Genomic DNA, 72,089 nt, shown 5'->3' with positions numbered 1-72,089 from the left:
AAATGATATCTAAGATTTCTTCAGGTATAAATCAACCATTCTTATAGTCTTTTATTGTTCTCTATTTGAATCTTTTGGTTGCCTTTTCAAAAACTGGAAAAAATTCTACTTGAATTGGTTGTTCATCACTGGTGATGCCTTATGATTAGAGCATTAAATTGGATTTAAGTGAGGCAGAGTTGCCTCTTTCTTCCAGTCATCGTAGTCCAGTGGCAAGACAAAAGTCAAGTGACCAGTGATGGCTCAGGATGCAATGGCTGACCTTGGCTTCCTCCATGTCTAAATAAGCTCTAAGTGCTCTACAATACCTGCTTCAACCACCTTCATGGCCACTGGAACAAATCGTTCTCATCCTCCCTTTCCACTAATGAAAGCCTCCATATGCCTGGTATAGACACTCCCTTAACTAGAGAATGGGTTTGAGACCTGTCAGTAGCCCTCAATCTGCTTTAGCCTGCCTGCTTGAGATTTTTTACCAGAGTGTGACAGCTGTGAAAGCTACAGCATTTTTGAGCTTCAGGTGAGAACTGGGTGGCAAATAATCACCAAAGGAGAAAAGCAGCCTGAAAAGGGCTCAGCAAGAAATATTGTCTCACGCCAGAAATATTGTCTTACCTGAATACTCTGCATATCCCTCTACTTGAATAAATAAAAAATATAGAAAAGGTTTCCAAAAGCAGAAAAGCAAAGGATCACTGAGGTTTCTATACACAGAGACACACAATCACACAGAGGACCACCCACATGTATCATGCCTGAGTGATTTCTGTCTTTTAGAATAAAAGAAGATCACTTCATATGACTTTATATACATATAATTTTATTTGGTTGTTCAACATTAACAGACTAGCTGGCTGCTAAACATTATCCTAAAATCTTCTGGAGATACAGTTGATTATAAGTATAAGCAAAAAGACCACCATGAAGATAAACTATAGCTTACACACCATTTGTTGTAGAAGATGGAAACTGAGAAATTCTCTGAGGAATATACAAAGATCTCCTCTACTTGGTCAACACATATCTTAACAAATTGGTTATCTCAACCCAAAGGTGGTGATAGAGACGGTTGGAAATAACACTTTAGGATAAAGAAATTCAATCAGTCAAAGACTTGCAGATTATTCAAAAGTCTCATGCCTGTGTAAGATAAATATTTTCTTCTAAAAGATTAAAAAAACTGAACTAATAGTAAATTTGTTCCTACAAATGTTAGCCATGGGGCAATGGTCATCTTTTGATACAATCTGCATAAATGAGGTCCCATTTAAGTCAAATACTGGGTCTCAATTTGTTATCTACCACTGCAACCATCAGGGAGTCTAGACTCATGGCACAATTGAATCATTTCATTACACTGCTTACAGCATTTGAACATGAAGGGCATAAAAATGTCTGTATGAAAATTAAAAGTACTTCTCTGTGTTATATTTCATTAGTTTGATAAGTACAATACAATAAACTATCCCCTCCATAGCAACTTTTTAAAACTGGAAATTATTTAAAGATGGTTATAAACATCTTAATTTTATTGATCCTAATTTTTCCTATATGCTGTATATTAATACATATTTATTTTTTAATGAGTACAAGGTGATCACTGCCATAAAAGCTCATCTTTTTTAATGCCAATATTCTCCAAGTGATGCTAAATGTCTCTGAATCATTGAACAGCATGCTCTCAGAAGAATAAAAATTTCAGCAACAGAAAGTTGCTTAGAGGGTATAAGGTAGTTGTGTGATAGAAATAACAATAGCTAGAAGTTTTATAGTGCTTACGGTGTGCAAAGGGCTTTTATATACTATTTCATTTTATCCTCACCAAAACCTTGGGAAGAGAGCACTGGACCTGGAGTCAGGAAGATGTGAATTCAAATCCAGCCTTAGCCATTTTCTAGGTATGTGACCTTGGGCTACTCATTTCACTTCTATTTACCTCAAATTCCTCCTCCATAAAATAGGGGTTATAATAGCACCTCCTTCACAAAATTATTTTGTGAGAATCAAATGATATAATATTTGTAAAGCTCTTAGTAAAAAACTCTGCACAGGGTAGGTGCTATATGAATTGTTATTGCTGTTGTTGTTTTATGGGTACTATTTTATACCTATTTTATGGATGAGGAAATGAGTCTGAGAGGTTAAGTAACTTATTCAGGATAACACAAGGATTAAGGCAATATTTGAACTCTGGTCTTCCTGAGCCAACATCTAGTAATTAAGCCCCTGATGTCAGCCAGGGGAGAAATTGTAAGAACAAACCAACATTATCAAGGACACATCTCATCTTAAAAATAAGTATATCAATAGTGTACAGCAAGTAAAGGGATCCAGAAGTAGAGATCCAGAGTACAGTGAGAAGTTATTCTAAAGATTATATCCTCATAGATTCTTTGCATTATGATCTTTTTTTAAACAAATTTAGGTGGAAATGTTATCAGTGATGTGGACAGAGAAAGCAAATCTGCTAGAGAAACTGTAAGAAGGACCAGAAGGATCCCTGACAGCCTTAGAAGATTACAGCCATAGAAGATGCTCCTAGAAATCAGACAGCTACATCATGAGTGAGACCTTGGCTATAACAAACTGAACCGTGGGCATCGGGTCACCTATCTCCTTCAGTCTTCCCCCTTTGACAATATTTTATCTTTATTGTAAAAGCCCTTGTGTTCTCTTATAGCCTCCAGTCAATGTGTCTATCAATCATTTTAGCATCATGTTGGGAAACATCCCAACATAGCTAGACCCTCCATGAAATGTATAAAACCTTTGGGTCCTTATTATCCTGAAGAGACAATCCTGATATGTAAAGAAATCATATATGAAATGATTCGTGGGGGAGACCATGTCTCCCAGAAAATTAGAGAGGGGGATATGGAAACTTAATATTAAATTGTGCCCCTTTAGCCCCCCAAAATCCATTTGATTTTAGGACTGAAACTCAAGCTGTCTCTCCTCCTCTCTCCTCCAAGTCTATGTTGGGTTCTCAGTTCTTTTGTCTTTGTTAAAGATAATGAGATTATGGAGGAGTCCTAGTGACCATTTGACCCACCAAGCTGGGAAGAGTGCCTGTGAGCTAGATAATCACCAGATGCAGGGGAAGAGAGTGTCTTGGCATCTGGAAGACCAGACATTTTCTGGGAAGAAATCTCTTGAATTCCAAAGAGAAACCCCTTAGGATGTCCTGGGGAGGGATTAGATGATGATGTCAGAAAGAGTGTACATTGGCTTGGCTTGCATGACTGGAAGTCTGACTCTTCTGGCAGTAGATCCAGCTGCTTGAGCTTGACCTAGCTCCATGCTGTTAGATTATAAAGAGTAGTTTATTTTTAATAAATTAATATTCATGATTTAAACAATGCAGCCTCCATAGAATTTCAGTCTTCACAACAAAGAGTCAATCTCAAAGTCAGGAAGACCTGGATTCTGTTCCTACCTCTGATGCATACTGACCTTGTGACCCTGAGTATTTATTGGGACTTCTTTATATGGGGAATGGACCTTTGTACCTCTCATTTTATCCATAAAAGGAACTCCCAATGAGGAAACTCCCATAACCAAGGCAGACCAATACCTACTCTGCAGCTTACAGACGGTTGTCCAGGTCACAAGTGTCCTCAGGCTCATAAGATTAAGTATGTGTCAGAGGTAGGACAAGCGATCCCTCACTTGCTATACATAATATACATACATACATATACATATACATATATATATATGTATATATATATAAAGCCACTTGTATAAAAACATTCTTAAATCATTGAAAAATTAAGTATCAAGTAAAGAAATTTGTTGTAATTCAAGATTGAAATTCAAAAATTAATTTTCTGATGAGTTCTTAAACTTCATCTGATTTGTGCAGGTTATAAACACGGAAAGACCTTGAGTAAATCTCATGTCTCTTCAATTTTAGTTTTGTTTTTATATACTTGTCACTCCTAAATTAGGTACAGGCTAATTAATGTTTAACCATTGACTCTAGAGGAGGAAAATGTATTCATACCATACTTTTAAATTTAATCATCGTTATTAACATTGTACTCTTATGTCTACATCATCAACAAAACAATAAATCTAGTCTGCTTTGTAGCGTTAATTGATTTTTGAAAAATAAATGCTCATATTGAAATTTTGACAAGTGTTTCTCCTGAGCTGGAGCTCCAACAAGGCCATTTCTGCTCATCTTTCAAGGATATGCTAATGGATAGCTACAATTTAATATATCTAGAGGACAAAAAATATAATTGCTAATTCAAAGGGCCTACTATGTGCAAAGTGCAGAGAAATACATTGTATCTGAAGAAAATTGGTAAGATAATGACTGTAAGAGAATTCATAATTTGAGTATCATCATCATCTCTAAAAATTATAAAGTGAGGGGCAAAAATCCCTTTAACATCTGAGTTTTTCTTAAAGCTGATCAGATTACAAAATATTTTTTTTCTGTTTTGGCTCATTTAGACTCAACAATTTTTTAATCAATAAGATTTGCTTGAAAGCAGCATTGAGCATCTCTGATTTTCTTAGCTTCCAAAGGGGATTGAAAATCTTATTCAAACTCTCTTTCAAAGTAAGGCCTCCTGCTTAGAAATACTATATTGTCTCATTAAAATGAGAGTCCCCAACTGTGAAAGGGCATTAGCTGCATTCAAAAGAGAGTGGTAGGAACATTCATTAAGCGTCTTCTAAAAACAACTTGGGAAAAAAAAGCTATCTTCTTGAAAAAGTTCTTAAGAACTTTACATCAACAGGGTTACAAAAACTAAATAAATAACATTCTCTTCTCACCTGTTTTTTTCTCTTCCTTTTTTAACAAAACCCCCACTTTCTATTTGGAGAAAGAGATTCTGTTGTTATTTTTTTCTTTAAATAAGTGGGATACTCTTGGGAGTAAATAATCAGCCTAAGTAAAGAAGACAAGTGGTCCACTGTTGTTGTTTTTCTTGTCAATTTTACTGAACAAGTGCTCATATAATTTTGTTTTAATACTCAAATTCTATTTTATATCTGATAAGATTTTAAACATATACATGCATATATATGCATACACATGCATGAAGATATATACATATGTGTGTACACATACACATACACATATGTACTTGGTCTCTGTTCAGTCATAAATCTGAAGTAAACCAAATTCTTCTAGGGTAAATGAATGAATGAATGAGCATTTATTAAGCACTTATACCATATTCCAAGCAATATGGTAAGCACTGAGCATACTTATAGAGAAAAGCGAGATAGTGCCTGCCTTTAAAGACATCCCATTAGGTGAATATACCACATATGGAGAGGGATGGTCAGGAAATAATATTTTGGTCAGGAAAATCATAGGGATGGTGAATTTCTGGAATTCCTCTCCAGAAATGTTAATGCTGATTACTCTGCTCAGACAGAATCAGAAAGTAGAAGAGGCTAGATGTAGAACAGCAAACTGTAGCATCACAAAGATGTCCCAGGTATGGCACTTTGGTGAGCTTGGGTCAGGATGGTTGTGGGGAACCATCATCACTTAGGGGTCTAGGACAGAGATGGATTAACAAGTAGGAGGACAATGCTGAAAGTTGCTTCTCAAACCCAAGGACACCTCTATTTTTTGAATCCCCATAGATGTAGAGCTGGAAGGGACTTTAAGGGGCTATTAAATCTAATTCCTTCATTTTATAGATGAGCAAAATAAAGCATAAAGAAGTCAAGTCATTAGTCCAAGGTGTTCTAGTCAGAAAGGGTCTAGTATAGCATTCAAATCTAGGTCCTCATGACTCCAAGTCTAGGTTGCTTTTTATTATATCACCCTGCACCTCATTGACTTGTCTTAAATATAGCAGGCACTCAATAATCTTTCTGGATGACTATGGTATCCATCATAAGTATGGCATCCACTATAAATCTGTCTATAATGGAGAGTTTTTAAAATTTCCTTTCTTTATTTTTAAGTAAACAACAAAATATCAATCAATAAGCATTTAATAAGCACCTACTCTATTCCAGGTATTGTGCTTTTTTAAAAATTTGAATCCCTAGTGAATGCCTAGTGTAAGGATGTATGGAATAGGTGCTTACTAAATGCTTGTGTCTATACATAAACACACACATACATATATAAATATAATATATACACATATTTGTATTGCATGCATATATATTTATATGTATATATTTAAAATATATACACAAGAATTTAAGGGAGCACATACATATGCATATGTATATACACAAAAGTAAACACACACCCATACATACATTTATACCAAATAAATACACAGGGATTTAGCAGAAAGTAAATCACTACCCCCTGAAGGAATTAGGAAAGTCTTCTTGAAGGAAGTGGAACATTAATTGAACCTTGAAGGGAGCTGGAGTGGAGTGGAGTGGGGAAGGAGAAAGAGCCAAAGGTAAAGAAAGGGAACATTTTAAGCAGAATAGAGGCTTGAGAGATCCAGGCTGGAGAGGAGAATCAAATATAATCAGCCTGGAAAATTATATTGGATCCAGATAATCAAGGACTTATTCTTTGTCCGAAAGGCAATCAGAAGCCAGTCCTTGAGCAGAGGAGCAACATGGCCACCCTTGCATTTTTAGAATATCAATTTGGCAGCTCTGTAGAGGATGAACAGTAGAAGAAAGAAAATGGATTCAGTGAGACCGGGGAGGAGGCTATTGTAAATAAGCAACTAGAAAAATAAAAACCCAAATCATATATGTATGATAAAGTAGAAGGAAAAATGGACAAAATTGAGGAAAGCAGTGATTGATAGGGTAATACTCTTCTGCTATTTCCCTCTGTTTCATACTTTTTTCTTTTATGTATAGTCATAGCTAAAGGCCTGATGGCCCTTCATAAACCTGTCTGACTGATACCAAAGTATATTGAAGAAATTCATAGAATAGTGTTATAGCCATCGAGGGTTGCTATGATAGACATTTCTTAGTTTGGGGGATAATGGGCATGCAAAAAAGTCATACTGAAGCTAGGGTAAATTCTTCACTTATTCTATAAATCAAACTACATAATGAATTCTACAAATTCTATATATCAATCCATGTTAATCTATCATGAGTGACCATCATTGGAAAGGCACTGAACAGGGAATTGTTATACCTAAATTGTATATCTCCTCTAGTGTCTCAGTGCTCTTCACACTAGGCATTTAATAAATGAGGAGTTTTGTTAGCTACATATGTTTTGAATTATTTATCAGGTTTAGTGTACAATTAAAAGAGAAAAAAAACAACACAGTCTCTGTCCTGAGGGAGTTTATTTAGTTGAGGAGACAGGATATACTTGTATGAAAAAACAACAAAAACAACAAATAATATAAGCAGTAATGGTAAATACCAAACATTATAATAAGTTCCATAGAAAGGAGTTTGGGAGAAGATAAAGATCTCTCCATTCTATAAAACTTCTGAAAACCAATTATAAATTTGACTGGTGGGCTTGGACTGGGAAACGCATGACCTTTATAGATTAGATGTTCATTTTTGTGGTTTATGAAGTCTTCTTGAAGGAAATGGAGTTTTAAGGGACAAGCTCTAAAATAGAGCCCACTCTTTTTAAACAAAGCAGCAAGCTTTTAAGAACCAGCTAAGCATTTGTGTTCTGAAGTCTATATACTGGAAAAGACTCATTATAGATCTAAACTTAAAAGTTTATGCAGCAGGTTTTAAAAAACAAAAACCAAGGAGGCAGGAGAAATGAGGAGGAATCAGAGAGCCAGCAGCCAGAAGATGACATGGGAGCTGAGTGGACCTGCCATGGAGATTGATAGGCTTCCAGGATAAACCTTTGCAAAACTGAGTTCAGAATTAGGGACTGGGCAAGTTTCAGATGCTGCTATAGGAATCAGAAGGTGTTCAGTCTAAGTTTCACAAGTAATCACTCTCTTAAGACCTATAGGAAAAGTTCCCAAATACTGTGATAGGGTTTGCTCCCTATCCATCTCATCAGAGAAAAACTGGGTTCCATTTCTGATTTATGTATTTTTATGCTTAAAATTTATTTTGAAAAGGAAGTGGAAGAATAAGAGACAGAAAAGAGGAGAGAGAGAGAAGTATAAGAGGGGAAAAATAAGAGCAAAGATGAGGAGGAAAGGAAAGAGGAGAAAGGCAAGGGAGAGGAACTGAATGATCAGGCCAATCCAAGGAAAACCAAGAAACTACTATGATAAAATGATGATGTACAAGTTCTTACTGCTCTTCTTAATTACTTTCTTCATTGGTGCTTCTTCTTTGTGATGAAATAATGAAGGAAAAAGGAGAAAGTCAAATGTATTTATGTTAGCATTTAAAGTCATTGGCAAACTGGTCCTGCCCTAGCTTTCTAGTCTTATTACACATTACCTGCCTTCACACACATTATGGCCCAGCTAAGATAGCCTTCTCTGTGGCACTTCACCACCTACAGCCATTCATTTCCACTGGCCTAGGAAGACCCTATGTCTAGAGCAGGGGTCGGCAACCTTTTTGGCCGTGAGAGCCATAAACGCCACATTTTTTAAAATGTAATTTCGTGAGAGCCGTACAGTGCTCACAGTGCGAGCTCCTGTAACAGTGCCTGAAAAAAAATTGACTTTATAGCTCCTGCAGAAAGAGCCATATCTGGCCTTCAAAAGAGCCAGCTATGGCTTGAGAGCCATACATTGGCTGACCCCTGGTCTAGAAGATACTCAGTTTCCACCTAAGCACCCCTGCTTTTCTCCAACACTCAGCTTAACACTTTAGATCCTTCCCTCCTTCTCAAGTACTGGTGTGATCCCCCAAATTATCTTATATTTATTAAATGCATTAAAACATACATAAGAATATACATATTTAACAGAAATCATTAAAAAAGTATTTTAGGAGTTCAAAGATCTCTGATTTAATAGAAGTTTTAATTATTGATTATAATCAACTTTTAGGATTATCAAGGGATAGATACTTTTTAGTCAGCCTTTTCTGATCCTTTGATTACTATGAATCCTCAAGTTCCAAAATGATACACAGATAGAGGCAAAACAAAGGAACTCTGCTCCTTGGTATCAATGTAACGAGCTATTTGTTTAGGAATTGTTCATGTAGTGTGTGTGTGTGTGTGTGTGTGTGTGTGTGTGTGTGTGTGTGTGTGTGTGTGTGTATTCGGGTTGATAAATTTTAGGTTGAGGTCAAACTCCAAGAAGGAAAAGAGAGATAAATGGAATGGAACAGATAAGGAAGAGTACCATGTAAAACATTGCAGATCAGAAAATTTCTTGTTTCATTCCCTACTAATTAAAAATCAAGAAAGGAAAGATCTATGCTTGTTGATATCATGGTGGTTTCCTTACAAAATCCTAGGAAATCAGTAAAGATAATGAGACAATAAATTTAACAAATTTTTAAGCTATAATACCATACAATACCATAGTCATCAAACATGTAGCCCACAGTGTAATCCACAATAATCCAGAATGAGTGGAAGTAGGCTAAATGTACTTGGGAAATATTTAACAGAATACATAAAATACAATAAAAGAGATACTATCACATTTTACAACTAAGTTAATGTGCTGCCTACAGGAATCCTTACATATAGATTAGGAGCCTGGTTTCTAGTTTGACACCAAATAAACAACATACAATAAGATAATAAAGTATAATGATAATAAAAGCCCAGAGGCAATAATAAAAAGGTAATTGCCATTTCAAATAATTACAGAATTCACGAAAAAGTTGGTGTCAATGTTCCAAAGCAAACAAAATATTTGTAAAGATACCATTACATTCCATTCTGATTTGCAAAGATCAATTACATTAAAGAAATAAAGAACAATTTAAATAGTTTGAGGAAGATTCAGTGCTCCTGGCTAGGTCATGCCAAAATAATAAAAGTGTCAATATGATCAAAGTTAATTTACTGTTTTAATAATTCTGTATCAGATGTACTATCAGAGAGATTGTTTTTAAAACTAGATATAACAGTAATAAATTCTTTTGAAGGACCAAAAGATCTAGATTATTATGGGAAATAATGAATTAAAAAGGAATTAATGGGCAGTAGGACCTCCAGGCCTCAAACTATATTATAAGGTAGCAGTTATCAAAATCATTTGGAACTTGTTCTAAAAATAGAATAGATAAATGGAATACACCAAATGAGGGAAGATCAGAAATAATAGAAGTCAGTAACTCAGTGTTTAATAAACTCAACAACATTAATTGCTTAGGAAAAATTCATCATTTTATAAAAATTGTTGGGCAAATGGGAAAGCTGTTTTGCAGAAAAAGGGTTTAGAACAACATTTTATAACACAGTTAATAGCAAATTCAAAGCAAATATGTGACATTTTTATTAATGATTATAAAAATAATTACAGAAAAATCAGATCATGTACCTTTCTCAGCTATGGGTAGGAGATATATTCTTAACCAAATAAAGGTTAAAGGTAATTACAAAAAAAAAAAGATAACATAGGTAAATGAAACTGAAAAGTTTCTGTACAAAATTAATGTATCTAGGATAAGTAGTGAAGTTATCAAATAAAAAAATCTTTTCAAATTTGTCAGCTAAGAGTTTCATATCCAAGATATATAGACAACTAATATATATGTATAGGTATATGTATACATATTTCTGGGGGATAGAGTTAGCAAGATTCATCTTCCTTAGTTCAAATCCAGCCTCAGACACTTAATAGTTTTATGACCATGGCCAAGTTACTCAACCCTCATTGCCTCAATTTCCTTATCTGTAAAACAAGATAGAGAAGGAAGTAGCAAACCATTCCAATATCTGTGCCAAGAAAACCAGATAGGGTCAGAAAAAGTTAGATGTGACTGAAAAAGACTGAACAACAATAATTTATATTATACATATATACCTAACCATATTTAACCAGATGCCTTCACTTACAGGTTAATGGGCAAAGGATATGAACCACAGTTCTCAAAAGAATTGAGAAAAATAATTACTACAGTAAAAAAATATTCCAAGTTAGTAATATTAAGAGAAATGAAAATTAGAACAATTTTGATATTTCACCTCACACCTGGGCAATGGAAGAAGGTGACAAGGATGGGAAAAGTGAAATTTAGAGGCAGCTAGGTGGTACAATGCAGAGCAAATAGAGAGTTTGACTTACAGTCAGGAAAAACTAAGTTCAAATTCTGCCTCAGATACTTATTAATTGTGTGGTGATAAGTAAGTCATTCAACTTTTCTTAGTTTCCTGTTCTGTAAGATGAGGTCTAATAATGGCACTTACCTCCCAGAATTGTAAGATGAAGTTGGTAAAGAATGCTACACACTGTAAAGCACTATATGAATGCTATTTATGAGAGTTCTTGTGGAAAGATAGCCACACTGTTATGCTGTTGCTTAAGCTGTGTGTGTACCATCAAAGGGAAAACAATTTGAAATTATGCGAATAAAGCAACTAAAATGACTATCCCTTTGACTAAAAAAATAATAATTAGGTATTCCCTAAGAAAGTCACAGATAAAAAGAAAGGCTCCACATATACCAAAATATTTATACTTGTACTTCTTGTGTTAAAAAAAAAGTACCTGAAAACAGAGTGGCTAAACAAACCACAGCACATATGCATAATAGAATTGCATTTTCTACTGTAAATTCTTTAGTTTTATATGTATATACACAGGAGACACACAAAAGTACAATTAAACAAAGATTTTTTTAAGTTACATAACCTTGACTGCCAAGCAAGGATAGTTGTATGTGCAAAGCAAACCCAAGATACTGTGATCCCTTTTAGCTGCCAGATTTAAACTGGAAATAATTTAAATATAATGAATGTAGGGAAGCATGGAAAGGCTTACATGAACTCAGCAAAGTAAGCAGAGCTAAGAAAATAATATATACAATGTCTACACTAATGTAAGTGGAAAGAACTACAAAAAAACCCCTAACAATTGAAAGTAAATGTTGCAAAGTCACAAAGAGGAGATAATAGATTCTTGTTTCCACAGCCTTTGCACAAGGTGAGAAGTGCACAGGTATGGATCACTGCATATTTTTTTTCAATATATTGATTAATTTCACTAATGGTGTTGTTTCTTCTTTCTCCTTAAATTTTTTTTAATTGTTACATGGGACAGTTCTCCTAGAGGGATGTGGCAGAAATGTAATCAATATAAAATTATATTGGTAAAATTTATTCTTTAAAAATCAAAAAAGTACCTGAAAAGCAAATAAAAGTGGCAAAGGGCCATGGGATAAAAGAAGTGTAGTTAATGAGTAAAATATTTGAGAGTAAAAAATCTGTTATCTTAAAACTCTTAAAAGCTAAGTAGCAGAAACAAAAGAAAGCTGGTGGTGGGGAATGGCTAGACCTTAAGGGAATTTAAGAAATATTTCTTTACACAGAAGGTAATCTGTATGGAAAACAGAATGCCAGAGGCAGCAGCAGGCATTTTATCCATGAATATATTAGAACAACATCTGGATACCATACTACCACTGCAAGGCAAATTGCACATGGAGGTAAGTAGGGGCTCCAATTTTGAGGAAAGGTACAACCTCCCTCCAAACTAAATGGCTCAGTAGGGACAATTGAAAAGCAATGTTTTGTTCTGACTTCGCAGATCTCTCATGGTGTAAAATATATAATTCTAATAATTATTGATAATACTTTTTTTGTTATATGTTTTGCTAAATTTCCCAAGGAAGAATCCTGGGAAATTTCCCAAGATTCTGAAAAAAAAAAAGTATTTTTGGTGTGTGTGTGTGTTTTATCTAGAAACTACAAAATCACTTCCATCTTATAGGAAATTTAAATATATTTATTATATGTATATAGAGCATCTGGGACAGCTCTCAGTTGGGACTTTCTGGTTGAGTTACACTGTGAGTCAGAGTTCACTCTGTCCTATAGCTTGAGACCCCACAAGGTGTTTCTTTTACCAGATGACCAGAGGACATTTAAACAAATGAACAACAACAAAAAAAAAAAAAAAAAAAAAAAAAAAATTTTTAAGAAAAAAAAAAAGACCCACATTTAGTTAAGTAGAATAACAAAATGAATGATGAGAAATATTTTTCCCTATATACAATAGGATCACAATCCCTTTTCAGGGAGAAGTATATTAATAAAGGTTTAACAAAACAGATTTCTGAGGGGAAACAAATGTAAATTTAATTTTTAAGTTTAATTTGAATTAACATTTTATCTGCCACTTTCTTAAATCTAAACACTCAACCAAACAGTAAAGTAAGCCCTAATTTGCAGGAATTAGCAGATTCTAAGGTATAAATGGTTACCCTGAGACTTTTAACAATTGGCTTTCTCTAACTGGGTCAAAGCGGCTCCCCTTTGCTTGCCATTCGTTACCATACAGTCAGCAGAATAGGAGATATGTGAAGGGGAAAACTTGTGACTTCTTTCTGAAAAGGGTATATCTATCTATCCAACTCACTGCCCTTTAGCAAGATTCCTTCTCTTCCCAACAATGTCCCAACAGAACTGTCTTCATCGGGCAAAGCTTCTTTTTCTGCTGAGCATCTCTTGCCATCTGCTGGTGGTTTTGCTGAAGCGCAGCTGCAGCCCCCTCAACTCCTTTAGCACACAGCTCCGGGGCAATTTCAGCTCTTCTGTGATTCCAGAGCCCAAGTTCCTTATACCACTAACTAGAGAAACCCTTAACATTTACTTGTCTTTCGAACAGAACTACCAGACTTAGATTCTCCCAGGTTAAATTTTTATTTGAATTATAGTCAGAGAACTTCATTAACTTCAATCATTCCTTTAGTTGCCAGTCTTAGTCCTGGGGAATCATCTTGGGATTTCCACTTAGCAAAACTACAAAGAAACTGGGTAGAACTATAGAAAGGAGATTCTTTCAACCTGTATTTTGCCCGTGATTTAGCCTGGATTCAAGCAAATTTTCTTAAGAACCAGATTGAAATGGCTGAATGGAATTGACTGGACTGGCAACATTTGCTCAATTTCCTTTCAACAACCAAAGGGTTGTACTTCCTAAACAAATATATACACTTTACATCATACCTTTTACACTAAGAGTAACCAGGTCATTTTATGGAAAATAAATAAAAACTAAGACATTAATTTTACAGTAATAACTTTTTTTTTCCTTTTCCTCCTTCAGAATTAGAATTTTTCTTAGTGAGTTATTTTTATCCAGAGTAATTTCTAAAATGTTATGCATATATATGTATTCATACTGTTGTAAGGAAGATACAATTATAATACATACATACATATATATTTCTACATATGCAAAAGTATATACCCACATATAATTTATATGCTTATACATTTACATGTTCATATATACATATATATATATATATAGTAAACACATTTTTTCATAGAATGAGAGAAATATAGGTCCAATTGGATCCTAATTATAAATCTTAAAGCCAGTTACTATTATTATACTCAGTGTAAGTCATGTAGGTACACATGTATAAAACACACAAATAATATATATGTGTCACTAAAACACCATTTTGGCATTTTCCGAATGCTTCTCTTTTGCTCATTTGTCAGAGGAACATTATGATGAGAATATTAGGTTGGGTACAAATCATAACTATGTCCCTTTCTGATATTAATCACTGGCATTTGTACAAAGCTTTAAGATTTTCAAATTTTATACGTTATCCAATTTGAGCCTCACAACAATCTTGTGTATTTAGGTAATGAGGAAAATGCTTAGCAGAGAAGCTAAGTTCATATGATCACAAAAATAGTAAAGGTCAAAGGCCAGACTTAAAACTCAGATCTTTCTGACTTGAAGACAAGATCTCTCTATCTCTGTCTCTCTTTCTCCTTCCTTCCCTCCTTCCCTCTCTCTTACCCTTTCTCTCTCTCTATCTCTCAGACTGTTGCCTTTCAGAATGCCCTATACTAGTAATGACAAACCTATGGCACGAATGCCAAAGATGGCACCCAGAGCTCTCTCTGTGGGCATTCAGTATCCCTCCTCCACCCAAGTTTGTTACTAGAAAGCCAGTGGGACTGGGGCGGAGCTGCTCCCCTCCCCCTCTCCACCCACCTAACAACATGTTTTCATATCCCCCACCCATCTGCCAAGTAGCCCAATGAGAGCACACAGCAGGTGGGCAGCTCATAGGTGGCAGAGCTGGAGGGGAGCAGAGAGCTTGGGCCACTCCCCTCTCCCTCACTACACTTGCTGAGGACATTCCTCACTTCCCCCACCCCTCCAACCAGCAGCAGGGTGCTCTCTGCACTCAGTGGGTGAGAGGGGCACAGCATGCAGTCTCTGGTGGGATGTGGGCAGGGCCCGGCCTCCATCTCTAAAGGGTTTGCCATCACTACCTTATACCTTTGGGGTCAATAATAAAAAAAAATTTGCTGTTGCCATTAATGATGGACAGGAAAAGCTAAGTGTCTAGGTCCATGATGGCAAACCTATGGCAAATTTGCCAAAAAAGGCACTCAGAAACCTCTCTGCGGGTATATCTGCCATCACCTGCCAGAGTTTGTTACTAGAAAGCCAGAGGGACTGGGGTGGAGCTGTTCCCCTCCCCCTCTCCAGGCTCTTGAGGACGTTCCTCACTTCCCCCCACCTCTTTGCTCAGTAGCCAATGGAAGCATTTCCTCCCTCCTCTGTCCTGAGGTAGGAGGAGGCGGCACTCTGTGTCTAAAAGCTTTGCCATCACTGATCTGGATTAATAACCAGGGAGAAGGCTTTTACTGCATTTACAAACTAAACTCTAGGGAGCAAAATAAAGACACAAACAAGGTAAAAGCTTAATGGAATCCTTGAAATCATGTTTGGTTATTTTTGTTTTTGTTTATCTTACCTTCTGTCTTAGAATTAATACAAGGCAGAAGAGTGGTGAGGGCTAGGCAAAGGGGGTTAAGTGACTTGCCCAGGGTCACACAGCTAGGAAGTGTCTGAGGCCAGATTTGAATCTAGAACCTCCTGTCTCTAAGCCTGGCTCTCAATCTGCTGAGCCACTCAGCGGCCCAAAGTTGTCCAAAAACACACAGTGTGGCTGAAAGCTTTGTAGGATCCCTTGGCTATAGGACCAGCATCTGTGGTTCCACAAGTATCAGGAAGTCTGGAAATTTCTGTCCCTTGTCCCTGATGGTTGGCATTCTCCACAAGTCATGGTAATTTGGATCCACTTCTAGTTGGATCCAGTTTGCCTGAGTTTCTCTTTACCCTAAGAGTGCTGGGGAAGAGTATTCTGAGAGAAAACAAGAAGTAGGGATTTCATTGATTTAACAGTTATAATCCCCCCTCCCCAGATTTAGAAACACTTATTTTCATTTTTTATTGATGCCAGGGTTCAGACACTGAGTGACAAAGTAGGGTCAGATGGAGCTTATGCATCACCCCTAATGTCTAATGATGAATTAGCTACAACAATGCCTGTTAAACCTCCAATTGTAAACAGGAAAATGAAGCCTAGCACTCACAGTATTGCAGGGGACCATTTAATACTACCTCCATGCAGAGTAGCTAGTCAACTAAATACTTTAACTCCTATAGGAATAACAATAATTATGGCTGCTGAGGTAAAGTAAGCTCAAGTATCAACATCCAAGTCTACTATAAATCATTTAACTTTGTCACAACTTTGTCACTGTGTCAGAATCCTGGCATCAACATGTTTTCTTCTTCCTCGGCATATTTTTTTATAATTTGGTTTGAGGATTATTGTGGGACTGGGAATAAAAATGTCTAGTTCTCCAATGAGGATATTTTTTGTTAAGGATAATGGATTCAGAAATTATATATACACCTATATATTAATGGGATATAAATGTTTATTCTTATACATATTATATATACACAATAGTTATATAAATATGCACATATATACTTACTGCAATATTTTACTGATAACCCAGCATCATATACATGTTAGCATTTGTGATATAGATAAATGTTTACATTTATTGAATATATATATACACTATGTATATGCATATATATATATATACTGTATCATTTAGTTTCAAATTTATAGGACATCGCTTGAATAATTTTGATGAATTTTGCCCCTAATTTTGATAACTACTTTCCTTCCTTTTTTTGCAGAAAATTTCCATATACAAACCTTTGTGACATTCTCCTTATAAATGAAGATTTAATAATTAAAGATTCTGGGCCAAAAAAAAGTATATATGCATGTGTGTGTATACATATATATGCATACTGAAAGATTTTTACTGACAATCCACCATCACAATACACATATACCTACACCATCAAAATACAAAGGCAGAATGATCAAAAGTAATAAAATACATTCAATTTTTTTCAGCTAACTTCTCCAGCATTCTCCTATTTATATAAAAAAAGAAACAAACTAACAAAAAAAATGCAAACCGTAACTTTTTATGTATAAAAACTTACCTAACCTGAGAAACCTTTTTAGGATCTAGGATCTATAGTCATGATAATGTAGCAGATGTCAAAAGAAATATTTGGATTTCCTTGAAATGTCAACCAAGCACATTTAAAGAGAAAAATGTTAGCATTAAATAAAGTGTGGGTGAAAGCCTAGAAGAGATTTATCAACAGTGTAAGTTATATAGAACTTATTAGCATTTGAGTTAATGTTCTTATTCAAGTGGAGAAGGTTTATCATAGTGTTAAAAGACATTAGAATTATCCAAATTGATGGGGTTGCAATAGAAATAACAACCAACTTGTCTAGTTGTATATTCATATACTAGAGTAAATTGGTTGCCTGAAAAATGTGGTGTCTTTTATTAACCAGGGCCACCCTTTAGCACTAAATCCAGGTGAACAAACAGCAAGGAACCCAGAAGCACACATCCCTTGGTCAGTTAATATGGAAGTCTGAGCAAGTCATAGCAGATTAGTTCCACCCAACTTTTCTGGTGATACAAATTGGCAGGATGGTGGGGGAGATTGGGGATAGGACTAATTTAAATCTTCCGTGTTTATAGATGTTTGCCTATTTTTAAACTTGAAATTTAAAATAAAGAATAATGCCTTAGAAATGAATTTTAATGAATATACTCTCCAAAATAATCCTAATATCCTGATCTGTCCACTGGAATATATTAAAACTATAAATTATGAAGGATATGATCATTCAAGGATGCTTTAAGCATCATCTCACAGCATCAAGGGTGGTGTAGTAGAGTTGATGTAGCAGGAGTGGCTACCTTAGTGGCTTGGCATCTGGAAGACCTGGTTTCTGACATTTGCTGCTTGTATGACTGACCTGGGCAAGTCTTTTAACCTCTCTGAGACACAGTTCCCTCATCTGTAAAAAGGAAATAGTAATAATGACTATAAGGCATATAATACAAGGCTATTGTGAGGTTCAAATGAGAGAGCTTATGTAAAGTGCTTTCAGAAGCACAGATGTGCCATCTAGTATAGATATCAAATCCATTGTTTGGTCACTCACTACTTTTGTGACCTTGAGCAAGTCTAGCTCTCTGGCTCCATTTTCCTCATTCAAAATGGGGTGAATAGATGACCTTTAAAATCTCATAGCTGTGGGGGCAGCTGGGTAGCTCAGTGGATTGAGAGCCAGGCCTAGAGATGGGAGGTCCTAGGTTCAAGTCTGGCCTCAGCCACTTCCCAGTTGTGTGACCCTGGGCAAGTCACTTAACCCCCATTGCCTACCTTTACCACTCTTCTGCCTTGGAGCCAATACACAGTATTGACTCCAAGACGGAAGGTAAGGGTTTTAAAAAAAACAACTCATAGCTGTAATAATAAATGAGCCAGTAAATGAATGTTTGATAGAAGGGAGATAGAGAAAGTCTATGTGGTAAGTCTCTCTTCCAGCCCTCCCCTGGGGCCAAATAGTCACTGGGAGATTTTAAGGGGGTGTCACCCTGAAACTGGGTGACCTGGATGGTTGTGCCACCCCATAGGAGTCAGGGGCAAGGCTTCCTTATAAGAGGAAGCATGGGGTACCCCAATCCAATCCTGAATAAGGACAGGCTTCACAAACTTTCCCCAATCAGTTAAATTCACAGCAGGTGGTCTGGCTTCAAGATGGAGGCAGCCAGACCAACCTGTGATTCCCCTCTCCTTCATTGTCTCTCAGGCACTCTGTAACACTATCTAACTGTTTAATGGCTTTTTATTATTCGCAAATCAGGGATTGGGGAAAGGGGTGAAGGGCAGAGGGATTTGGGGGTTCCCTCTTCGCTATTCCTATGGGGTCCATCACTTTGGTGGGAACCTTAGTGGTTCCCACTCCTAAGCTTCTCCCCTCACCCCTTCTTCTTCTGTTTCTATTTCTAGTTTTCTGTTTCTATCTTTTTCTACAATTGTAAGTTTAGACTGAAAAGGGTCTCTCTCAGCAAGGTTGGGAATGGGTGAAGGAGAGTAAGGGATCACTCCCAAAATGGACTCCAAAAACATAGCTATCTTGATGGTTGAAATCTTGATGGCTGAGATGCAATGGAATGGCTTTAATCAGGGAATCAGGGTTTCAATTTCCAAAGAAAGATCCTCAGGAAGCCCTCAGAACTGGATTCGAGCTGGGTTGTCCTCCTCCTCCCTTTTCCCAGTCCTCTGCCTGAAGACCTCTCTTCTCTCTCTTCCTTGGAGAAATGCCCAGAATTCTCTCTACTCTCAACTCTCAGCAACTGTCAGCAACTGCCTTCTCTGGCTCCTTTTGTCCCATCCCCCTTGCACAAATCCCATCCTTACATATCTCTAATATAACTGTCGTCCAATGCTCCAAGGTCTAGGGTTAGATAGACTAATTTTGATTAAATATTGAATGTGGGCCAATTAAGGAGCACAGTATTAATGCAGGGTTGGAGTCAGGAAGACAAGTGTTTAAATCTGACCTCAGACAATAATTAGAAAGTCAAAACCTCTTTTTATCTCAGTTTCCTAATCTATAAAATAGGAATAACAATAGTTATCTTAGAGGATCAAATGGGATGATATTTTAAAGTATAAGCACAGTACCTGGCATACTGTAAGAGTTATATAAATGATGATGATGATGATGATGATGATAACCCCCCCCCAATACACCTTTGCCTCTTTGGCTCTTTTTTTATTCCTCATCTAGAATTCCATCTGAAAATCCCAAGATATAGATTTTATCCAAGTACCTAAATTATTGCTATGTTGTAATTGAGGTCCTTATCACTGAAATGAGTAAGAGTCTCTGTGGTTCTCAAAAAAACACTCTTCTTAGCCTCTCTGGATCCAGTTTCCATATCTGTAAAATGAAAAAGACTAGATGTTCTTTAAAGGCTCCTTCAAGCTCTAAATTGAAGATTCCCTCTTTCCAGTGATTCCTTCCTTTTAACCCAGAGTCTATACAATTTTCTGTCCTCAAAATACCAAGCTATGATTTGAACTCCCTCTCAGAAAGGAAAATAAGGTTGATGTTGTTAGATAGTTCACCCCTAAATATTGCTTTGATTCATACTTTGAATAAGAGTATAATTATAATAAGAGAATAAAAAATATGTACTATTCTAATCTTATTGTAACGTCCAAAGAGCTTTGAGTTTTTGAAGAAAGGAAATGAATTTCGGATAACTAAAGAGGCAGTCTCTTTCCCATTAGACTTATACCATCTGAATGTCATTGATAGAAGCATTGAACAAAATTCAGGTCTTTTTTGTTTTTTCTTAGTTTCTCTGGATTATGGTTCCTGTCTTTTGTTGTTCCTCTGACTCCAGGGTAAATCTTTTGCCCAGGAATTCTTGACATTCTTCCAGAAAGATAGAATTGATAAAATCTAGACACTACTCCAGAAAGCTAGGCATAAGAAACTCTCCATTCTGCCACATAATTGTTTTTTTAATTTTTATAAATTTTATTTCCAGATTTTATGTCTTCTTTTTTTATCTTAAAAAGTTAGTTTATTATGGTCTTAGATAAAGAATTAAAGGTGGTGAGCATAAACTACTCTTTTCTTTCAATGTCTTAAAAGTTTTTTCTGATATTTTGCAATCCATGATCTCTCTCCTTTTTACACTTTCCCTCTCCTCAAGAAAGCAGATAATATGATGTAGGTTGTACATATATTATTACATAATAGATATTTCCATGTTTGTCATATGCAATATAGTTTTTATCTTCTTTATTACCATCTCCAAGAGGTTAAATTACTTCTTTTTCAAAACCAGAATACTTTCTTACTACTCAAAATAGGCCCTGACTGCTATCATCTCTTAGTCTAAGAAACCTCAGTGATTCAGTGAGGAATAGTTGGTGACTAGTCCTAAAATGATAACATTGATTATATTGATTAACAGGCATTGCAACACCTTCTTTCTACCCCATTCTACTAGTTGTCAGATCTCCATACTCAGTCATTTCTAGTTCTCTTCATTTTCAAAGAGGACCACTGACACCATGGTGTGAGGTCTTGATTTGATAGTGAATTGGATTTGTGAGGCAAAGTTGTGCTATCATCAATCTCATTCTCTTCTTCCAGAGTCATCAAAGTCTAGTGGCAGGACAAAAGACAGGACAACAGGCAATGACCCAGGATACAGTGGATGACTATAGCATCTACAATGTCTGAACAAATGTTTCATAACCCTTGTTTCAGCTGATTTCAAGGCCATTGGAACAAATTCTTCTTATCTGCTCATCCCACCAGCACAAGTCTAAGCATGCATAGGGTAGACATCCCCTAATTCACTGATGGTTTTGAGGCTTTCAACCTGATTTAGCCCACTTGTCAACAGTTTTACTGGAGTGTGGCCACTGTGTATGCTATAGCTTCTTAGAGCCATAGATGAGAGTTGAGTGAGAGGTGGACACCAAGGGTGGATGACCAGCCTTGAAAAGGCTTGGCAAGCCCAAATGCCAGAGTGACTAGTTCTCCCAAAACTACCCAAAAGGCTAATGCTGATATGTTAGTTGCCTTTTATAAAGAACAAAATGGTGACTAGTTCACAACAACCAGAGCCAACCAAATCATCTCTAATCACTGAAACCCAATTATTCATCAGAGAAGAGGGAGTTCAATGAGCTGTACCACCCTACTGAGAGAGAAGCAAAGTTCTAAACAATGGCTCATCTACTTGTGAGCACATAAAATTGATTAGGTATTCCCGATTAATTCCTTACACTAAAATTCTATGACAATAAGCTCCCTCAAAGGAAATAGATCTTTATTTACTATTGTTTCTAGAAAGCTAGCAAAAATATGGAAATATTTTGTATGACTTCACATGTATAATGGGTATTGCATTATATTCTCAATGGCTGGAGGGAGAGAAAGAATTTGGAATTGAGGAAAGAAAGGAAGGAAGGAAGGAAGGAAGGAAGGAAGGAAGGAAGGAAGGAAGGAAGGAAGGAAGGAAGGAAGGAAGGAAGAAAGGGAAAGAAGGGAAGGAAGGGAAGGAAGGGAAGGAAGGATTACTTGCATATTCCACCTCATAGAGTCTTTGTGAAGAAAATTCTTTGTAAATCATAAAACATTTTTAAACCATGGCCATTGCAGTCCACAAAATAATTTGGTCATAGTAAGGTGCTCAAACAGTATTTAAGAAATAAATGGATGAGTGAATGTCAAAGAAGTTCAACAAAGAACTATGCCTTGAAACAGGGTGAAAAAAAGATGTACTTCCTACCAGGCGGGAATAAAAGAATCAAAGGAAGCACTAATTTAAGGCTGTGCAAATCTAAGTGAACTTCAGTGTATTTCAATAAAAAATGAAAAGGGAAGTACTCAGTTCTGGCAAAGTACAAATCAAAAGACAAAACAACTTTAAAGTCTCAGAATTGCTGTAATTAAAGCTAAGAATTTAAAGCTTAGATTTATTAGGGCATGCACCCTTCTAAGTATTTGCATGATAAGCATCCAGCTGATTAAAGATAAAGTTGAAGTATAATCTATTTGGCTAGAAAGCTTATGAGCCTTAGGAAAATTTAATTAAAACCAATGGGCAGATTAAATGAGTAAAATAAAATGATAAAAAGAAGATATGGAGTAGTGAAATATAAGGAAGAGAGCTAACACATCTAAGAAATTCTTCTCTTCCTTTCTCTCCCCTCCACCCTGGCACATACCATTTTTTGTTGAAAGAAAACCACTATCATTTTGGTTAGTAGGAACAGAGACTTATTTAAGTACAGTGGTATAACAAAACAATTTTACTACCAGACACTAATTTATATCAGAGATCAGACTGACAATCACATTTTCTTTCTAAATCATGTCAAATCAAACCACACTTATTTAACTCCTGTCACTTGCAAAGCATGACAGCAGCAATGATGTGCTGCTAAATGCCTAACTGGGCTCTCTAGGAAAAAAAATATATATATATACATACTTACCCACTCTTAAAAATTTAACGTGCATTAACACTTTTTTAAGTCTAATCAATTAGCAAAGCAATAAAGCAAGCTTTATTCATAGCAATTGTGATTTCTAAGGTGTAAATGCTCACAATGAATATTTTAGAATGGGCTCTTACAAGCTGATTAAATCAAAGTCAGCTATAGCATTCCCCAGAATGGGGGGTAGAAAAATATTTATTTTATAAAACATCATTTTTCTAATAACTCCATCTTAACTAGTGACACTAGAAAGTCTAGTTATCATATTAGTAATCTGTTGCTAGTGAAAATCTAAGCAGATTTTTTTTCTTCTCTTTTCCTACTCTGCTTTGATGTTGTAATTACTTTGGTTGAGAGTAGATTGAGCTCTAGTTATACTTTTTTTTTCCTGTAGCATGGTTGAGAAATGATGAAGGTAGATTTTATTTGTACATAGTTTTTCATTAGCACTAATCATTTCCCAGATTTTGATCACAATGAAGAACATGGGAGGTGTTTGTTACCACTGTCACATATGTAATTGTAGGGAAATAATAAGTCCAAAATAATTTCAGGGCTGGAAGGGGCCATATAAGTTATTTATTCCAACTCTCCCATTTTAATTATGAGTAAACTGAGGGCCAGAGGGGTTCAGTACTTTGTCCAAGGACTGATTGAGCCAGTAAGAAATAGAATTAGAACTCAAACCCAAGGTTTTATGACTCAAAATCCATTGAACTATGTTTTACTACCTCAAAATCTGACAGCTAGTTTCAAAAAGCAGAGTAAAGCTTTTCTCTAAGATAATCATTGCTCCTATTAAAAGTAAACCCATTTTGATAATTTGTAATTTTTTAAAAATGGCATAAAATATATTTAAGCTAGATGGCTTAGCTTACAGCGCACTAGACCTGAAGTCAGGAAGACCTGAGTTTAAATCTGACCTTAAACAGCAGCTGTGTGAATCTGGGAAAGTCACTTAACCTCTGTCTTAGTTTCTTCATCTATAAAATGGAGATAATCATAGCCCTTACCTCCTAGGGTTGTTGTGAGGATCAAAAGAATTAATAACTATAAATTATATTCAGTTTATATGTATAATACACATAAACATAATAAATTATACCTAAAATATATAAATAAATTATAAATATAAAATTTAGCACAGGGTTTAGGCTCATAGAAAGTGCCATCTAAATGTTAGCTATAAGGTCTTCAGTCTCAGTTCCCATCCCTCAAATTAGCTAAGATGGTAGAAGACAGAAATGGTCAGTGTTGGAGAGACTATGGAAAAAACAGGGATACCCATTGTAATGCAGGGTTGCAGCAAAAGCTCTTGCTTTTGCAAACCAACTGTAGCAGCCCTGACAGTTAGAAAGAACTGAATGTTGACCTGGGCCTCACAGCAAAACTGTTGGAGCCTGGGGGTATAAATATTCCTGCAGAACCAACTAAGGCGCCTTTTGCTTTTGGGGCATTTGGGGTTTTGCCTGATTTCCCTTGATCTCTCCCTTGACATCCTGCTATTCCCTGGATTTCCCCTTTGGGTCCTGGGAGGACGGTATTTTTGTGGGTGGAGATCTTGGGAATTAGCTTCTGTAGGCAGGCAGGACAACCTAAATCAAGCCATCCCCTTATCTAGTGATCTGATAAACCTTATTATCTCAGGGCAGTGAAATTATCCCTGACTGAGGGAGCCTGCCTCCCTTAGTCTGACCCCTTTTCTGTGACCCTTCCCCAGCACCAGCTTCTCCCCTAGCAGCAGTTACCATACCTCAACCCCTTTTTCCCTCAGCTTACCCTTGGCATTAATAAACCCCTTTTGGCTTTTATACAGAGAACTTCTGGTGAATCATTGTACTGAACATTAGTAGGGCAAAGGCTGAAGAAGGAAAGGAATCACTTTCTTTTATTTCTTGAGGGCTAAACCAGGCATCCATCTTGGGCAGGAAGTGGTCAGCATTCTTCTTCCTGTATGCTGGGATTTGTTCTCTGGAAGGCAGGGGCTCTTTACTCCTTCCCTCTAGGGAGCTTAGAATAACAGCAGTGGGCTGAATAAAACCTTCAGCCAGGCTTCTCACAATTTCTGGCTGACCTTAAGTTGCTCTATTGTATTTTTATAAAATCCAAGATTTAATTTTTTTGATTTTTTGTTCGAGAACAATTCTCAAGGAAAGAAGCTTGCTGATTCCTTAATCCAGAGAATGAACTGTTTGCAGAGAGATGCCTGAAGAATCTACATTGCATCAAGAGATCCAGAATGAACTTTGGGGTACAATTGTTTGAACTGATAGGGTTTGAACAGTTACTTTGAATGTACATTTTATGCCAATAGGGGACTGCCCCCAATTGGTTTCTTGTCAATGCGCTTAGCAAAACATTGGTTTTGCCTTCTCTCTCTTCCATTCCCCTCTTATCTCTAACTATTGTAGTTAGAAGACCTCTGTGGGTATAAGATGATTATGTAAAATGATCACTTGGGGTGACTAGGCACCCAAAATGATTATCAGCGGGGATTGTGTAAATGGACTTAGCTCAAGCCTATTCATAGTTAAAACTCTAGCCACCAGAGATAATGTCATCCCTACCTCCCTTAGTGGGGAGGGGAGATGAGTCACCCACACATGACAATAAGTAACAAATCAAGAACAAGGGACTGCCCTCTGGGCAGTCCAAAACAGTTTTGAGGCTGCCATTTGTCCACTTGAATTAGAGGTGGACCTCCAGGAAGTGACGAAAGCTGCTATCTTTCAAATATGATGGTAACTTCCTGTTGAGGCAGTTCGCCCTTTGAACTTGGTGCTGAAGGATCTCTGCTGAGACCTCAGGCAGCTTCCCCTCTGAATTGTCATGTGGGTAAATTAGGCTGACTTCCTTTTGCCTACCTTGGCGTTTCTAGAGTCTCTACCTCAAGGAGGCTTCTTTGCCTCTCAAATTGCTAAGGCCTTGTAGCTAGTAGCCTTGTTTAATTAATCTCTTAACTCTCAAGTTAAGAGATGAACTCTCTTAATCTCTGCTAGTCCGGACCAGAGTTTTTCTCTCTCTCTTTCTCTACTTTCAACCTTCCTAATTGTAAATAAACTACCATAAAAGCCATCCTGACTTGGGTCTATTTTTAATTATGGAATTAATCTAAATCTGATTGATTCCTGGTGACCACACCTTAAATATATTCCCCTCTTACACTATTTAAGAGATAGCCTTCCTTGCCTAAAGGCCCAGTTGATACAACCCAGTGCCCTCAAGTACAAGCCTCATTGATTAGCTTTGATTAACCCCATCATATTCTCCTTTTATTCCTAAAATATACAAATAATTTATAAATATAAAATTTAGCACAGTGTTAGGCCCATAGAAAATGCCATCTAAATGTTAACAATCAGATTTTCAGTCTCAGTTCCCATCCCTCAAATTAGATAAGATGGTAGAAGACAGAAACAGTCTGTGTTGGAGAGACTATGGAAAAAAACAGGGACACCCATACACTGTTGGAGCTGTGAATTGACTTGTTCTGGAAAATAATATGGAATTGTGTGAGAAGAGTCTTATCTTTTGACTGCACAGTATTACTACTGGGCATAGCATCCAAGGATGGCAAAAGCAGAAGGAAACTATATAAGTATACATGTATGTTGTGTATATTGATGTACATTCATGGTGGCATTTTTGTGGTAGCAGGAAACAGGAAACAAAATAGATGACTATGTTGGGAGACAGATTCTCTAACCAATGCAAGTATGTATAATACTATGTCCTAAAATAGTGAAAATGGGGAATTCAAAGCGAAATGGAAAGACGTGTGTGACTTGCTTCATTGTGGAAGAAGAGCCAAGCCACTGTACACAGTGATGCTTACCCCCTCCCCAACATAAAGGAAAGCAATACTCAAGATTTTGGCATTCTCATCAATTACATGACCAATCTTGACACCAATGGATTGATGATGAGAAGATATCAACCTCAGGTACAGAAGGAGGTGTGTGCTGTCAGTCATGGTCACCATGTTGCTCTATTTGTGACGGAGCATCTTTGTTCTAGGGTACCAGGGTGATAGAGGAGAGAGAAGGTTGGACTTCATGAAGGCCTGAATTCAAATTTCACTTTTGACACCTACTTTTCAGTTCAGGGTAATAATAGTTGTGTTTATTGACAAAATATATAAAGACTGGTGATATTAGGGGACTTTTTTTTATACCCTACTCTCTTACTGTAATTATTTTTTAATAGTTTGATTGCTAGGGTACACTAAGTAGACCATCATATCAATGATGATAGCTTTGTTTCTTTTTTTTTTTGTCTATACACATTCTTTCATTCGTAGTTTATTTTCTTACTTAACAACTATCATTTCCAGAACTACATCAAAGAATAGTGGTGATAAAGTACATCCTTGCATTTCAGTGACTAAATTTGCCTCCAGGTGACTTCCACCTCCCACACTTCTTGCTCATGATTCTGTCTGCTGAGGTCAAGCAAAATAAGAAAACAGCCCTTCAGATATAGGGCTCCCCCTACCCCAAGTCTTGTCTTTTCTAGGTTAAATGTGCCTGGGCCCTTCAAGCAATCCTCTTATGCCATGGACTTGAAGCCCTTCTTCATTTCTGGTTGCCTTTTTCTGGACTTTCTCCAGTTTACAATGTCCTTAATAACCTCAAAGCACAGATATTCCCAAAGAGGTTCTGACAAGGGCAGATGACAAAGGAGCCTCCACTTCCCAATTCCTGAAGATTCTAGTCTTTCTAAATGCTTACCTAGACTTGAAAGTCTGGAAAATGTTTAACAATTGGCTCTGGTATGGGATCAGAGAGGATTTGCTGGAAGATATGTAAAAATTTAATCTACATTATCAACATTTTCTCTATCATTTTCCTAAATTGAGTCAATCTACAAAACAATGAATTGAGTACTTTGTAGCATTTACATATTTCTGGGGTATAAAGGCCCAAACTGAAAGCTTAATAATTGACTTTTGTGAACTAGTATGGACTGGTTCCACTACACTTCTGCTCAGACCCAGTGACCTTTCTGGTTTGCTACATTATGTAACTGATTCATATGGAAGTTGTAGTCCATTGAAACTCCCAAATATTCTTCAGAATTTTTGACTATACATGCCTCTCTTATCTTCTGTTTGGGAAGTGGAGTTTTTATTCCCAAGTGTGATACTTGATATTTCTTCTTATTGTATTATTAGAATCAAACCTCTGAACTACCTAAGCCTGCCTGTATCATTGTAACTCCTGACTCTGTCACCCATGGTGCAGTCATCCTTCCTAACTTGTTAGTTTACACATCTAGTAAGCCAATATACAAGAATACAGCAATGATACAAATCCATCTATGCTTTTATCCAGAGTTAAAAATGCTATCACAGACTTAAGTACAAAGCCTGTACTGACACTGAACTATTAATAATTACTCTACTTTAAGTCTGACCAGTCAATGCGATCTAAACCATGCAATTATTTTATTGTTTAATTCATGTCTCCATTTTCTCCACAAAATCATCATAAGGGGTTTAGAATGCTGGAAATGGAGACTGAAAGCCCTAGGACCAGCTCAGAAACGTCATAGCTGTGTGACTGTCGCACATCACCCAAGCTTCTGGATCTTCATTTCCTCCTCTGTAAAAGGAAGGGCTTGGGCTCCCTGACCTCTAAAATCCATTCTAGCTCTGCATTTATAAGGGAGGAATCTTCATATTGACGGCTTTTACGAACACAATTTTGAACAAAACAAAATACATAAAGAGACTTAAAAAATGGAGAAATATTCTTTACAGTAGGTTGAGGCAATATAATAAAAAAAAGAGTTCTACCTACATTAATTAACTTATTCTGTGCCCTACAAAATCAAACTGAGATAACACTTCACAGCTATCAGATTGGCTAACATGGCAGAAAAGGAAAATGACAAATACTGGGGGTGATGTGGAAAAGTAAGGCCATTAATGCACTTCTATTGGAAAAAACAACTTGGAACTATTCCTCCAAAACTAAAACTGGACATACTTTTGACTCAGTCATACCACAGAATCTGTATCCCAAAGAAATCAAAGGAAAAAATTACCTCTTTGTACAAAAATATTTCTAGCAGCTTTTTGTGGAGGCAGGTGGAAAAGTGAAGGGATATACATCAGTTGGGGAATGGATGAAGTAGTGGTATATGATTGGGATGGAACATTACCGGGCTATAAGAAATGACAAGTGGGATGGTCTCAGAAAAAAATCTAGGAAGACTTATATAAATTGATGCAAAGTAAAGTGAAGAGAACAAAAACACTGCCAAACCGTAACCACAATATAGTAAAGATCTTCAACAATGAAGACTTAGCCATTCTCATCAAGGCAAGGATCCAAAACAATTCCAAAGGATCTATAATAAAAACAAACAACACAATTGTCCTCCAAAGTGACAACTGATGAACTCTTGAGTGCAAACTGGAACATACTTTTTCACTTTGTTTTTATCACCTTTTTTTTCCCAACATGGCTATTAAAATGTTTTGTATGACTTCATATGAATATCTGGTATCATACTGCTTGCCTCCTCAATGGTTTGGAGGAGTAGCTGAAGGGAAGGAGAGAATGAGAAACTCAGTTTTAAAAAATAATTTAATGTTAAAAAATAGTGTGCTATTCAAAGCTAAAATGTAAAATAAAAATGTTTATATATATATATACACATATATATATATACACATATATATATCACATTTAAGTGATAAGGAACAAAAAGAAGTATTTATATAGCAACTACTATATACTAGATACACATTGTGCAAGGAACTTTTACAAATATTATCTCATTTGATCCTATCAACAACTCTGCAGATAGGTGCTGTTGTAGATAAACACCTACTGGTTTCTTATAGATTAAATTATATGTATATATTATTTTAACACCACTTAATTTAGTTAATTTAGCACTAGCACCAATTAAAGTATCATTAATTCCCTTTAAATTATCAATTACATTGATTAAATTATCATTGATTCAATTTAAATTACCAATAACATTGATTAAATAATCACTATTATTAATTAAATTACTATTGATACTAATTAAATCATTATTAACACCAAGTACACCATTACCATTATTCACAATCACATTATCATTATCCTTAACACATACAATTTCATCAATATTCACTTTATTTATTTGATTAATTACTTCTGAATTTCGGGCACACCTTCATAATGAAGCTGTCCCTCCATTCTGGTTACCCTGATTACCATTTTCCTGGACAACATAACTGTACTTCAGCCTTTTACCAGCTCTTATATAATCCTGCATTGCTGCCATAATGGCAGCTTGAATACCCTGACAACAAATATTCTGACACTGAAAACTATTTTGGGTATTAAATCCATAATTATTATTGCCATTATTCCATCTATAACCATAATTACCATTATTATACCCATTGTATCATTAAATCTCTATTAAATTGTTCTCTAAACCTGCATTCCTTCACAAGATGTCCAACCTTATTGCATAGGTAACAACTCCTAGGCCCTTGATATCTAGTATTTACACTGGCAGTACTTCTATATTTGTTATTATTACTTTTCCTCTCAGAGGCCCTCAATGCAGCCACTGACTTAATTTCATTGATCTCCTTTTCAATGGCCTTACTATTAGCCTCCCTAAGTTGTTTCTTGAGACTATCTATTATTGCATCCTTCTCATCATTTATTTATTTATTTATTTATTTAATTTATTTAACCATTTATTAATATTCATTTTTAACATGGTTACGTGATTCATGCTCCTACTTTCCCCTTCACCCTTCCTCCCACTCCCCCCAACCATGGCCGATGCACATTTCCACTGGTTTTAACATGTGTCATTGATCAAGACCTATTACTAAATTGTTGTTAGTTGCATTGGTGTGGTAGTTTCCAGTCTACATTCCCAATCATGTCCACCTCAACACATGCTCTCAAGCAGTTGTTTTTCTTATATGTTTCCTCTCCTGCAGTTCTTCCTCTGAATGTGAGTAGTGTTCTTTACCATAAATCCCTCAGAACTGTCCTGTGTCATTGCATTGCTGCTGGTACAGTAGTCCATTACATTCGATTTTACCATAGTATATCAGTCTCTGTGTACAATGTTCTTCTGGCTCTGCTCCTTTTGCTCTGCATCAATTCCTGGAAGTCTTTCCAGTTCACCTGGAACTACTCCAGTTTATTATTCCTTTGAGCACAATAGTATTCCATCACCAGCATATACCACAATTTGTTCAGCTATTCCCCAATTGAAGGACATACCCTTCTTTTCCAGTTTTTTGGCCACCAAAAAAAGCACAGCTATAAATATTTTTGTACAAGTCTGTTTATCTATGATCTCTTTGGGGCACAAACCCAACAATGGTCTGGCTGGATCAAAGGGCAGGCATTCTTTTATAGCCCTTTGAGCATAGTTCCAAATTGCCAGCCAGAATGGTTGAATTAGTTCACAACTCCACTAGCAATGCATTAATATCCCAATTTTGCCACATTCCCTCCAGCATTCATTACTCTCCCCTTCTTTCATTTTAGCCAATCTGCTAGTGTGAGGTGATACCTCAGAGTTGTTTTGATTTGCATTTCTCTGATTATTAGAGATTTAGAACACTTTCTCGTGTGCTTATTGATACTTTTGATTTCTATACCTAAAAAATGTCTATTCATGTCTCTTGCCCATTTATCAATTGGGGAATGGCTTGATTTTTTATACAATTGATTTAACTTCTTGTATATTTGAGTAATTAGACCCCTGTCAGAGTTTTTCGTTATAAAGATTTTTTCCCAATTTGTTGTTTCCCTTCTGATTTTGGCTGCATTGTTTTTGTTTGTACAAAAGCTTTTTAGTTTAATATAATCAAAACCATTTAATTTACATTTTTCAGACCATCATATCATCTAACTCTTACTTGGTTTTAAAATCTTTCCTTTCCCAGAGATCTGAAAAGTATACTATTCTGTGTTCACTTATTTATAGTTTCCCTCTTTACATTCAAGTCATTCACCCATTCTGAATTTATCTTGGTGTAGGGTGTGAGATGTTGATCTAAACCTAATCTCTCCCATATTGTTTTCCAAATTTCCCAGGAGTTTTTGTCAAATAATGGATTCATGTCCCAAGAGTTGGGCTCTTTGGGTTTATCATACACTGTCTTGCTGATGTCATTTACCCCAAGTCTATTCCACTGATTCTCCCTTCTGTCTCTTAGCCAGTACCATATTGTTTTGATGACTGCTGCTTTATAGTATAGTTTAATATCTGGTACTGCTAGGCCCCCTTCCTTCACTTTTTTTTTTCATTATTTCCCTTGATATTCTTGATCTTTTGTTATTCCAAATGAAATTTGTTATAGTTTTTCCTAATTCAGTAAAGAAGTTTTTTGGTAGTTTGATAGGTATGGCACTAAATAGGTAAATTAATTTGGGTAAAATGGTCATTTTTATTATGAGCTTGTCCTACTCATGAGCAATCAATGGTTTTCCAATTGTTTAGATCTAGTTTTATTTGTTTGGAAAGTGTTTTGTAGTTGTTTGCGTATAATTCCTGTGTTTGTTTTGGTAGATAGATTCCCAAGTATTTTATATTGTCTAGGGTGATTTTAAATAGTGTTTCTCTTTCTACCTCTTGCTGCTCTAATGTGTTGGAAATATATAGAAATGCTGATGATTTATGTGCATTTATTTTGTATCCTGCAACTTTGCTAAAGTTGTTGATTATTTCTACAAGCTTCTTAGTTGATTCTCTGGGATTTTTTAAGCAGACCATCATATCATCTGCAAAGAGTGATAGCTTAGTCTCCTCATTGCCTATTTTGATACCTTCAATTTCTTTTTCTTCTCTAATTGCTATTGCTAGTGTTTCTAGTACTATGTTGAATAATAGAGGTGATAATGGGCATCCTTTTTTACTCCTGATCTTATTGGGAAGGCTTCTAATTTATCCCCATTGCATATGATGCTTGTTGATGGTTTTAGGTATATACTGTTTATTATTTTTAGGAAAGGTCCTTCTATTCCTATACTTTTCAGTGTTTTCAATAGGAATGGATGCTGTATTTTGTCAAAGGCTTTTTCAGCATCTATTGAGATAATCATATGATTTTTGTTGGTTAGATTGTTGATATGGTCAATTATGTGGATGTTTTTCCTAATGTTGAACCATCCTTGCATTCCTGGTATAAATCCCACCTGATCATGGTGGATGATCTTCTTGATCACTTGCTGGAGTCTGGACTGGTCTGTAGTTTTCTTTCTGTTTTTGATCTATCTGGCTTTGGAATCAGTACCATATTTGTGTCATAAAAGGAGTTTGGTAGGACTCCTTCTTTGCTTATTATATCAAATAATTTGTATAGTATTGGGATTAGTTGCTCTTTGAATGTCTGATAGAATTCACTTGTGAATTCATCAGGCCCTGGCGATTTTTTCTTAGGGAGTTCTTTGATGGCTTGTTCAATTTCTTTTTCTGATATGGGATTATTTAAGTATTCTATTTCTTCTGCTGTTAATCTAGGCAATTTATATTTTTGTAAGTATTCATCCATATCTCCTAGATTGTTATATTTATTGCCATATAATTGGGCAAAATAGTTGTTAATGATTGCCTTAATTTCCCCTTCATTAGAGGTGAGGTTTCCCCCTTTTTATCTTTGATACTGTCAATTTGGTTTTCTTCTTTCCTTTTTTTTATTAGATTGACCAGTACTTTGTCTATTTTAGCTGTTTTTTTCAAAATACCAGCTTCTAGTCTTATTTATTAATTCAATAGTTCTTTTACTTTTGATTTTATTAATTTCTCCCTTGATTTTTAATATTTCTAATTTAGTTTTCATCTGGGGATTTTTAATTTGCTCGCTTTCTAGTTTTTTAAGTTGCATGCCCAATTCACTGATCTCTGCCCTCCCTAATTTGTTAATATATGCACTGAAAGATATAAATTTCCCCCTGAGTACTGCCTTGGCTGCATCCCACAGAGTTTGGTAGGATGTCTCATCGTTGTCATTCTCTTCAATGAAATTGTTGATTGTTTCTATGATTTCTTCTCATCATTTATTTTATCTTTCTCCTGGGAAAAGATATATGTACTCTTTTGTTTAAGTTCATCCAGGCTAAAGAGTTCCCAATCAGGACAATTTTCACTGAAAAATTTCATTACTTGGGGAACAGCATTCTTAACAAAAAAGTGTTTGACATGTTCTATGGTGGTATCATCTAATATACTCAGGCCTTAATAAACTTCCACAGCATCAATAATTTAGTTGAGAAAGGTAGCAGATGTCTCTTGACCTGTTTGCCTGACCTTCTCAAACTTAGACCATGCATTTGGGTATCTTGAGTTATTTTCTAATACCTTCAGAAATTGTTTTCTTGCCCCCTTTAACATCTGGTAGATTGGCATTGAATTCAGATCCAGTTCTTCCCAATTCTCAGGCCATGGTGTTGGGCCCCAAGTATTCCTAGTTTCCTCAATGAACTTTTGACTGTCATGTTTGGACATCATCTCTCCTAGGATAAACCAAAAATCTGCAAAATCCAGGGAAAAGATCTTAATAAATGACTGCAAGATCTTTACAAATTTCCCAGGGTCATCATAGAATTTAGGAGCTTTTTGCTTGATAGCCTCAACATCCTAAGCTCTGAAATGGGTATGCTGTTTTACGTGGAAAATACCATTATCTCATACTATCAGAAGATCTCATAGTGGAAAAAGATTAATTGGGGTATCACTATTACTCTGGTCTTTTAGTTCTTTCTCTGCCCTAGTATCCTCAGAAACCTTAAAATCATTAACATTTGCACCTGGAGATGGACCACAACCATTGTCCATAAATTTATCCTTTTTCATCTACAATTCAATATTATTAATTTGGATCTGCAAAAGCATCATAACTTTCAACTCTGACTCCCTGTTATACTATATACATATAATTTTAACAGTGTACAACATGCATTTTACCATCCATCTCACATGGTACAATATGTAACAACATAACAGTAGCACTGGTGTATGTGCCACCACATCCAGTAAAGTTATTTCCCATACCAGTCTTATTGCTTTAAAATCCAACAACTTAACATACTTTGGTATACCACAAAACACCAGGTAAGGAATAAAACATCCTCCACATAGAATAAACCCACAGATCCACAATTTCTTCCATAATAGTACTAATGGAGTTACACTAATAGTACTATTATAATAGTAATAAGCCACAGTGGATTGGCTTATACTTTGGGTTTACAACAAGATTTTAATAATAACAATCACAAAACAAAACAACAAAAAAATAGGGAAGAAAAAAACACCAAACAGCAAAGAAAAGCACTGAAAACAAGTTAAAACCCTTTAGGGAAAAGTTTTAAATGTCCAGGAACCTTGTGGGAGTCTTATGAGTGTTTCTCAATGAGCCCAATAGTATAGTAGTCTTTACTGATTGGGTTGCAATATTCAGAGCTCCACCACTTACTGAGAAACTGAATTAGAATGATCAGAGCTCCAGCACTTCCAGTGCTGCCTGAGTGTCCCAGAGGTAACTTTCTGTTCTCCTCTTAACCCACCATCTGGGGTAGACAACTTTTAAAAGAATATAAGCATATAAATTAATCTATGAGAAACCAGCAGGTGTTTTGGGCAACTGTCACTCACTGATTAAACTCACAAAGAAAGATAGGGTATCAGATCCTGAGTAAATCTGATAACCCTTTCACTAAAGGAATGACAGTTGGAATTACTGGTCTCTGTCACAAAACAGGGAATAACACAAAGATTAACTACTCACACACTATGGGTGCTTTGAGGTGAGAGGAAACAAACAGGAAGGTAAACAAAATAGTTTAATTAGATAAACTTTGGTTTTGAAGGAAGGGAAAGGGATGTCTATTCTAACAAGCTATGGACAAGTCTCTAGGCTAGGGAAGGAACTTATCTACACTAAGCTAAAGGCTATATCAAGGCACAGCTGGACTATCAGGGATGGAAGTGGGATCCTCACTGCTGAGTCCTGTCCAAATCCAGCGATGACACAGCTCTCCCGGGTCCTCACCCAGTAATCCTTGAGATGGGTAAGGTTTGGGAGTTAAACCAGCCTGAGATGACCAGCAGCCCAGGTCAGGTTTGACATTCTTGACCTAACTTCCCACAGGCAGATGATTCTTCCTTCAGGATACCAGGATACAAACTCCACTTTCCCTGAGGTCTCCCACTGAGTCAGTTGGTCAGCAGCAACTTTCACTCAGCCAACATGGAGCCATCCTGGGAGAGAGAGAGAGAGCCACTTTCTGCTTCCCCATTCCATTTAGAATTCTCCAGCCTTGCTTGATAAGCCTCCTAATAATATCTAATCTTAAACATTTACACCCTATTTTATTAATTTATCTACAATAGTGCTATTGTTCCCATTTTATAGTTGAGGAAAATGAAGCAAAGAGAAATTAAGTGACTTGCCTATGGTCGCATAGCTAGTGGCTAAGGTCACATTTAAGCTCAGGTCTTCCTGACTCCAGGCCTAACACTCTAGTATACCACCCAGCTACCTAAACAGGTTCTTAATTATTTCTTCTCAAGTTGATTCTGAGCTCTTCTCTCAAACTCTTATGCAGAGAATAGAAATAGAGCATGTTTGACCTTTCACTTAAGAAAGCAAAATTTCTCTGTCACATTAACACATCTTTGCACATATCAGTCCCCTTGCCATCAAGTAGGGGCTCCAAACTTTTGTGTCACAGACCCCTTTAGCAGTCTGGTGAAACTCTTGGCCCCATTTTTGGAATGTTTTTTTAGATACAAAGGTAAAATGCACAAGACAAGAAAGAGCAAATTACAATGCAAAATTTTTTAATATAATTTTATTTAATTTTTATATCAACTACATTTCCCAAGAAATGCTTCCTCTCTCTCCCTTCCAGATACTAAGTTCTCCAAGCAAAAAGAGGGAAAATGATTGACCAACAACCAATAATGACACAAAAATGTCTGGCATACCATTCAGTGTTCTAACTCAATAGTCCTCTGTCTCTGCAATCCAGTAAAAAGGTATCCTCTCATCTCTTTTTATGGATCAAGCTTTGTTATTAAAATTTTGGATCCTTTATTTTTGATTGTTTTGTTGGTAGGTTTTCTTCTCCCATGTACATTATTGGGGCCAGTGGGCATACTATTTTCCTTGTTCTGCTTACTTTACTTTTAATCAGTTCATAAGAGTCCTTCCCATATTTCTTGGAATTCATTATTTCTTATACTATAGTAATATTACATTATTCATGTACAGAAATATGCTTATAGGGTCATAGATTTTGAGTCAGAATATATCATAGGCCATTAAATTCAACTTTTTATTTTACAGTTTAGGAAATTAAGGCATAGGGAAGTTGTGACTTGCTCAGGGTCACCCAGTATCTGAGGCATGATTTGAATGTTGGCCTTCATGAGTTCTATGCCTAGGACTCTATCCATTATCACAGACCAACTTTCATCTAAACCAGTGGTTCCCAAACTTTTTTGGCCTACCGCCTCCTTTCCAGAAAAAATATTACTTAGCGCCCCTGTAAATTCATTTTTTTAAAACTTTAATAGCAATTACTAGGAAAGATAAATGTACTTGTGGCCATCACCACCCCCTTTGGGAATCACTGATTCAGACACACCCAACTGATGTGCATCTACATCAATTCTAGTTCTTGAATACCACAGGGAAAAAATGCTACAATAAATATTCTGGTGGACATAGGACCTTTTTGTTACTGATTTTAGATTAGATGCTTATCATTGGACTCTCTGGGTCAAAAGGTATATAAAGATTTTTGAAACTTTTCACCCAATTCCAAATTCCACATTATACTGATCAGTTCTTAGCTCTACCAACAAGTCATTAATATACTTGTTTTTCTAGAACTCCAACACAGTCCCTTTTTTAATCTTCTTTGCCAATTTGATGAAATTAAGGCAAAACTGAAGTTGTTTAAAGTTACATTTCTCTTATTTTTAATGATTTGGAACATTCATTCAACAGTTAATTTCAATCAAATTAATTCATGATTAGTTTGTAATATTGCCATTAGTACAATATTATAATTAATAATCACACTAATTAGTATTATATATTAATATAATTAAATTGGTAGATTAAATTGACCTGATTAAATTTAATTCAATTAAAAAGCTTTAAATTCTTCTGAGAAGTGTGTTTGCTCATATTTATTTTGCCACCTATATGTGGGAATGACTGACTAGTTCTTTTATAGTAAACTCATGATAAAGTTATTTTAAAAAGTAATTTGTTTTTTGGTAGATTGTACAACAGACCTAACTATTTTGTGAAATCAAAGCTACCCTATTTGCTTAGATAGAAACTGATGATATAACACCAAGATTATGTTTTGGTAAAAGAATGACTAGAGCAAGAAATTCTCTTTATCAATTACTCTATGGCAGAGGTTAATAAGATGACCCTTTAACATTTTTTTTCTTGAAAATGGTACGATAGATATAATAAACAGAGCCAATTGTTTCCAAATTCAATTTGATTACAAGGCAATAGGAGCTTGTGTTTTGAGCTCCTTCTGTTTGGAAGGGAATTTATCAAAACTGACAGTTCTACTTGGACCTCTGTTATTAGAGCTTTTTTCATCTTTATATTTTTAAAATATCTCAATGAGAATAAAACATGCTAAATTTGTCAGTGAAGTCAACGAATCTAAAGAGGATTGGCAAGCATCAGTTCAATCAAAAAAGATCTATACCATATTCTCCCTCAAATGAAATAATTTTTCTCTTTAGAAAAAATATCACAAAATATAACAGGATGTACTATGACACAACTTAAGACATCCTTTGAAATACAACAATATACGATATATCACACACAATACAGAAGTCTAACAAAGCATGATTGGCATACAACTTGGACATCAATTCTACCACTGATAAAAAACAAACAAACTTGCATGGGATCTTTGAGGCATTTTACACATACATATTATTATATATTATATATCTATACATACATATCTATATAAATGGACACATACATAAATGATAAAAATGATTTTTTTCTGTAAATCTTTGGTAATGTTAGCCAATTGATAAATAAAATACATGGAAATGTAAATTTCTGCAATTCAAATACCAAATATTTCTAGAAATATAAAGTATGAAGGTTACCTTATACAAAAATACAGAACTTATTGAAGAATTTAGGTAATATAAATTGACAAGAAAAAATGGAGGATTAATTCAACATTAATAACAAATCACTAAAGTGGCTGCCCTGCTCATTTTAATACACAGTTTCTAGAAATCATGAGGCAAAGAAAAATATATTTATTTACAAACTGTTTGGGACAGTGTAAGAATTCTCCTTAAAAGCCCTCATTTCTCAAATGTTTATTTGGTTTTAACTGCATAAAGAGAAAGTTCTATTTGCATGCTGGTAGTCTTTTATTTTTCTTTAATACTTTTTTTTTAAACCTTTACCTTCTCCTTCTTGGAGTCAATACTGTGTATTGGCTCCAAGGCAGAAAAGTGGTAAGGGTAGGCAATGGGGGTCAAGTGACTTGCCCAGGGTCACACAGCTGGGAAGTGTCTGAGGCCAGATTTGAATCTAGGACCTCCCATCTCTAGGCCTGTTTCTTTAATACTTTTAAAACTAAAGGTAAGTGAAGTTAACAAGCAATGCCAGTCACAGAAGTGTCAAGCCACAACCTTCCAAAGTGAAGCCTGAACCAGATTAAAATGTAATTGGGAAATAGTAAGCAAAATAAAAAATATAGTAACATGGATAATATTACATTTAAAAAACTAAGTCAATATGAAACCCATAGGGAACTGTCTATATACATTAATGGCCAATTAGTGATTACCATTTCCATTTGAGTTTGACCTTACTATATACAGCACCTGCAAAAAATATCCTAGAAGTATTAGAGTTCGTAGGAAATTACTCAAAACATTAAATGGGGGTTTCCTGCAATTGTAAGTTTTTCTTGTAAAAGTTCCCCCTAGAAAATTAAGAACAAAAATAATAGCAAAGAATATGAGAATGAAAAAGTATTCTAGTATTTTCAGCTCAAAAGATCTGAGTTTTTCCAAACACAGACAAAATGTCTTATCACCAAATATCTTGTAGATAGCGTTTTTCTTCTCGCAATGTAGCCAACATTTTCATTGCTTCCAATTTTTCAACCCTGGTCTCCTTGCTTAAGATCTCCATTAAAGCTTCATTGACATCTTTCGCCATTCCTTTTGCATCTCTGGAAGAAAAGAACATTTTTACTTTGATGTAAAATGTTACCAAGCAACTAGTGCATAATGGAACCTTTTCTGAAACTGAGTTTTAGCAAGGTGTCTGGTGCCCCAAGAGGGTAAATGGTTTATATGTGACAGGGACCAGACTTGAAGCCAAAGCTTCCCAACTTCAAGGCCAGCTCTCTCTCCCCACTATGCCACAATGGCCAAGTATCAAATTTAGGCATCAAAACTATATACAAATATAATTTTAATACTTCTATTTTTGCACTTGAGAAAAGTATTTCTTGATTACATGACTAAATTAGTTAAATACGAAAAACTATCTGTTCATAGAATTACTCATTTCTTTTTCCTATTTAATGTATCAATGTCAAATGCACTCACCCACACACATAGATATAACCCTTTTCCTGGAGAAGGATTCTTGTGACCTGCTGGGCATAAAGGCGAATATTATCTTGCACATATTTGGGAGGGGGGTCTTCCTTATCCACAGGAATATCTCTCGAGAAAGAGACTTTCAGCTGAGTTAAAATTCCATTCTTAACGAAATGGCTTAAGTCTTCTCTGAAATATAGCATACAGATAAGGTAAGTTTTTAAACACTGTACATTAGGTGTTATGTAATCAGATATAAGATCAGATATAAAATACTAAAATACTAAATGATGAAATTACCTGAATAAATAATCTCTATCTTTATGTCTGCAGCCAAAAAATAGCCACATGGCTCCAAAGTTTCCATCTGGGTGTTGTTCCTGGATCTTTTCTCTAAATGAAAAAGAAAAATAATGTAAAAACCAATTTTTCTCTGCTGTTAGGGAGTAATATATAAGCAATGCTGGTTAGTTTTTAAATAAATTACTTCTTTTCAAATTCATGTTTAATGTTATACCTTGAAGTTCAATCATTTAATTAACTTTTGAATGCCCACTGATTTATTCCTGACACAAGAGCTGGTATGATAAAGCCTACAGAGAACTTGTCACTTTTCAAATGAAAAGTTGTGTAAATCTAATTTTTTAAAATGTGTAACTATATAATTTCTAACCATACAATGGAAAGGCTTAGCTAGGTTACTAAAGACAGTATAAGAAAACAGTATGTGAAATAATTTTAAAATAACATTTCACACTCCCATCTCCTTAATGTTTGACACCTTTGAAGAAACAATGACATTTCTAGTCATAATAACTTAGAAAAGGCATTATCTTAACTTAAATTATAAAAGCCATCTTGGATTTTGTGCCTATCCTAGAAATGAAGATATAACATTAATGTAATCAAAAATGCTAAAATCAATATATGAAATGCATCTTTCAAAAATATGAGAAAGGAAAACCACTGGAAGGAAAAATACTCTCATTTAATTGGAAATCATAATTAGAAGATAAACCAGAAAGTTAAAACATGGAAAATTACCAGTTGTTAAGTCAGCCCAGCTTATCAAAAATTACACCCAAATAGTAACAAAATTAAACATTGAGTCACAATCTGAAATTATACATAGACCACAGATGTATAATTTCTTTTCTTTTTTTATTTTTATTAAAAAATAAAACAAAACCGTCTTACCTTCCTAAGACACCAAGAATCACTATTTAATCTCAAATAAAATCAGAAATAGAATTCATTTTGAAAAAGGCCCAAGCCTCATGTTTGCACAATAGCTCAATAAAATATCATTACTTCTTGCCCAGGGTAAGTTCACCTAGAGGTATTAATTGGTGGAATATGTTACAAGGGAGTATAAGTGGAGTCGATTTTCAATTACCAATGGAATGAAAGGAACACTAGGAGAGATAATCCAAAAAATGTATTGGCTTTGATGTATATTTTGTAGTTTGGTATTGGGGAAAAGCAGCAAGGAAAAGAGATAAATTTATTCTTTCTTTTTAAACTATGAATTACTTAGGTGAATATTAAAAATATCTTCTATGTCTTAATATCTCTAATAATAGTAGAATGAAGCAGTTAAAATGTTACGATGGCAGGAAGATCTTGTTCTGGGATTAAGAATTTGTTCAATATGTGGCCTAAATGCAGAAAATCAAGAGTTTAAGTATATCATAACTTACGCAAATGCAATTAAAAACATTTTACCGGTGAATTTGGTATTTCTGCATTCCTCTTTCTTAAAAAAAGAAAGCAGGGAATGGAGCATTAAAGTTTACAAAAAAAGATAGGATTTGTGATTTGATTGATACTGAGAACTAACAGAAGAAGGAGGTCCCTCTAACAGAGCAGGTCAATATATTCTCTGCAACTTTGTTGCTTAAAACAGGTGTCAACTTCAGGGCCCACCTAAGTGCAGGCTGAACCAGATGAAAGTGTTAACAGGAAATGTTTAACAAAACAAATAAGAATGCAATGCAACATATAATATTAGTTTATGATTTTCTAGGCCAATTTGGACTTCAAGGATTGTTTCTGACTTTCTAAGGGACACAAAATTAATATGTATTCAAGGTAGAAATTTAGCTCATGCTTTTCTTAGTTCCCAGGGCAGCTCTTTTCCCACTATGCCAAGTTACCTCAATGTTTTAAAGAAGACCACTCCATTTATATATGAGTAGCTATACACAGTACACGAGTTATTTCAAATACGGAGTTAAGCACGATTAGTAGTTCTTAGTTCTGTTTGGATACTGCTGAAATTGAATAATGGAGATATTTCTATATAGGATTGCTGACAATATGAGATCTCATCCAGATGCAATTTATAAATGGTGTTAGGGGGGTCTAAAGACAACTTCTTGAATTCTATAACATGAATACTATACTGTGGAAGAGTATCTGAAGAGGGTCATTGCTCAACACTTACACCAGAATAAAAAAACTGAAATGTAGGGACAAGATTAATCTGTTGACAATGTATATCAACACTGCTCATTAATTAAACAAAATTCTATAATATATATTCATGACTGACATTTCTGTGAGGTATCCTGAAGAGTTATTGTCCTTTAAAATTATTAGCATTTACTTTATGATACCCCAATGCTTTATGATTGATTATCAAAAATGTTTTTTCAAGAATTTTGAAGAAAAGTAAAATCTCATAAAAATTGTCGAGAAAATTACACAGGAGATGAAATTGAAGGTTCTCTTATCAAATTTCCACTAAGTACTAGAAGACATTAGTTTTTCCCATTCATTAAAAAACATGGTTTCTTTTAAAAAATCAAATAAAACAAAACATACCTATGTTGTAGGAAACCAATAAATGGTGCAATTCCAGTTCCTGGCCCAATCATTATAATAGGTACTGACGGGTCATTGGGCAATCGGAAAGAATTTGTGTTATGAGGAAAAATGGAGATCTGTAAAGTCAAGAAACATAATTACAAGACTGAAAGAATACCTTTGGAGGGAAGGAGAAGAAGTCCAGAATAACAATACATGATGAAATCTTGAAAGTACATTTTTCTTGTAAAGAACCCCAGAAAAAAACAATAGCATCAACCTCAATGAAACCAAACTTCACCACAATTGATAGAAAACAGACATAAAAATGAAGCTGAAAGGCTTTCTATTTTCCTCCCTAAATTCCCAATTGTTTTTAAAATGAGAATAAGTTATATCTTTAAATACTGAAAAAGTACTAAGAGAAAAAAGTCATGTCTTCTTTTTGCCAGCTAGAGTACAAATATTCATTGGAACAGGAAATCCAGGTTCACAGAGGAAATATGGCTACTTGAAACCACTATAATACTATAATATGGTTGGGAAAAGGATCTGTAACAATTTATGAACTTTTTTACTTTCAATTATTTTTTTGCCAGGAGGAAAAAAAAAGAGTAACCTGGATAAATTAAATTCCTTCAAATCACAGAAAGTTCTACTTAGTGAATAGTTTCAATGAATGGACTTTACTAACAAAAATGCTGAACAACTAGCAAAAGCAATCTTGTTTTTTAAAATGAAGATAGTAAATGGCTAAAATTCAGGAAGCAAACCAAAAATCAACAGAAGAAAAGGTCTAGGATAATCAGTACACGAAAATATTGTAGACTGAATGATTTTCTTTTTCATTAGTGTTAAGAACATCATTAGAAGCTTCTGTCTAAAGCTATATGAAGCTGTCTTTGTGCTGTCCTTTAATCCAGAGAAAATAATGTATTAAATTCATTAGCAGTTGGTCTATTGCATTAGCAACAAAAAGTTCATATTGTCAAATCCATGCACTGAATTCTTATTTAAAAAAATTGCAGCTAACTAGAGATAAACATTTTAGTATATAACAATGTCTACATATTCTAAAAGAAAAATTATCATGATCATTATATGCAAAAATTCTAAACAGTAAACTGATACTTGGTTTATGTTGCTGAAAAGAATAGAAATTGTTGTTATTACAAGTAAAACGTGTTTTGTAAAGTGTCTACAAAAATTTCTTCCTTTCCTTCTCTGGATTATAGGGACAGCCTAATAAAACAGCAAGTCCTCTCAATTAATTTTTTCTATAGACTATCATGCTTGTTAGGCTATCTGTGATTTATAATTCCTCATTTACTTTTATACTTGTATGGACAAGTATCAGGAATCAAACTTTCAGGGTCAATTCTACAATGATTTTTTTTAGCAAAGGGAAAATAGATTCTCAGATTCCTATCATTTCACATCAGCCTAATAGATATAGAAGCCTAATGAGTACACACAATGGAACAATTTCTTTGGAGAAAAAAAAATTACATTGTAAAACTCCGATAAAAGCAGTATATCCAAAAAATAGAAAGATGAAGGTGAAAGGCATTACCTAGCAGCTGTCATTCCCAAGGGTTCCCACTCTACACAAGTCTTTTAATTCTCCCTAGAGGCTAAGAACTTCCCAACTCAAGTACCTTACAGAAACTAAAAGTCATTAGATAAAATTAGAAAATCTGTCTCCTAAGGACAAGAAATTATGATAAACCTGAGAAAACTTCCTTATTTCAATGACCATACCATAGAAGATATACTTAAGATTTTTCCAAGGGTCACAACAATATGGACAGTCACAAAAGCCAGAGAGCAGATTAATGAAATAAATTATCATCTTCAGGAATTTCACTTCTTTACATCATAAGTTTAACAGAAAAAGGATAGGAGAAAAGAAGGAGTAAAAAGACCACAGTGATCCTTGCCAGGATACTAGCAATCTCTAGAGTTTAAATAAGAATGCCTTAAAGTTTAGCATCACTTATATTGCAAAATTAAAACTAGGTATATTAGCGGTAAGGAAGTGGGGTAGAGAAAAGGAAGTGTCAGTGGTAGAGGCAAAAGGACAAAAGCCTTTAAACATTTTGTTATATTAAATATTCTGCTGTTCCTAAAATAATTTTTTTCCTGATAGAAAAAAAATCCAAACTGCCTATAAAGAACAGAAGAGCAAATCATATTGTGTGAAATTTGTTTTCCAGGAAGGAAAGTAAGACATGCAAAGAATATACACAATGATTTTGCTAAAAATCTTAATCATAAAAGGTACATTACAGAAGAGAGAAAATATGAAAATAATGTTCTCCTACACTTATGAGTTGGTATTCAAATAAATGCATATTTTTACTTCACAATGTGATAATGATAAACATGTTTCAAATATATATTCTATATTTTCATTATCAAGGTATTACATTAAAAGCATATATTTTCATCTGCAGAACTTGACAATAACAATGTAGAATAAAAAAGGAATCTTTCCTCTTTGAGTAGAAATGATTTTTTTAACCTTAGAGTATTTTAAAGTACCTTTGGATACTCAGCTTCCTCATTATTTCCTTGTGATATATTCCCATTTCTCTGAAGTACTGAGTCAACCATCATAGCCAGCCAGCCTGTACATACTCCTTTTCGCAAAATCACAGGTTCCACGCTGGACAGGAACTCTACAATGTTAAATGCAAAATGAAGTTTCCCTGGGTGAAATAAACAGGAGCTGCAAGGATACAGATATAAGAAAATCATCAGTTCTGTATTTAGACACAATATAGTTTAATTTTTTGGTGGTGGTGGGGGGGGGTAATATTTCTTATTGGCTCTTATCTGTTTGCCTGCTAAAAATGAAAATGTATATTAAGTTTCTTAGATGAGTTCCTCCCTATTGATAACATTTAGAAAGATTTCCAATTGTCTGGTTTTCATCATTAGATATTTATGAAAATCGATCTGCTTTTAAAAGAATTATAAGAAAAATTATTCAGAATTTACTAGTCATATTTTTAAAGTGTGAATTTTATGGGTACTCATAAGAAACTGGACATGGCCTCCCATTTATTGAGACTACTAATAACTGAAAAAAAAAAACTGAAAGCCAATATGTTCATTTGAGAAAGACCAGAAAAAAGCAGAAGTTTCTCTTCTACTTTATAGGTCAAAATAAATAAGATGAAATAGTCCCTTCATATAATAAGACAAAATAACTGCATGTTCCCTGAATTCTTTGTCCTTTCTCTCCTCAATTAATGTGACTCTTTCTCTTCTAGCTTCTTGTGGTGGTTTAGAAGTCAAAGAAGAAACAAGTGAAGAAAAAAATTATTTTCAGTTAAAGAGTTCCTATTTTTTACAAACTCCAAGGGGTCATGTGGAGTCAGACACAAATGAATAATTGGACAACAAAATAAACAAATTGGGAAAAGGTTATAGAGAGTGAGCTTTATGCTATTAATGAAGAGGTTCTTAGATATTTGAAACTAGACTGGATTTCTTAAAAAAAAATCCTTTTTATATCTTTGTTGTACAACTGAGCACCAAGTTGTAATAAGGAAATAGCATTTTTAAGTATAGATAGGGAAAAGTTGTGCAAAGCAGGATGGATGAGAGAACATTCTGGGGGCCTTGGAACTCTGCAGGTGAGACTCAAGGGTCTGAGTCTGTTGGTTGCTGCCACTGGAGAGGAAGCAGGCGTTTTTGTACTCTGCAAGGACCATCCATTACTGTGTGGCCTGGAGCTTGGTTTGCAGTTTGGAAGGTGGGCTTCCATTACTGGACCAGCTCTTGGTTGGAGACCCTTTTGGATTTACTGGCTGGTTTTCATCTGAGACCTTAGAACATCTGAGATCACCACTGGAGGGACAAAGGACCCAAGGAGTGAGACCCCATCCTGCTTGGATCTAGTTAGTGTTAGGGTTTTAGGGTAGTGATCCATTTCCCTTGTCTCTGGTCCATAGTTAACCTCAGTTAAGGAATTCCTGTTTACCCATTTCCCTAACTTTTTTACTTTAATAAATTATTGTTTTCCTGATTCTTGTCTGTTCTCCTTAACCCTAGAAGTACCTTGGTTAAGTTATATAAGGGTTTATTGTAATTCCCCAGCTGACTGGAGTCTGGCTCACTGCTTAACTGATTTAACTGCCATTCTTCCATATAGGTGTTACTCATTTCCCAAGTCCTGTGTTTGTGGGTGTAAAGGTGAGTCCCCATGGTATTTGTTCTTAGTCAGTTATCTCTTGCCCAAGCAGTCCTCCTTTCCCCCTTTCTCGAAACCCCAGTGAACTCAGAGTTTAATATTACCCATAAAAGTATATTCTCTATTAAAGAGCAAGCACTCAAAATCTGATAAATGCATTTAAATCTTTTTATCCATATATTTGAAGAATGTCATAAATTCTTTGGAAGAACAGTGCTATAAAGTACAGTACCTTGCACAAGAATACGGTCTGGCTCGAAGCTTGGGAAGATGTTCTTTAAAAAAACAAAACAAAACACCAAGTTATTGATATAATAATTTCTTCAATACTAAAGAGGAACAGTGATTGTATTCCCATCAATATTTCCTATTAGAAGTTTATAATCTACATGACAGGTATGTAAGAAATACTTGTTGACTAACTAATCTCATTTTTATAAAACTTTTGTCTAATACCTTGAGAAATTACATTAAATGTCCTTCCATCAAGAGCCTATATCACAGTGAAGCACTGTTGTTCTCAGACCGTAAAGACACACCTTTATGTTCCAAAGCTGGTAAGTCTTGGTAAGGGGAAGCTAGTGCTCCCCTGGATCCTTTGCTATGCATCAACTTATTTTTGCTAAATTAATTCTCCAGAGCTTTTTCACTGTTTCACTATAGTACAATCAATATTTATTGAATTATCTACTATGTGCCATGTGTTTTGCTAAATGTTTAATATACAAATACAAAAAAAAAAAGAAATAATTTCTATACTTAAGGAGCTTACATTCTATCAGTAGAGATAAGATGTACATACATAAATATAATACATGGTAGTTGAATATAGAGTACTTAGGGAAGGGCAGTAGAGATTAATAGGATTAGGAAAGTTTTCATGAAGAAGGTGCTATTTGAATTTCATGCTACAGGAGGTAAGGGGCCCTGAAAAGCAGAAATAAGGAAGAAGTATATTGTAGGCAGGAGGGACAGTTGGTCCAAATGTGCAATGGTAGGAGACAGAGGGCCATGTGTGAGGAAAAAAGAGTAGGCCAGTTTGGCTGGACCACAGACTATGAGAAGAGGAATGATATATGAGAGGTAAGTGGAAGTTTGGTTGGCTTTAAATTTTATTTTTCTTTTTTTAATTTAATTTTCTAGAAAGAATAGAAAGTCTTTGGATTATATTGAGTAGGGGAGTGACAAAACCAGATCTTCCATTAAGAAAAACCACTCTGGCATCTGGGTAGAGGATAGAGAGGAGGCCCTGGAGGCAGAAAAATCAATTTGTATATTATTATAATAGTCTAGGAAAGAGGTAATGAAATCTTGAAGGTGCTGGATGAGGAGTAGAAAGGAGTCAGATGCAAGAGGTGCTGCAATGGTAAATAGCAACTTATTGAATGTGTAGGGCGAGGAAAACTGAGGCAGTAAGGTTAATGATAAAGACATGAAATCAGGAAAAAAATGCTGAGATTGAAACATTTCTCAAATATTCATTTTCTTTCAAACGCAACAAAGGTGGTAATAGGTATATAGGTAAAGCTATACAAATAAAACAAAAAATGGGAATGGCAGCACCCCACTCAAAGCAGGAGAGAAACTAGATCTTTTCTACAAAAAGACAATAAACTTAAAGGAAATAAAAGATATTGGCCAATTTTTATTGAATTGCCTTATTATAATGGTGGTTAGCTAGGTGACCCTCAGATGTTTACTAGTTACACATTTAACCCTGCCTAGCTCTTCTTCCTCATCTGTAAAAACTGAGCTGGAGAAGGAAATGGCAAAACATTCCAGCATCTTTGCCAAGAAAACTGCAAATGGATTCACAGAGAGTTGGACAGAACTGAACAAAACTATAATGGTAGCACTGTTGACTTCAAATGTTATGACCTATCAATTTTGTCAATGACTGAAATTCAAGTTTCTCTTAACTGATAGTAAATGTTGAATCAGCAATATAAACCAAAAGAGTTAACTGCGGAGAAACTATTTTAAAAATATTTGTATTACAATCTATATTTCTTTTTTTTGTAGTAGTGGTCATTTTAAATGAAGTTCTTTATATATCAAATTGTTCATAAAGGAGGTGTTACCATGCACACATAAATGTGATTTGAAAATAGCATTCTTAAATTACAGAATGATATAGAAATAAAGAAAAGATATCAGGCATATATAAAGAAATATATGCCTAATATTTTTGAAAAGAAATATAAATGCAAAATATATAAACATGCATAAATGTTATATAAATTTTGGTTTCTGGTATTTTATTTCTTTTATAGCAATAAAATAAGTATCTAGCTAGCTGTCTATTTTTGGAAAAGACTAACTGTTCAAATGTTCATGAAGATTTGCCTATGAAAAAGCTCTTCACAGAAAATTGGTAAAATAGAAAGGGCTAAGAATATGTAACAATTCAGATTCATCAAAAATTGAAACGTTTTATAAAAGAATGGTTATATTAAAATGGAAAGAAATAAAGGATTTATTTTCACCTAAAGTCTTTTCAGTTTTAGAAGTGTTTTTCCCTTGGGTACTGATGATAATTATGAGATAAAAATATAAAGATCTCTTCCTGATAATTATAATTTCTAATATTTTCCAATTTTAGATCTTGAAATTTCTAAGGACTAAGAAATAATTGAACAGTAATTTCCCCTTTCTTCTAAAAGGATTCACTTATATTGTAGTCTTTCAGAAACATAAACCAATTATATCAAAGTGACTACTTACCTAGGAGCAGACTAAGCGGTGGCTTGCAAGTTGGAAAAGCTTGGAGTAAGTCTAACAAGCTGACATAGGAATCTCGTATGAAACGATTATAGTCAGAGGCTCCTTGTTTGCTACAAAGTTCTTGTAACCTTCGCTTTTCAGTATTATCACTGGTGTATTCTACAAGGGCTCGCAAAAATGCCTATGGTAAGGGAAGAGAAGATTTTAATGAAGGTGTCCTCTGTGGCTTAGATTGTCATGGTAGCTTGTTCATTACTTATCTGGAAGTGTGCCCAATTACCCAAAAGTGGACTGGATAGCCAGCAGGAATGCCCAAAGTAAAATATAATTCACTCTCTGCTAGGGAAAATTCAGTTTTTATCTTCTAAGTTTTGGCTGTAGCCTGAAGTAAAATGTGACATTATAAAATCTGAGTGCAAAACACAATACAAATTGTCCATCAAGTTAAACATAATTTGAAGGCACAGTGGTTGCCTCTGAATTAAATCTTTATTATTACTACTACCAGCTTTGATATATACATGATAGATACCTTATATCTGAGTTAATCCTACGTCCACTTTAAGCCTCTATATCTCAGTTGCCTCCAGAGTAAACTAGAGCACGGGGCTTCTTGTAAATGTCCAAGTTTAAACCCCTGTGGGTTGTAGTAACAGGTCAGGGTTTCACTTCATTCCATTCCTAAGCATCTTAACTAAGGATAAGGAAAGTTCCACCCAGATATATAACTTGGATGTTTTATTTAGATTCAAATTTTAATTTATTAGTGAGGTGAGAGAGGTATCGCTCCAAAGAAGACTGCTATCATTGAAGTACTGTAGCTGAGTCTGAAGCTTTCATTCAAGCCCATCATGAGGCTTCACAGCATCTTAAAATCAGGCTGAGCTAAGAAATAACTAGGAAATAGATATGCCGAAGACCTCCAAGTGACAGGGCAGCTTGAGTCTGGCAATGTGGGCCATAAATGAGGTACAGATTTTGGATTTAAAAAGTTTAACCATGACCAAAATGGGATTTGCATAAAGAAAAATATACTTTAAAGCATAATAATAATCACTGAACATTGGGCCTCATATCAATAAAATAGGAGAAATGGTTCTAGTAGTAATATGCTCTCCCCTCTCTTCCCTCCCCCCCCCACACATTCTCCCTCTCTCTCGATTTCTGTATAGTAAATGGCCAAATTAATTTTTATATATGTGATATATACATACACACATACATATGCATACATGTATCATATATTTGTATATGCATACATATAATTAATAGTAAGTTTCAGTTTCATGGCAGAGGAGTGGTAAGGTGACAATTGGGAAAAAGTGACTTGCCAGAGTCTCACAACTAGGAAGGGTCTTGAGGTCATATTTGAACCAGGACCTCCCATCTCCAGGTCTGCCTGGTGCTCTATCCACTGAGCTACCTAACTGCCTTTCATGTTATATTTGATGATGAACCTACCAAGAACAGGGTGATTTGGGCTAGTAAGTTACATGACGTAAACAGATCAAGATGGAAAAGACTATTATATTGGGGAATATTCAGTAACCATAGCATGATTTACTTATTCCTGTTATCAAGAGATATCTGGCAAAATGTAATTTGATAGGTAATATTAATACAACTACTTGAAGAAGGATTGGGAAGAGAAATTAAATTACTAAGAGTAATCTTCCCAGGAAGATATAGAATACTGACATCTAGTGGATCTTTCAATTAAAAAAACTACATATTTTCTGCTAAAAGTTCCATGTCAACATGTTTTCATATGGCATTATACCTAAATGCTTAAAGGATAAAAGTTTTATAGCTGAAAAATTGGTAAAAATATGGACTCAGTTTCCAGTTCAGATGAAAAAATATTTTCATTTATTGGATCAACAGAATAAATATTTCAACTATGGTAACAGGTCATTGTGAAGAAATGATCATGTTGTTCATATATACCCTTTTCTACCCTTAATAGTGTCAAGGGGCATATAATTAAATATTAAAATATAAAGATAAGAGAAAGAAAATACCTTTTTAGGAATTGCTCTTATTTCAAGACACCAACTAAGAAGGTTCTGAAGAGAGACGCCTTCAGGAATGTGCTGTGGTATGGTGGCTCCTTTGAGAATAAAGAATAGAAGGAGGAATCCCACAGGCATTAGAGATGTAACATAACAAATAGGGAAATGAATATTGTAATTTCTAAATAAATAAATGAATACTATCTATACTTATAGATAATATCACTATTGTTCCCAAGTGTCTAATATCATGACTAAGGACATAAAATTATTCAGTCAGAAAACAACCCCAATATGAATATAATAGAGACAAAATTCGTCAAACAGAAAAACAAATTATAAACATTGAACAACTTTGTTTCCTATGAATTACACACTTCTTATGATCAATTTTTCTTTTAAAAAAAATGGGGGCAGCAAGGTGGCTCAGTAAATTGAGAGCTAAAGAAAAAAAAAAAAAAAAAGGAAGTTCTGGGTTCAAATGTGGCTCCAGGCACTTCCAAGCTGTGTGACCCTGGACAAGTCCTTTAATCCCCATTGCTTAGCCCTTACCACTCTTCTGCTTTGGAATATTGATTCTAAGCTAGAAGTTAAGGGTTAAAAAAAAAAAAAGCAATGGAACAAGTTTGTAGACACACAGAACTTAATATATAAAAAGCTAGCTCTATATCCTAAGTCAAAATAATTAAATATAAATGAAATGTAAAAAATAATTCAGCCAGTTTCCCAAAACGAATGTACTTGTAAATTTGTAATGTTCTGACAGAAAATTTTGTGAGCCTGCTAAAAGAGAGACTTTTTCATTCTTTTAAGCTACAATCTCAGGTGAAAAGAACTACATAAATATAGAAGAAAAAAAAGTACTTTAGCCAACAAATCTGCCAAGAAGGGGAGAAAAATATAGAAAACAAAATGGACACCTGCTTCTACCAAACTAATCATTTTCATTGTTAGTCTTATCATTTTTATGTGATTCAAATAAACAAATCTGTATTGAGTGCCATTATGTTTAAGTTCTGCACTCCTTCACCAATAACCCTTGAAACTACAAACCAAAAATAGAATCACAATATTTCAATTCCTCTTCCTCCTCTGCCTCTATACTCACATAGAAATGCTGCCAAACAGTAGAAGTCACAGAATGGGTAGCAAAAGCAGCAAGTGTCTGAATCAGACCAGAAAATCGGCTTCAATCAAGACTTATTCATCCACATCTGTATGAAAACTAACAACCTGGCAGTTATTTTTTAGTACAATAGTATGCCACATTATTTTGAAGTACAAAGATATCTATATCTCAATAAAATAATCCTTCATTTCCAGTAGAATAACAATAAAAGGTTGAAGGCTGCAGTCACCCAGGTATCTATTCCCAGGTAACTATTAAGCTATTTGGACTTTTAACAGTACAAGTGAGTCAAAGGTGATGGGATCCAAAATGAACCTCCCATTTTTCATATTTTTTCACAGAAAACTCTTAAGTTTCCATTTATTCTCTCATTTCTTTTTCCAGTGACTAGACTAAATAGTATCATTCTAAATTCATAATGAACAAAAATCTTGTACCTTTCTTTTTATTGTTTTCCTTAACTTTCAAGACAATAGAGTGTTCTCTTTTCTCTGAAAGCTGTAGTCTTTGAAGTAATTCCTTTACCTCTGAAGCATTGTTAGGACAAATAATATTGAAGGAATCTCCAGGCTGGTAGGAATATGTTGTATTCTGGATAAATATAAAAACAATAAATTAAAGAGTTTTGTGATGGAATGCTAAGCACGTACCCTTTTTTATTTTTTTGAGATTAGAAGTGAAATAAACTATTTTTACTCTGCTAAAAGCTTGTTAAAATTGTTGTATATTGCTCAGCTAAAAGGTATTTTTAGTAGGCTTTGTAAAAAAATGTTTGATCATGTATTATCAATATAAAATGCTTCTAAATTTAGGCAAACATAAAATTGGATGAAATAAAGGTTTTCTTAATTTTCTCCATGGAAAATTAATTTAATGTTCTCCATTTTATTGATGGAGAAAGTAGGATACAAGACTTATGTGACTTATCCAAAGTGTCACAGCTAAAAAGTGACAAAGGAGGAACTGAAATCCTCCCCTTTTGACCTCACATTTCATGTTCTTTACCCTGGGTTTTCTTTTTTCCCCAATATCATCACAGGCCTCCCCTCATTCCCTCCCTATACACAAAATGGAATAACATAAGCTCACAGAGCAAAAAAGCACCAGTTGATCACTTCACTGACTTCCCAGGCTATCTTTAATATGCAATTACCAGAATGATACGAAAAGGTAAGGTCATCAACTCACTGAAATGTCCAATTCTAATAGGAGAGTGGTTTTTATGGCATCTTCCTTAGTAAGCCGAATGGCCTTTGAAATGGGGACCTGGAAAACTGTATCCACTGGAGGAAAAGACACTTGGCATTGCTCCTGGAAAGAGAATTTCTCTCTGATGAATTGTGAGCAACAATGAAACTTACAACAATATTATTCATTTATATAGGGACGTTTTTCCCAATTATCTCAATGTTCTGCAGTCACTCTCATTTCTCTGAAGGGAAGAGATCACAAGTTATCATTTTATGCTTTAGAAACACTATGCTGTCATGGGCATTCTTTCAAAAAAATGTTCATACATTTTTGACTAAAGAAGTCTATCTGGTAAACACTAGAAATTTTAGGTAACAAACTTTTTAAAACACAGGAAGCTAATTTATATTTCCTAATAAACTAAAATAAAAAGTGAAATATTTTCTGAATTTGTTTCAAGTTTAAAGAAAAATAAGCTAGGAAAGTCGGCTAACAGGTATACTAAGGGGAGGAGGTGATTATAATTTAAGATGACAAGAACTCCAAATATATGTGTACAAGCAATTTCAAGTCTCCTTACATATCATTTCCCTAATGGTCCAGTGTATGTTTTTTTTAGTCCTCTGTACCTGTGACATCATAAAACTGACAAAAATCCTAAAAGAAAAAAATATGTATTTCTGCCATTCATAATGTTGTCATTCATTTTTTGGAATTTTTCTTGCCAATCCCTTTATTATTATTTTTTCTCTCTCTATAATGATAACTGTTGGTCTGTAAAAAAGTAGTCAGAGAATGAATGATGAATCCTTGATATCAGCACTAATTACCAAAAGAAATATAGCATGCCCTCTATGCATCCTTATCTAGGACTCACAACTGTGTACTTAAATGAATATAGGGTATGTTTACCCTAGATAAGTCAAGGTCCCAAGGGGAGGGGCCATCAAGATCATTCTGAAAAATCAGAACAGATTTCATCAGTTCTTGGTTGGAATGGATAAGGGCCAGGAAACTGGCAGAGGGCAAAAGGGACTCAGGGAACTACAGATAGGTAGGTAGATAGAAAGTCAGACAGACAAGATAAATAGACACACATCCCTGTTCTCCCCTTGTTTTATAATCAATTCAGAATTAGAATCAGAATCTATTAGAACTAAGTAAATTCTCTGTGAGCCTAAATTCATCCTCCTTCTAAATTTCCAACTTTTTTAATGAGGGCACTACTACCCTTCTGACTTTAGCTAATGAATTATTCTTACTACTGAAACTTCTATAAAGAATTTTTTCTATATTGTTTCACACATAGAAAGTGTTTAAAAATAAAGAGTAATAAATGGACTCATGTAATTTACATAGATGGTACATTAAATAAGACTACTCTGTGTTCTTAAGGAATCTAATCCTATTAATACAACCAATTTAAAAATTAAGACCATCTACCCACTGGAGTTTTAAATTCGTAATGAATAACAGAGCTATACATCTTACCTGGCCAAGAGGATCCAGAAAATGGACATCTAAATATTCTGGGGGTAATGCTGGAATGTTAAGAGCAGACTGTGAAAGGGGTGGTATTGATTGGGTAAGTGAGGGCTCCATATCTTCAATTAAAGTCTCTGAATGAATGCTGGTGATATTTTGTGTTGAAGCCTCAGAAACTTTTCTCCCCGAAGCATCCAATTTGAGAAGTGCAATTTGTGAGTCAATGGGTAATACTTCTGGTTTAACTTGATCAATCTGTAAGGAGATGCCAGGTGTGGTACTGAAATCACTGGCCATATCTGCTTTGCCTTCACTTGATACAAATTGTTTGTTGAGGGCAGTCCAAAGTCCAGCAATCCACGGTTCAACAACAAGTTCTAAACTGAAAAAAATTATTACAGGAAAAGAAACCCATCAAAAACAAGGATACTTTCACATTACAGCATATTTGAACTAAGCATAGCTAACAGAACCTGATAAACTCTCATGATAAATATTAGCAATGATAATTTATTTACACAAATTCTTATAAAGGGTCTGTGATTTTGTCTGTGCAGGAACTACCTCCACTTACACAGATGACAACCCATCTAACTTATAGTCTTAGAATTTAGCTGATGCTCAGAAAGGTAAAGGTGAACTGATTTCTTCATGGTGATCAGAGAACTAATAAGTGTTGGGGAACGATGTAAACATAAGACTTCCTAAGTCAGGAACCTTACCTAATTCACAAATAATGACTATAAATCAATTATTGCATTAAAAGAAAGTTAAGCTATTCATGGGTAAAACTGCAAAAAGAATGCCTAGGCACACACACATGAACACACACAGACACACACAAGAAAATAACAATGTCGATACTTCAGAAATATCACCTCTAAAAGGTTTAATAATATCTTAAAACAAGTAATAATATAAAAAACAAGTGATGTTAATTGACTACGGGAGAATACTTCTTTAATCTGAAAACAGGCATATTTAAGACATTTGCCTTATCAATGATATATCTGATTATCCATCAATTCTATCACTGAAGAGACTTGGAAGACAAACCAGAAAAAAAGCATAGCTTCAGCAAATAAATAAGTACTTAAATAAACAAACAAGATCTATTTAGAACACAGAAGTTTTGGAAACTTTGAAATTAGATGAAGCATCAGAAGCAAATTCTTTCAGATATTTTAACTTTTCAGGAAATGGTAGAATGGCAATATAATTGTTTAGGCTGAAAAGCTAAGGGTTTGAGGCTGATGAAATCTACAGAAAAGAATGTTTATACTTAAGATTTGTGGGTAAGGAAACAAGAGGGTTTTGAGGAGTATGACATGAGTCAAAAGACCTGCATGATAGAATTATTTTAGAAGCAGATTTAAGAAAAGAGGTTTATGTTGAAAATCCAGTGTCAAAGTAGTAATTAAGTTTATGCAGAAATGATTATTTGAATTTAGACAGGGTTTTCAAAGCAGAACTGAATAGCAAGGTACAAATCAAATGCAAATATTTTAAAGAGAAAATGTGGTATGACTTTGGCGTAAACTTTCAGAGTATGAAGCCTAGCACATAACAGGCACTTAATAAATGTTTACTTATTGATTAAAGCAGGTCAATAAAATTCAAGGAGTCAAAATCAGTATGAGGATAGACTAGATGGGAAGAGAGATCACTTTAATGTTATGTGGTTTGACGTATAAAAACATTAGTTACTGAAAAAAGACAGAAAAGTGGTCAATAGGGTTTCAGTAAATAGAGAAGTGTGATTCTATTTGATTTAATTGATGAATGAGTCAGCATTAAACTATTTAATGAAAATATTTTCTGCTGAAATGTATGATTAAAATAAATATGGATAGATGAAAATAACCTTACCCTACACAATCATCTGCATGCCCAGTCTTATAGAAATGTCGGGCACCAAGTTCTTGAAGACGTTTATCAATTATTTTTCCACCATTACAGAAGTAGGTATATTCTGAATCACCCAAACCTAAAGAACCAGAATAAACAATTAGCATGCAATGTGGAAATTTAAAGAGTTAAATTTAAAAAGCTATCCTCTAAATTTTTATATTTCTACCAAATATTTAAATATAAAATACATATGCTAATGAATTATTCTCAAAACTGAAAAAAAAACAAAACAAAAAAACATTCTATCAAACTCCCTTTATGAGTTGAATATAGTTATATGTCTAAACCAGGAAAAGATAAAGCAGTGATTTCACTCATGAAGAGCTAAAATTTTTAAATAAAATATTTTTTTTTAAATATGATATATCCAAAAAGTTATTAAGTTGGACTTCTTAGGCACAAGTGAGAAGGAAGCACATTTCATAGAAGTATATTCCAAACATTTGCAAAGTGAAAAAAGGTAGGAGACAGAATGGCATATATGGGAAATTGCTAGACCAATTGACTGGAAAAGAGAATTCTGTTAAAATGGGTTAAGTAAGACTAAAAATATGGAAGGGATCCAGACCATAGAGGGTTTTACACACCAGGCTATTGAAGATTTTTGACTAGGGAAATGGAGTGATCAGAGCTTTGTTTTAGGAATATGAATTTGATAGATGTACGATCAATTAGTCATAAAGGAGAGTTATTGGAAGCAGGAACAGTACATTGTAGGGGTCTTAACTAAGGGTAGAGACTTGAATGGAGAAAGAATCAAAGGTGAGAAAAGTTATAGAGAGAGAATTCACAACTTTGGCAGACTTTGCAACTGACTGAATATGGGAATTGAGAGAGAGAAAAGTCAAGGATTAATGCAATACTGCAAAACTAGGTGACTAGAAGAAGTGATCTCAAGAGAAATGACAAAATTCAAGAATTTTTCAATTCAATTTTCATTTCAAGACCATTGGATTTAGCAATGAAGAGATCAAGGACTAGATTTCCTTTATATGTCTTCCAATTTTTTTTGTTTTACAATTTTACTAAACAAGTATACCAGATATCCGGGGGGGGGGGGGGGGGAAGGATGTTTTCTTAGCCCTAGGGCTCCAAGGAAGCAGAGGATTGGAGGTGAGAGAGAGAAGAGAGGAAGTACCTTTTACTCATGTAACAGTGATATATTTTGAGAGGTCCCTGGGATGTTAATGGGATAGACTTGAATGACTGAGTCTGTTTGGGCCACTCTCCTATACACCCTTACTGAGAGAGGGAGGGATATTCTCTGCATATAGATATATTACAGAGATGGGCAGATGGTGGTAACCTGGTAAGGGTTTCCTCCAGGGAATAATGTTATTAGGTTCCTGGTTTGGCAGGCTGAGAACCCCCACTTCAGGTGGAGCTGCATAGTAGGGGGCCTTGGTGAGAGGAAGTCAAGGTCTGAGCTGTCAGCCTTCTCTGTCCCTCTTGTTCCCTCTGTATCCCTTTGCCAAGAATCTCTTCAATCTGATTGCTTTCCAAAGTTTTATTATTATTGTTATTGTTATTAATACTGTAGATGGGAGAAGGGCAGTGGTGATAAGGGGGTCCCTAATCTAATCCCAAACAAGGTCCTTCTTCTGGGCCAAGCCAAATGGCGAGGCAGAGAATTCACCTTCCCTTCCCTATATCTTATTGATATCAGGGGTCTCTGTTGTAAGGCAGACAGCCTGTGAGTCTTCTCAGTTTGCTTAAGGCCTGGGAGTGGGGGTGGTTCCGGGTGGTCGTTGACCCTTTGAGCCCTGGTGTATCCTGGAATTCTTCCTTGGTGGTCTCAGATTGGTTCAGGAACAACACAGGTCTTCAGGGTGTCCAACTGTCTCAAGGAAATCTTTTTAAGGCCTTCTCTAGATAGAGTCCTTCCTCTCCCCTCCCAGATCCCAGAATGAAGACATCCCCTCAGGGTCCTTTCCTTCCCATAATCCTTTGCTCCAGGCTGAACCACTGCTCTGTCACTCATCTGATCTGAACATTCCAAAAGTTCCACTCTTGCACACCTGTCCTTACACTCACTAATCAGAGCGGCTTTTGTCTAGTGAGGGCAGAAAGGGAGATGAGCTATCTCTTCCCCAGCTTTATCTGAATTCAAGTATGATCAAAGCTGGCACTTTTCAAAGAAGGAGCAAATGGGATAGAACTAAAACCCTTCCAGATTCTACCAGCAGCATCTGATGGGGACAATCTTTCCAATATATATGTAACACTAGGCTACTTGATTCTGTATCTAGAAAATGCAAACCTTGAAGTCAGCTTTCAGGGAGATAAAGAAGCTATGGGAGTCCTTTTTGGTTCAGGTTATTTATCTTCTCTAAATAATGCTTGCCTTGAAAAATTAATCACTTGCAATCAAGAGGGAGATATTCATGCTGAAAAAGCAGAAGAGAATGCTTAGCTGCATTGCCTCTGGACTTCTGGGCAAGAAAGAAGAGGAAAGGAAGAGCACATATTTTTATATTTAATCAGAGGCTTAGAATCCAGAAACCAATGGCTAGCACATAGTAGACACTTAATTAAGGTTTGTTGACTCTAATTATGCTTATCTTCTTGACAACTGGGATACAGAAGTCTTGAAGGAAAAGAGAAGTCCCTAATTTTAAAATAACTCCTTTACTTGGGGAGCTGAGCTGGCTTTGGTCAGATGCTCTTATCTACAATGTGCAAACTAATGGCCAAGAGAAAGCCTTCAGTAAAAAGGCCCAACTCATTCTCAAGAGGCCTATTTTTCAGTCTATTACACAGGCCTAGTTAAGTAGCCAGGAGTATCTAAGACAAGGAAGTGACTGAACTATGTCTTCTTAAATGCACATAAGCAGCTCACTGGAGCCTGTATCTACATCAATTATGCATACTTTCAGGTGAGTAAGGAAAATAATAATGCAGAGGAATTATTGTGCAGAAGTAACTGTTTTAGCTCATAAACTCCCAGAAAGGTAACACAGTTATAAAGCTTGATTTGGTCATGGCTTAGCACATTATCGAGCATGGCTTACTTAGTGCTTTTCAAAGATAACAGGAGCTAGGTTTGAAGCTCTCACTGAAGATTTAAAATTTTAAATTTGGAACCCAGAGAGCTAGAAATCTGTCTTGTGTAACAAATCTGGAAAAAAGTGACTGGGTTTAGGCAAATTAGCATGAATAAAGTAAAATTTCTCTTTCCCACAAGTTCCTAACTATAATATCAACTGTAAGTTTTAAAATGAGTAGGATCTCATGAAAAATATCTAAAAGAATCACTCAGAGTTTAAAGCCAACTCAACTAGCAAATGACATGAATGAAGTCAACTTATCAAGTCAAAGGAAATTAATACAAACTGAATCAAGAGACAAAAATCTAACATGCTATAAATTTTAAAAGGATTTTGCCTTTCCCACCCAGAACTTAGCCTACCATAAATGTACTCCCTGAGCTGTGTCAGAAGGAAATGTAAGAAAAAATGAGAGTCCCTAGGGTATCATTTTATCTCCCTTTGCCAGACTGGGAGAAGATAAGGCCTTAAGTCCCCTTTGGACCAATGGTTTTCCAAAAGGGTGTTCCCATGTGAACTTAACAAGGTCTCATTTTGTTAAGCTGTATTAACAGCTTATTATACTGAGTATAAGCTCTTTTCAAGTCTTTATGTTATAATAGCAGAGAATATTTAAAAGATAAAAAGCACTTTTAAAGGCATTAAACCAAGATCTTAAAATTTTTTTACTTGAAGTATAAATTTTAACCTGTAGCACATCTGAAAACAAAATTATATAGCGCTGCTATCTCCCTTTTAGGGAAACTTTTATTTATATAAAAAAAAATCCATATGGTAATGGCTGAGTAATAATTAACACTAAACACAAGTTCCTTATTAAAATTTTATATTAAATATTTTAGAGTACTTTAAGGCAATATACTTTCAATTGTAGTTTCAAATGTAAAGAAAACATTAATTTAGCTTGACTAGATATATTTTCTTTAATTTTTGTGTTCAACCTTTTTAAAACACAGAATTATGGTCTTTCTTTTACACTTGTCTTGAAACTAGTGTTAGTACAATGAATCAAGAGGAAATTATTTTCCATTACCCAGTAATCCATACCGCAGGTGAGAAAGGAAATCGGGTGGCAGAGTTTTGTCTTTAATTTTCTTAACAAACTTGACTGCTGTCTCTGGCGGATCTCCAGTACCAGTGGTAGAAACTACGATAACCAATGGATCTGTTTCTGTTTTTAAATCATACTAAAACACAAAGACATTAAAAACACAAAGATATTCTCTTAGTAAAATATGGTATGTTTACATATTTACTAGTATCAGAAAAAAAGAAATTGCTTTAGGTTTTCTCCTTTGCTTTGTATCTCACCTTGTCACACTTTTTATTTGACATACTTGAAGGTACTAGTCATACTTTCTATAAAATTGATAATGCATGGGATGATGCTCAATTAAATGAGACCACTCAATAACAAGTTAATATATTAAATAAGTTTTTCCTATTGTTTTATATTTTAGGAATTTTTCTATGTTATAAGGTTAAAATATTCAAATAATATTTTCAAATGTATTTTCTAATAGCACAACCTTTTTCATAAGATAGAATTCAATTTAAGAATAGATCTATTAAAAGATATAACAAGTCATGGTAGGGGGGAACTAGGTAGTTCAGTAGATTGAGAGCCAGGCCTAGGGACCCCACACTACTTATCCCTTATCATTTTTCTGCCCTGAAACCAATACAGTACTGATTCTAAGATGAAAAGTAAAGGTTTAAAAAAAAAATTAAGGGAGGCTAAAAGAATGAATAAACTTTTGGTTAGTTCATGATCATCATGATTTCCCCAAACTTAATCACACAAAATAATTCTGAGTTTCTCAAATACCTTAAGCCAAAAAATATCAATAATATATTTGTTTTTTACATTTTTCATTCATGTACTTTTTTTTCCCACTAGCAGCGGCACATAAAACTTTCTAGAGGGATTAATCAATTACAACCATGACTACAGGTGGATTGGATTCTCCTAACATTTAGGAAACACTTACATGCTTATGCAGACTAGAACATGAAGGTCCAAGGAAAGAAAGATCATTTCTGAAGTTAGCAAGACAGATAACAGAAAAGCTCTCAAGATAAGACACTGCAATGGGGAAGTAGGGAAGAGGAAGGGAAAGACAAAAGTCACTTGCTGAAACATTGCAATAGTCCTTAAAAGCACACTGTGTAGTTGGCTTGGGGGATTTCAATCCAGTGCCAATGAAGGCACAAGAAGGCAAGGAAGACTATAAGTTATTTTTGAAATAGTTACACTAAAAGAGAGAAAAACTTAAAAAAGTAAAAGTTCTAAGCAGTTACTGAAGAAACTTGGCTCTTCAGAAGAACACATTATCTAAGAGCTGTGATAGCCAAAATTTTCCTATAAAAATGCCCATTTAAAGGTTTTAGGTAATTACTTTTGCTTTTGATTAAATATAATTTATATAATGGGATAAAGTTTTTAACAGTTAATACCTATACTATGAACAAGAAAATTTTAAAAAGTTCAAAATTCAGTATTAATTCACTTTATAAGATCCATTAAATCCATTAAGTTTTCATCTTTTAAAAATTCTTAGGAAGCTATATATTATAAAAGGTACAATCCATTATCTCTTGTTATTTCAAATAGTCTCTAAGAGCTCTTTTGTTCATTAATATCATTTTATTTGACTTCAAAGAATTAAAAAATTGTACCTTTTATTCTGCCTGCCTACATAGTACATATATAGAATTTTCTTCCTCCAGCAAGTACTTTTATTGTTTTTGAAACACTTTAATCTGAGTATTAAAAAAAATACTAAAGAATTTTTTTGGAGAAGTAATAAAATTTCTCTACCTCAACTTGCTAAAAGGCTATTTCTTTACAACCACAGACTAGGAAATTAATTACTGTAATACAAAGTTGCAAGAAAGGCTTTTTCCCTTGCAAAAGTTAACTGAAAACTTCTGGCAGTTAGAAGCCTTAGATACCTGACAGAAGTTCAGTTGGAACCTGAGGCTTGAAGAGAGCGGAAGGTCCAACTGAAGCTGTGCTTTTGGGTTTCAGTTTTGTTTTTGGCCTGTGCTTTTGTCTCTGGACAACTTGAACTTAGCTAATTTCTCTGGACCTCTCCCTGACTTTCTCCATATTATTCTCCTGTTACCTTTCCTGATTTTCCTTGTGGGCTCTGGGAGGAAGGGTGGCTTTTGGGTTTAGTGATTAGACTTTGTGGGTTTAGTTTCCCTATAGGCAAATAGGACATCCTTGAATCAAACCAGGGGTCGGCAACCTTTTTGGCTGTGAGAGCCATAAACGCCACATTTTTTTAAATGTAATTTCATGAGAGCTGTACAATGCTCACAGTGCGCACTCCTGTAACAGTGTGCGCTCCTGTAACAGACCTTGAAAAAAAATTGACTTTATGGCTCCTGCAGAAAGAGCCATATCTGGCCCTCAAAAGAGCCAGATATGGCTTGAGAGCCATATTTTGCCAACCCCTGATTCAAACTATTCCTTATTTTATTGATTTAGTATATACTTTACTTTAAAGGCAGCCAAATCTTTCCTGCCTGGGAGAGCAGGTTCTCTCTCAGTCCAACCCACTCCTGTGACCCTCCCCCATCTTGAGTTTCTCCCTAGTGGCTGTCAGAAACCCCAAACCCTCCTCTCCTTCTGACTAACCCTGAATATTAATAAATCCCTTTGTTACCTATTCAAACCCTCTAGTGAATCATTGTGTCGAAGATTAGGCAAGGGTTGAAGAGGGAAGGAATTATTTTCTTCTATTTCTTGAGGGAACTGGAGGTATCCATCTTGGGAGGAAGTCCTTGCCAAAGACTTCCTCCTGCACCCATCAGTTTCATTGACAGGGAGGAGCCCTTTGACTCCTCCCTGGAGGGACTTGAGAAACTGACAAGAAAAGCCCTCAAGGCAGATTTAAACTATTTCTGTCTGGCTCAACTCCTTGTGTCTATAGAAATACCTTTCCTGCCTGGAAGGTATCCTCTGTCTCCACCATGAGTGTCTAGCCTGTTCAAGCTGTCTCTCCTGAACACCCCACCTATTTCCCTTACCATTCAATTTACTACCTTGTCCATTCCTTCCCTAAACTCAGCCATCCCTTTCATTCCTCTTCTATACCACCTTATTAGTAAGGATTAAGAGAGCACCCCAATTTTATTGACTACATTACCTTCCATTTACATCTGGATGAAAAACAATGAGCAATTTTTTAAAAAAAGGTAATTATTTTTTAACAAAACATGTTAATTCCTACAACAATATTCTAAAATTTCTTGGGAATGCAAGCTTTTAAAATATCAATTTATGATATAAATTTAATGTGTTTCCCATTAAAAGTCAAGACATATACAGTAGATTGATAAACAAAACACCTTGAGAAAATCAATATACTTGGGTTTTTCCTTACTCATATAGTTATTCTCCAATACAGCACAGTTACTTAGTAATCTCACCTTATCAGATTCACTTAAACAGTGAAGATCTGCAAAAAATCCATGTGTACCAGCTCTCTCACGTATTTCCTCTGCTATGGCTTTTGCCTGTCCGCGCTGTGTAGCATAAAGCAACAAAAACCTCTTCATTGTTTCACAGCACATGTTAACATGTTAACTGTACTGAAGAAAGGAAAAACAAATTAGATTCATTTTTCCCCATAAACCAAGAGCAGTAGACAAACAACTTCAAGTCTATGTCAAGAAATGCAAAAACATTCACGCCATAAAAAAAAATTAAGTTCAAATGGTTTATATTTGCATTGACTTTTCAGGAATCATGAAATCTTAGGGTTAGTAGGGCCTTCAGAAATCATTCCATCCAATACTTCATTTTACAGATGAAAAATAAAAACAAAACAAGGCCAAGAGGTTAAAGTGACTTTTCCAACACCATAGAAGTGGAAAAGAGAACCCAGTGTTTTTTTTTTTGTTTTTTTTTTTTTTTAACTCCAAATCCAAGGTATTTCTATAGACACAAGGAGTTGAGCCAGACAGAAATAGTTTAAATCTGCCTTGAGGGCTTTTCTTGTCAGTTTCTCAAGTCCCTCCAGGGAGGAGTCAAAGGGCTCCTCCCTGTCAATGAAACTGATGGGTGCAGGAGGCCTCTCTGATTTCTAAGGTCTTGTGGCTTGTAACCTAAGATTAATACATTGCCTCCTATAGAATCTTTTTTTTTTTTTTAAACCCTTGTCTTCCATCTTAGAATCAATACTGTGTATTGGCTCCAAGGCAGAAGAGTGGTAAAGGTAGGCAATGGGTGTCAAGTGACTTGCCCAGGGTCACACAGCTGGGAAGTATCTGAGGCCAGATTTGAACCTAGGACCTCCCCTCTCTAGGCCTGGCTCTCAATCCACTGAGCTACCCAGCTGCCCCTCTATAAAATCTTTTGAAACCTTCCAGGCCCAAGGAAAGGATTCTACAGTTGTAGACCAAGGACAGATTTTCAAGGACAGAAAGTAGTATACTTAGTCAAAGAAGTATGATCTGTAAGAGGGAGATTTTAGGTATAGATATGTATTTAAAATGTGGTCACCAGGAATCAACAATTCAGATTGATTCCATAATTAAAATAGACCCAAGTCAGGATCTGGTTTAAGGTAGTTTATTTACAATTAGGAAGGTAAAAGGTAGGTAAATAGAGAGAGGGAGAGGCCAGTCCAGGCCTGGAGAGGCCTGGACAGAGAGAGAGGGTTAAAAGACTAATTAAACTAGGTTACAAGCCACAAGACCTTAGAAATCAGAGAGGCTATAAGCCTATTTAAGGCAGAGTTTGGAAATGTCAAGGTAGGCCAAGGAAGTCAGCCTAACTTACCCAAGTGACAATTCAGAGTAGAAGCATTCTGAGGTCTCAGCCCAGCACCTTCAGCACCAAGTCCAAAGTTGGAACTTTTTCACCAGGTTGTAACCCACATATTTAAAGAGACAGTGTCTCTCATCATTTCCTGTGGGCCCACCTCCAATTCAAGTGGACCAATGGCAGCCTCTACACTGATTTGGACTGCCCAAAGGGCAGTCCCTTGTTCTTGATTTGATACTTATTGTCAGGTGTGATTAAATTATCTCCACTCCCCCCTGAGGGAGGTGGGGATGATATAATCTAGATGCCTAGGGTAAGCAGATTTTTTACTATGAATGGGCTAGAGTTAATTTCATTTACACAGATCAAAGAAGTCTTTTTTTCCTAACCTTCCCTCCCTCAACCCCACTAAACTGAAATAATCATTGACTCTATCAAACTTCTAATTAATCTTTCAAAGTTGCCTTCTGAACTTCTCAGCCTCCAATTAAAACTACATTTTTTAAAAAAACCCTTATCTTCTATCTTAGAATTACTACAGTGTATTGGTTCTAAGGCAGAAGAGTGGTAAGGGCTAGACAATGGGGATTAAGTGACTTGCCCAGGATCACACAGCTAGGAAGTGTCTGAGGCCAAATCTGAACCCAGGACCTCCCATCTCTGGGCCTGGCTTTCAATCCATTGAGCCACTGTGATAATTAGATTTAATCTAATTATCACAATTAACCCCTTATACCACCCAGCTGCCCCCTAAAACTGCTTTCTTAAGCACCAGTATACAAGATAAACTAGTTCTTATTCAATTTTCTGAGTAAAATTTTCTTGATATATTATATATATATGTGTGTGTGTGTGTGTGTGTGTGTATATACACACATATATATACATATATATGTTTAAGTGTTTAATGCTATTTAAAAACCCTAAGTCCACAACATTGTTTATAAAACTAAAAATGGATTAACACAATTTCTGCTGGAATCTAATTTCCAAACACCATTGTTTCTATGGATAAGTCAATTAACATTTATTGTCTATTATGGTAGGAGCCAGGCTTTGTGTTAAGTGCTGGGGATACAAGAGAGGCAACAGACATGCTTAGCACCCAAAGAACTCAGTTTGCTGGAGAAGACAATATAAAAACAAATGTACAAATAAAATATAGACAGAATAAATTGGAGATAATCAATAGACTAGAGGGAAGGAATTCCAATTAAGGGGGATCAGGATAGGCCTTTTGTAGAAAGTGTGATTTTAGCTGGGATTTGAAGGAAGTCAAGAAATACAGAAAAAATCGAGGATGGAGATAAGTGTGGGAGCTATGGGGGAGGGCCAGTAAAAATGTTAAGAGATAAGTGTCTAATGAAAGGAAAACCAAGAAGGCCACTGTCACTTGATCAAGTACATGGAAGGAAGTAAGTTGTAAGAAGACTGAAAATGGGGAATGAGGGGAAGGCAGATTATGAAGCGAGATGAACATCGGAGGATTCCATATTTGATCCTGAAGGTAATGGGAAGCCAGGCCAGGAATGGATAACATATTCAGATTAGGAGATCACTTTGGCAACTGAGGGGAGGATGGTCTGGAGTGGGGAGAGACTTTTGGTAAGGTGATCAACCAGCAGGCTATGGCAGTAGTGCAGGTGTGAGGCCTTGACCAGGGTATTGGCACTGTTAGAAGTAAAAAATGGCAATGACAGAGAAGACAATATGCTGAAAAAGACAGGACTGAAAGGAATCACTTACACATGAAAGAGTTGCCTTAGTAAAGAGAAGGGAAGAACAATTCATTATGAGAGAAGTGAAGAAAAAGATATTCTAAAAAACCCACAAAGATTTCATCTTTACAGTTGTATATTCTTTATTAAGAACTTCTGGAACACCACCTCCCCTTCTCCAAATTAGGAGATGCTGCTCCGGAACTCTGATTATTCCTCTCAACAGAGATAACACTGAGAAGCTATATCTATTTCCCCTTCTCACACAATATTGCTTCATTTCCTAAGGAAATATTCTTCAAGATAATCCCATAAATTTGTTACAAGTGAAAAAATTATTCTTATGAATTTTCTCAGATTTTGTTCAGAGAATGGTTTTATTTATGTAGTATATGTGTGTATATCTAGTTATCCATACAGATGTAGCTCTACATTTCTCTCGATCTGCACCCATCTATGTATCTTTCTAAAGAAGGCTTCCATTTATGGGCTTAGATACTAATTCTCATGTGCTGACTTACTACCAGTGAGACCTTAGTCATATATAGAGTCTCGGTTTCTTCATCTATAAAAAGGTCTCACCGATATCTGGCTTCCTTCCAGCATTAAGTATTTTGAGTTGTCATTGCATCCCCCACCTTTCCTGGGCTGGGATCACAGTAGGAAAGTTGTGGGAGACAGGGGTGAGAAAGAACAAGAATAAGAGGGAAATTAAGTAAAAAATATGAAACAAATAAAAAAGGAGGAAATCTGAAGTGTTGACTAAGATGAAGAGATAAAAAAGTAAAGATATAAATGTCAAAGTTCAGGGACACTGCAATAGTCAAAAGATGTGGAGAGCACAGAAGCAACAGGGAAAATTACGTTTCCCACAAGACCATGAGAAAACCACAAGTCCCACAATGCCTCTGGATTACCCATTTCCAAAAGGGCTTCTCAGGGTAGCAATGCCCTCCTTCCGCGTTGGGAATTTGGCTTGGGCTACTGGAGAATCTCTAGGAGCCCCTATACTTGCCATCCCAGGATCCCTAACCACTGCAGTAAGTATCAGTGCCCTCGCGTCTGCGTTAGCCTTGGGGCCGGGGCCGGGTCGGAGCTCTCCGGCAGCAATGGTGTACAGAACATGTCCGCTGAACTACCAGGAGGTCACGGGCACGGCCGCTTTATACAGTAGGTCTAATTCGTTCTTGACCCCTTGGACCACAACTCTGATCGTCCTCTCCCCCACGTTTACCCTTCAGGGAAACAATTTCCAGGCGTCCCAGGGCGCCGACCTCACCTGTCTCCAGATTCTTTCAGTGCTTAGATCGCTGGAGCTTCGGAGGATGCAGATGAACTTTTGCCTTTGGAGACTAGATTTGGTGAGCCTGAAGGGCCGAGTTTAAGGGTGAACGACGGGTGCACTATGGGACTTATAGGCATTCTCAAAGCCTTGTGGGAAATGTAGTTTCAACTCTGCATTGTTTTCTGAATGCCTCATTCCAATCTCTAGACCCCAGTGAAGCAAGGCTGATTGGGAGTTCGGGGTGGGGCCTGGCGGAAGGGGAATCACTGGGATAGTGTGCGTGCGTCTGTGCGTGGAGTTCTGCGCAGGCGCATGTGCACGTGGTTGCTTCCACTCTGAAACAGGTATGGACATGGTGTCACATGTGTCTTTTCTGACTTTTTAAACCTCAGGAGAGGGGCGGACGTTGTGATGGAGGGTGTTCTACATTGGGACACAGCAGGTCCGACCTGGAAGGAACCCTAAACCACTTAGCCATTCCTCCTTCCGAGAACGAAAGGCGTTTTTGCCTCTCCCTCCCAATTTTATCCAAAATTGGTTCACTTTACAGGTTATGAGAAGCTGGGGTGGAATTAATTAATTTTCTTAAAGAGACAATTGTGGTGTAGTGAATCGAGAGGTCAAAAAATATTAACCCTATCAGGGAGGTTGTGGGCTAGACACTGGGAGTACAGTGAACAAAATAATGTTTATTTTTAGCCACACTTAATAGTTCTGTGAACGTGGGCAAACATTTTAGCTTCAGTTTCCTCTTAATTATGCATGTTTTATATCTATATTCACATATGTATTGTAAGAGAGGATCTTAAACTGTTAATACTTTTGGAAACTGCTCATTGTATGTTGTTTGTGAGGTAAAAACCAGCAGGCTGTCTGGTTGTGAAGTTTTTACCTCAGGGCCAGTGAACAATAATGAATTGGCTTTGTAGACTATATATATATATACTCTTTTATTAATATTATAGGATTTGTAAACTGTATAAGGATATAGAAGGATTTTCTATCACTAAGGATATTTCTAATACCATCTACCATCTGACACTGAAAGGTGAAGCCAGTCCTGGAAACCCAGGCTACACTGATCTCCTTACTCTAACTAAACCCAAATTCTTCTAACTAAATAATCTATATTAACCTTATTTTATTTATATCTATATATCTATATCTACATATATATGTTCATATACACACACACATATATATATATATGTCTTCCTAAAGTAGGTCTCCAACAATGATAAGTTTTAGTATTGAGAGTTACCCTGACTGAGACTTGGCCTAAGGCCTGCCTACAATCTGGGTTCAAAATCAGAAGAAAGGATCTTTTTCTTCTGTTAAGTTTAACATTGATCACGAAGTCACTCCTCTCCAAAAGCTGTCATTCCAAGTATTTCCAAATATTTTAGAGGAAAAGTCTCAGGGAGGATTTGGAACAGCTCTGTCTTAGGTCAAGTTTAGTCCCAAGACTTCAGAGAAACTGCTTAGGATTTTTAGAGCTTAGAGTGGCAGTTAAAATAAAAACCCAACTGAGGACTCCAACAGAATTGGCTGCTTCCTATTCTGACCTGGCTTGAGACCTTAATAGAATTGTATCTCCTGCCACTCAACTTGTCAGAACTTATTACTTTGATCAATAATAATATTCCTAATAATATAAAATGTACAGTATATTACATTATGTGTGTTCACATGTAGATATAATGTCTATATCTACATATGTTACATATGTGTGTTGTATATGCCACACAGGGATGTCTTGAGGATCAAATGAAGTAATGCTTGCAAAGAGCTTTTTAAGACAAAGTGCTATTTAGTCCATAATCTTAATATTTCATTTAGGCTTTATATTTAATTTTATTATGACATCATTCCCTTCTTAAAGAATCTTTAGTATCAATATTGAACCATTTGTTTGGTGGTTATGTGGATGTTAATGTGAA

The 72,089-nt window shown here is 35.5% G+C and overlaps 1 protein-coding gene across 1 annotated transcript; it reads right to left on the bottom strand.

Moving 5' to 3' along the window:
* Positions 1-40,338: 40,338 nt before the first annotated feature.
* Positions 40,339-66,010, bottom strand: MTRR (5-methyltetrahydrofolate-homocysteine methyltransferase reductase). The gene is made up of 14 exons (XM_044657874.1): positions 65,808-66,010; positions 62,401-62,554; positions 58,279-58,396; positions 56,416-56,791; positions 54,922-55,044; positions 54,171-54,324; positions 52,614-52,702; positions 50,593-50,773; positions 48,101-48,143; positions 46,212-46,398; positions 43,686-43,804; positions 41,160-41,252; positions 40,866-41,048; positions 40,339-40,483 (listed from the first exon to the last, which is right to left on the bottom strand). The coding sequence occupies exons 1-14, from the start codon at positions 65,949-65,951 to the stop codon at positions 40,342-40,344; spliced, it is 2,106 nt and encodes a 701-aa protein (XP_044513809.1). The 5' UTR covers positions 65,952-66,010; the 3' UTR covers positions 40,339-40,341.
* Between the last annotated feature and the right edge of the window lie 6,079 nt (positions 66,011-72,089).

Source organism: Gracilinanus agilis, chromosome 1 (genome assembly GCF_016433145.1).
Source record: "Gracilinanus agilis isolate LMUSP501 chromosome 1, AgileGrace, whole genome shotgun sequence".
NCBI lineage: Eukaryota > Metazoa > Chordata > Mammalia > Didelphimorphia > Didelphidae > Gracilinanus > Gracilinanus agilis.
Note: the sequence above shows the minus strand (reverse complement) of the source record. Positions and strands in the feature narration are given on the sequence as shown.

What these genes read in the sequence shown, in the direction of transcription:
- MTRR (XM_044657874.1), bottom strand. Translation starts at nt 65,951, where the DNA reads ATGTGCTGTGAAACAATGAAGAGGTTTTTGTTGCTTTATGCTACACAG. An exon ending in TAAGAGCAATTCCTAAAAAG is followed by an intron (nt 50,774 to 52,613) that starts GTATTTTCTTTC and finishes CCCTTACCATAG; the next exon opens with GCATTTTTGCGAGCCCTTGT. An exon ending in ACCGCTTAGTCTGCTCCTAG is followed by an intron (nt 48,144 to 50,592) that starts GTAAGTAGTCAC and finishes GTTTTTTTAAAG; the next exon opens with AACATCTTCCCAAGCTTCGA.